Source organism: Mauremys mutica, chromosome 11, assembly GCF_020497125.1.
Source record: "Mauremys mutica isolate MM-2020 ecotype Southern chromosome 11, ASM2049712v1, whole genome shotgun sequence".
Classification (NCBI taxonomy): Eukaryota; Metazoa; Chordata; order Testudines; family Geoemydidae; genus Mauremys; species Mauremys mutica.
In genome coordinates this window covers 54523449-54580697 of record NC_059082.1, presented here as the reverse complement: position 1 = coordinate 54580697, position 57249 = coordinate 54523449, and the positions used below count along the sequence as shown (strand labels likewise).

Sequence of the window (57249 nt, the reverse complement as noted above, 5' to 3'; positions counted from 1 at the left end):
AGGGATGGTCTTTAATCCCACATTGCCTGGCTCTGGTACCTGGCTTTGGGCATTAGCTGGGCAGCATGGCAAGCCAGCTACAAAGCAGCTGATCAATAGGCTCCTTAGGTGCAGCAGGTGAGGCACTCACCAGCTGTTGACAGAAAGCTGGGTTTTTCTGACAATCAGTACTTAGGTTAAACAGATTTTTCCTGGAGATAATTGGCAGGAAGAAAAGCATCCATCTCAACCTTTTTCTTGCTTCACCAATGCTGGAATGGTGCTTGCTGGCTGCTTTGGGCTGCCCATGGCACACCAGGACCGCACCCGCTAGGAAACGATCTTGTTAAAAGCAATCGATCCCCTTGGTGCACTAATGTGAGGCTGGGAGAAGCAGGACTAGCCCAGAGCACGTTAATGGAGGGAAGAGCTGTTCCCTCTCTATTGGAGCATCCCCAAGGTGCTGTTCTTCTCCAGGGGAATTGCTTGGTGCTGTGGAGATGCCAGGATTACCATCCGGCACAGCCCTACGTGACCCCAAGGCGCCTGCTGTGGGGACTTGACCAAGCCTGAAGGTGGCAGGAGGGTCCCTATGTTCAGGAGATGGCTCTGCCTCCCTGAGATGGGCATCATCAAGCCCATTTGCCAGGACTCTATCCTACCATTCTGTCCTCCCCAGCGCTCACCCCCACTCTCTCCTGTACCTGACCTCTTGGCCCCATCTCATCTAGCTTTTCTTGGAAAAAGGTCATGTCTTCCTCTGCTTCTCGAAGCAGGGCCTAGCTTGGCAGGTCTACGTCCACCAGTACTGCTAATTGTGAGCCCGCTTTGGGAAAGTGATCACTCCAGACCCCAGCCTGCACCCCCGCTAGCAGAGCACAGGGCCAGCATGGTCATGGGGACACTAGCACTGCTGAGCTGAACCCTGGGTTTGCTAAGGTGTGTTGGGGTGTTGTGGATAAAGGCCCAATCCCCTCCCTGGAATCTTACAGGCCAGGCTCACTCACTTGCTCTTTGTAGTGGAGGAGTACTCAGGGTACATTTGTGCTGCAATTAAAAACCCACGGAGCGCCTGTGCCAGCCGACTTAGGCTTGCAGGGCTCAGGCAAAGGGGCTGTTTAAGAGCAGTATAGGATGCCGGTGGGTCTGTCTGTGTGCATCAAACCAGGCTGTCCCAGCACAGTGGAACTGTAGCAAGCCATGGTCGTGCTGCACCCAGGGTGGAGAGCAGAGGCTGTGATCTGTGGTGCCTTGTAACAAGCTGCGGGGAAGCCAAGAGATCCCGGCTGGGGCACAAATGGGGCCCAGCCGAAGCAGCTTTGTGATATAATGTCAACAGCAGGGGCCTTGGCCCCACTCCAGTCCCCTTTAAGCTGAACCAGTGTTGGGGAGTTCACAGCAGGATTATTCTGCAGCCCAGAGACAGGGCCCAGCTGCAGGACGATTACAGCACTTACATAAGCAGCAGAGCAGGGCTTGTTCCTTGGTCTTCCCTGTAATGCTGTAGGTTAACCCTGCACAGCACACACCCAGCTGGTGGAGCCAGGGGGCTGGGGTCCCAGTTCCAGCCCATGGGGATCCCAGTATTGAGCGAGCGCATTGGATGCTCCAGCCCCAAAGCGACTCCACGTCACAGCATCTGTGCTGCAGGGCCGTGGGATCTTGGGGCCAGTGTCGCTAGTGGGGATCGGAGGCAGCGCCCATTATGGGAAGCCTCACCACCAGCCTCCCAACGAGCTGCGCTGCTCTGCTGGAGGGGCACAAGACCACAGCTCGAATTCAACCCCAAAAGTGCTGGCCAGCCCCCTCCTCTCCTGTGGCTACTCCCAGCCTAACCCCACAGAATGAAACAGACATTAACCCCCAGCACCTGGAAAGCACCAGTGGCAGCCCCCTCCCATAGCCATGGACCCAGCTACTGCCATGGTAAGCGACAGCATGTCAATTTGCACCCAAGAAACACCCACCCCCATGCAAACATCCGGCCAACAGTCAATGGATGGGACTTGGTGACAACCAGTCTACCAAGGGGGTTGCCAGGATGGTGGCAGTCAACTAGCCCAGAGTGCCACTAAGCTGGGACGTTACAGGGGAGGATACACCCTCAATGGGGTAGGGGGTTCTCTGGCCTGTGCCATGCAGGTCAGGTGGGGGAGCCACAGGCCGTCCAGCTGGTGCCAGCAGAGCCTGGGGCTAGAAGACCTCGCTGGCCCATTACACAGGACAGTTGGACCAACAGTCAGTGCTATGAGATGGCGGGAGCCCCTAATTCCTGGCTGCAGGGGAGCCCTGCATCCCGCAGCAGAGCTGGGGAGAGGGGACTCTGCACCTTTGGCCTTGTTCCTCCCCCTGCCCCCTTGGTAGTGTGAACACGGGGCTCTGACCCCACCCCCCCGAGGTCAGTAACAGGAAGCAGCAGCAGGTGATAGAACATCTACACATGGAGGGCCCTGCCCATGGAGCCATCCACATGGAGCTGCAGGCCCAGCCCCGGGGGCAGGTGTTCTACCCAAGCTTCCTCTAGCCCTCTCGCCATGTCTTTTTTTCAGCAGGCCTGTGGCAAGCACAGGTAGAGCCCTGCCCAGGATTTTATTAATCCCGCTCCAATCCCACAGCGCAATACTCACTCCCGCATTGGTTCTTGCATTTTTATTCCACTCCCACCTGCAAAACCCTTAGATCCTGCAAATCCAATGAGAGATAGATTCTCCCCTGCCACTAAAAACAGACCAAACCAATAACCCCACGGTTGGTTAATATATTAAATATATAAATGGAATTCAGATACAATTTTTACCACTAAAAGAATAAAACAAATCTTGCTTCACCCATGTAAAAACACTAACTCCTGTTATAATAGACATCAAAACTCTTTCTATCCCTCTCTTAAATTTAAGTACTAAAACCATTTTTTCCACAATAAACTTGCTTTACATTGCTGAAATTCTGTCTATGACAAACTACTGTCATGTGTACATCACACAGAACGCCCAAACAAATTGTATCACAATTTTGCCTTAAAAGGTGCTGGTTTTTTAATGACTATAAATGGTTTTAAAAAAAAAGGATTTTTTTTTAAACCGCTTGAGCACTATTTTTAGAACTCTGGAACATCCCAGTCAAGTTATTTATATGTCAGGATTATTATTGCTTTTTGAAAAACATTTAACAGAAAAACTACTCTCAGCACTGACAGGAAGCTGCTGCAGCAGTGACAGTCTGCATGTATGTGACGAAACAGAACAAAACCTGAGGGTGATTCTCTGACCTGAGCTGGTGTATGGTACAGATTCACAGTGAGGGAGATAAACACGTACGGGAAAGAGCAGCTCAAACAAAATAATTAGCAATTTCTCAAAGAGGCGACTTTTGGTAAACTGATGAGAGATTTAATGTTTTCTCGCAAATTACCGCAGTCTAGTTTTTTTTGCCACCCACAACAAAGTACATTTTACCCACTCATATTATGGCAGTGGGTCCTGCAGGACCTCAGTCCCACCACAGGGCTCTAAGTTCAGGTAGCAACCTGGAGGAAGTGTCACTGCAGAAGGGCCTTGGAGAAACGGTGAGTTGAGCTAGGGGCTTAGGAGACAGGGCCACAGAACACAAGGAAGCGGATGGGGCTAAGGCAGGGGCTGGGAGGGAGCGAGTGGAAGTGTGGAGCCAGTCCATGGGCAGAGGGAGCTGCTGCAGGTGGAACAGGGAGAGGGCAGTCTTTCCATGTGATTATCCTTCTGATTGCTCTAGGCCGGGGGTAGGCAACCTATGGCACGGGTGCCGAAGGCAGCACGCAAGCTGATTTTCAGTGGCACTCACACTGCCAGGTTCTGACCACCAGTCCAGGGGGCTCTGCATTTTAAATTTAATTTTAAATGAAGCTTCTTAAACATTTTAAAAACCTTATTTACTTTACATACAACAATAGTTTAGTTCTATATTATAGACTTATAGAAAGAGACCTTCTAAAAACGTTAAAATGTATTACTGGCACACAAAACCTTAAATTAGAGTGAATAAATGAAAACGCGGCACAGCACTTCTGAAAGGTTGCCAACTCCTGCTCTAAGCCCCAGAATCCTGGTGCTGAGTCACTGGAGGTACAGGGAGGAAGGGGTTGGAGTCGTAGGACTGCTTGGCTTACAGAGCCATTGCTGTGGGGTGCTTCTGGCATCAGTCTTGGCTGGGAAGGTAGAACTTGGGTAATGAGCTCCCAGTGTGAAGCAGCACAAGTGCAGCTGATTATTCACTACGAGCCCCACGGCTTTTTCAGAGTCGCTGCTTCAGTGGTCATAGGCTGAGTTTGGTGGCAGGAGTGAAGTACTGTGGTGCTGAGACAGGCACCTGCTGCCAGGGACGAAGCCACATCACTCACTGGCAGACTTTGAGCATCCGACGAAGTGGGTATTCACCCACGAAAGCTCATGCTCCAATACGTCTGTTAGTCTATAAGGTGCCACAGGACTCTTTGCCGCTTTTACAGATCCAGACTAACACGGCTACCCTTCTAATATTATTTGAGCTCCCCACTCTTCTGTCCATTGTTTAAGTGGGGAAACTAGAGCTGCATCCAGTGCTCCTGGGACACTGTGCTATTTACACAGCCTGCCTTAAACTCAGCCCCTGCCCCAGGCCCCTCTGCCCCAGCACAGCTTGGACTGAAATGGCCTTTTACTGCAATGGCAGATCCAGCGTGGTGCTGGTTATTACACTTGCCCCTGTCTCCCTGCATCTGCGACTGCCTGCTAGGCAACCAGCTGCTGATTCCATTTGCTCAAGTGCATCATCTCCTACTTAATATTTAACATCAGTGCAAAATCCTCAGTGTCCAGCCCCTGAGGCAGGTTTAATCTTTTCCTGGGTATTTGCTGCTTACCCGTGTGTCAGGCACAGCTGAGATCAGCTGGGTTCACGAGCTCCCTCGCAAAACCAACAACAAATCATTCGTTTTCACATCACAATGAGTAGAAATAAAAGCAACCAAGGATTCAATAATGAACTGAGAGAAACCGAAAAGTGACTCCTTTATTAGCAGCATAAAATGGGACCTGCAAAGGGAAAAAAATGTGCTTATGCCCCTTTGGGACTTTCAATTTAGCATCTATTGAGCTTTATGACTAATTAACATTCTGGAGACAGGATGCCCTTGTTACTGACAACACTCCAGGCCCCTTCAGTGAGCGTGTGAATGCTAATGTAGATCCACTGAGGTGTCCAATGGGCCCGCCAGGGTGCCTGAGATATCTAAGGCTGTGTCTACTCACTGAAACTGCCCCAGATCAGTTAAACCCATTTAAGAGCACATCTGTGGAGATGCCAGGATTACCATCCAGCACACTGCGACGCACGGAAGCTGCTGTATGAAATAGGGACACCAACCATCTGGCTAGGCTTGATCCACAGCCGCATCAGGAGCACGTCTGTGTGACTATAACTGGAAAAGGAACGTTCCTCTCCTTTCCCAACAGCTGACATGGTCCTTGGCATCACTTCATTTCAGTGCACTGTCAAACAAGACTGACTCTACAAACTGAAGGGGGGAGTTTACTACTTAAACTACATGCAACACATGACAAGCTGCTCTACTCTGAAATGTCACCAGAGCAATTTCCATCCTTCCAGGGGGGAGGGGTTTCAGGACATGTTTTACAACTTTCTATTATTCTGTCAAACCCAATTCTGCATGTCCCGAGCTCATTAAAGGCAGCAGCAGAAGCAGAGCACCGTTTACAAACAATGCAAAAGAGGATTTATTGAATCATCACAGTTAGACCACGCCCAGTACAGCAACATTTGCAATAAATTACAGAACCAAACCGATAATCGTAGTGCTAGAAAAGACACTGTTCACACAAGCAGTGATTTCTGCTAGTAGCACCCAGCAGAGTTACTGAATCAAGGCACAATTAAACCATTCACTCAATACTGCAAAAACAATGACACAGGGGAAAAGCAGCTGGAAAGAAACTCTTGCATCATTACGAGGGTGTTAGCTGGGCACTGACATTGCTAACAGGAGAACCTGGATTTCCAAGTTACCAGGGAACGTATTAACAGAGGAACTTAAAGCCAGAAAAGTCTCCCGAAGCTGAGACTCCGGCTCTCCTGAGGCAATGTTCAGAGTGCCTACCTGGAAGGGTTGTGTCTGCATAGGGGGTCAGGAAGGAAGAGGAAAAACTCAAAGAGCAAGAATCATTAATGCACAATGCAATCCTGATGCACAGACCATGTCCCCTGCAGACTTGTTCCTTTCGAGGAGGTTCAGCGAGATACAATCTGCAGATGAGAACTATCAGTTCAACAGGCATGCAAGCTGCAGGGTTACCATTTGCCCAAGGCACAGTGCAACCAGCACAGCCAAGCTTCCCGAGTCTGAGCTCAAGCCATCAGTGGGTGGGTTACCTGGCATGCTGAACCTGCTATCCTCGCTGACAGCCGCTCAGTGCCACCAGCAGGGTGCAGGTCAGAATCACAGCTGTGCGGTAAGGAATCCCCCAGGTCCAAAGGCACAACCAAGGGACGTGCAGGGTGATTGGGGCTCAGGTCGTTCACATGCCAAGCAAAAGGCAGGCCCCTGAAGGGTGGGCAAATCACGGGAACCTGAGCTAGGGCAAAGACGAGACTGGGCTCTGCTTCCAGCACTCAGACTATTCATTTCAAGAGAAGCCAAGGGAATCCGTGACACAACACACAACGCAGCCTGCAGTCCCTGTGGAGAACGCTCTTGAGGGGGGGGCCCTCCCCAGACATGAGGAGCAGGGAGCTGAGGCATCATCCCACTGACTGCACGTTCTGGGGGCATCCTCAGAGCAGGGCAACTGCACCAAGCTGCCATGGTGGGAGACTCGGTCCCCATGATGGCTAGCTCGGCTCTCTCCACTAAAGCAGCTCTGTTCCAGCGGTGAGGGCACTGAGCAGAACACTCCACAGCTGTATAATTTCACAAAGGGGTGGAGGGTTGTGCATAGGGGACCCCTGGCCACCTTAGAAGCAGAAGTGCAAGGTCAAACAGTTGGTTGCTACACCAGCAAACCCCAGCAGTAGATGCTGCAGTTAATTTTGCCTGGAGGAGGTGAGTGCTTAGCCTTGCCTCACATCCTGAGGGATTGTCACCTGCCCTTAGCGTGAGGAAGCCTTGCCCGTGCCTGCTGGGGATCAGCTCCCCAACTCCACAGGTGCCACACACTCCTCCCGAGGCCTCGCAGGTCCTGCTCTCTCCACAGGTGAGCGACGTGCCCACTCCGACACGCCAGCCCTCCGAGCACCCCCCCGGAGCACCCAGCCCCTGCTCCACTGGACACAGGCAGAATTCACAGATTCGCGCTGCTCCCAAAGAACCAGGATCCCAGCTTAGCAGTCACCCCACAAGCCTGCAGCTCAGAGCTCCAAGGAGCTGTGACGACCGGAGCAGTGACAGGGCACAGCCCCTCACACGGAGCTGCCCCTGCGCACTGCCTGGCCCCCAGGGCATTTCACCCCGGAGCATGGTGCCCCAGGGCATGCCAAGGGAGGCCCCAAAGGAGACACCCCACCACTTCTTCCCCTCCCACTGCAACCTCAGTACAGAGCGACAGCAAATGGACATGACCACACTGCAATGGCAGCACCCACAAAGGACAGCCCCCAAGTGTCCTACCCTCCACATGACTGCTAGCACTGAGAGGGGCAGCTTTACCCAGCCATTAGAGCAGGGGATCAGGAGGCAGGGCTGTGCAGAGTTCTACCGGCAGCTCCTTCCCAGACACTGCACAGCCTGTCTCCGTGTCCCCCTCACTCAGTGAGGTAGCAGTACTCGGAGGACTCTCCTCGCAAGGGTTGCGAGGCTGAATTCACGTCTGACGAGCAGCACCCTGGGAACAGCTGGCCAGCCTCCTGGCAAGGAACACAGGCAGCTCCACTCTGAAGAGCACCTGCAAACAGCCCCGTGGGTGCCATGTATGCTCGTCGGCTGGGCAGATCGAGTGGAGAGCACGAGCTAGCACCATGGGGACTGGGCAGCCAGGCAGGGGCTTGTTCTGGCTCTTGCATCATCTACAAGTGGAACTTCGTTAGCAATTCTGTTCCTGATGAGTGAACCAGAGCCGAGTCAGGTGCCCTCTCGCACAGCTGCGGCAGGGCCATGCATCTCTCAGTCAGCAGAAGGCAGCAGCTCTGCACCTCGGTACGCAGCAGGAGCAGGCGGCTTGGAAAACAAGGAGCTGCTGTTTATACAGAGACTTTTTTCAGAGTAGAACTGCACTTTAGTCTGTGGCTCTCCCGGGCCAGAGAATATCTGCCATATCCAATACACCTGCTGGGCTCACTCAGTGCCCATCCCACTGCATTATCCCTGGCGAGCAGCACTCAGGTATTCCAGTGAGACACCGAGCACGCCGTGTCCACGCCACTCTTTGGAAAAGGCAAAAATTCCTACTCAGGAGAGAACCCATCTGTCTGTATGGGCAAACGGGAAAGAAAATCCAACAGCGCACGCGCACACACACACGGGAGTGTGCACATACACCAGTGAACGCGCACGTACACTCCCTCCTCATCTTGCTCTCACCCAGATGCACACGCCCTCCCTCTCTGCAAACACCGAGGTTAGAGTAATCAACTGAGGCCTCCCTCCAGCACCCAGACATGCCCTCCCTGGGTCTTAGTTTGGGGCATGTTGGGAAAGCAGCCCCAGCTGAGGTACGCCCTGCAGCGCAGCAAATATCGCGTGATTTAGAGAGGGAAAGAGGCAGCTCTCCTGGAAGTGATGGCACTTCAGGGACAGCCAGGGACTGAAGCCCCATCAGCTCAGAGGCTGGCAGCCACTTGGGCAGGATTTGGGATGCCCAAGCCCTGTGGGCTCACAGGTAGATTTGCTGTGGCTGTTTTCTCAGCAGCCAACCTTTGGCTTGTGGATCAAGAACGTCAGCTTCCCACATGAGTCCGTGATTTGGGTTTAATGAGTCCATTGCTGGAGGAGTGCTGAGATGGCTCTCCGGGGTCTCCCCGGGAGCTCACATTTGGCTGCTGAATCGCATCCTGAAGAAGCGGTCCCTGATGTACTGCTCACTGTCCCCTGCCACCTGGCTCAGCCAGATCACCCCACTGCCAGTGATGTCCTCTTTCAGCTTCCGCTTGGTGACAGACACACAGCCTGGCCCCTCGCTGCTCTGCGGCCCGGTCAGCAACACGTAGCAGGCATGCCGGCTCCGCTCAAACAGAACCGCTGGAACAGAGAGAAGGGGTTACAGCCAGACCCCTGCCTGGGACAAGGGCAGGTCAGAGCGCTGCAGCCAACCCCGAGACTCCGCAGATTCCATGAGAGACAACAGTGCGAAGGGCCAGCTGCCATGGGCAGCGCCCCCGCTGGAGGGGCCTGGGGAGCAGCACTTACCGTCGAAGGCGACTATTCGGTCTGAGCTATTGTTCAGCTCCAAGAGAACATTGGGGTAGGACGGATGGAACAGATACAGATTCTGGCGAGCCGCTTTGGAGCCCTAAAACAAACAGGAGGCATCAAGGCGGGGGAGCACGTCACCCTGCCCAGTTGGGCAGAAGCCACATTCAAAACACCCACCTGGCTTAGGCCAGGTTTTGTCCAACTCTGCTAGTTACCAGTCTAGCCTGGTCGGACGAGTCCCATCAGTACCAGAGCTGGGTTTATTCACTGGTCTGTAACGCCCCCGTCTGTTTCTCATAACATTCCTGAATGCCCCAGGTGCCCATCAGCCACACACAGGGCACAGAGAGGGGAAGGGTTCAGGTAGATGTACCCAGTGGTCATGGGGAAAACACTTAGCAAGTCTGCACACAACAATCAGGCTGACGTTGGCAAAGGTCCAAGTGGGAGCAGCAGCATCACTGCCCCTCACTCAGCTCTCACAGCCCCTTCCCTGGCTGGTTTCCCAGCACCCAGTGGCTGACGTGCCAGTTGACTTTCCCCAACCAGGCCGCTGTATGCCACAGCCACAGAGCTGGCTTGGGGCACGGAGAGGCAGACAATGCTTGAGGGGCACCAGAGAATCCATGGCCTCAAAACAAGTTCTACAGGGGCATTTGCCGTAAGTGTGAAAAATCAAATCTAACCTTCCACAGGGAGCTCCAGCACATGCAATTTTCTAACAGCTTGGTAAAGACACGTGCAGATGCTCAGACCGCAAGTCTGCCGGGCCACCACCTCCTCCTGCCGGATGAGCTGAGCTGCCCCCGGCTTGCCAGCCCCATCCAGAGCACAGCAAAATCCTCGCAGCCTGGCTCTCGAAAGCCTGGCAGGCGAGTGAGTAAACTTTGGCTTAAGAAACAGCTAGCTACCCCGCAGTCTAGCGAGCATCATTCACTGCACAAAGCAGAGACCCCTCTGCTCAGCACCTCAGGCCTGGGCTACATCCCCTGCAAAGGCAGCACAGCGCCACCACTCGGGATGGCGATGGGGATTCAGCCCAGGTCATCACAAGAGGGGTGTGGACTGTGATCCTGGACAAGGGTACTGGGCCACATGTGAGCAGAGGAGAGCTTGGAGGGACACGCCCAGGTATGCGTGTGCACACAGTACAGGAAGGGCAAAGTGCTTCTCCAGGGCCAGCAGATTTCAGGGGGGGGGGGGGGGAGAAGGAAGGGCAGGAAGGAGGAGGGTGTCCTGCAAATTCCGGTTCAAGATCAGAGTGAGCCCAAGTGGCTGTGTGTGCTGCCCCGCTCGCCAGCCCTCACCGTTTCATTGGCCTCTGCCTGGTACTCTCCCCAGAAAAGGAACATGGACCGGTGATCTGCAGTATTGAGCGTGGCAGGCCTTGGACTCCCTGCTCTTGAATTCAGCTCCAGCTCCCAGTGGACTGCTCCAGAGCCACTCTCAACAATCATTATCTGGCAGAGAAGAAAGACCAGAGCTTATCCTGGAGCATACAGCACACAGAGAGTCAGGGGCCCAGCTCCACACCTCCCTGCGGGAACAGGGCTTGGCTACATGGGGAAATCAGATCAGGGCAGGCTGGCTGAACCCAGACTCCATGGAATGAGCTTGGCACAGCTGCCATTTGGAACCTGTGCTCTAGTTCCTCCTCAGAGCTATACAACTTTCCATAGCTTCAGTCCCAGGCTCCTCTGACTGCCCCAGCACCTATCCTGGGTGTTTGTTCTCTCTCCAATTTGGGGGATGATCACAGCTGAAACTGACACCATAGAAACATGCATGATGCAGTGACGGAGGGGGCACTGAGGGGCCTTTATGCGTAGTTAGCCATGTCAATGCAGAGTCATATCTGTAGGTGCTGGGAGAAATCAGACCCAGAACTCTGCCTTTGAATTCACCTGCCGTTTATGGTCAGTTACTTGCAGGAGGGAAGAACTCCACACACTGTCTGGGCTGACGGAGGAACCTCCTGGAGAAAGAGCTGCACATCTCAGCAAAGGCGTTTGACACCTATCAAGAGAGCCAACTCCGCTCCGCCCAGTGCAGGGCTAACTCCTTGTGCACATGGCATTCGAGCCCAACCAAACACACACTGTAGCCAGCAGGCGAGCAAGGAAAGGGGGATCAAAGCAAAGAGCTGTCAAACCTTCTTCCTGTTGGGTCCAACTCCACTTTCAAGGACTATGTGGAGAACGTCAGGTGTGTAGTAACCAAACACTGGCTCGCTGCAAGAGGGACAGGAGGAGAAGGGGACTGAGACAAGGTACCGAGCAGCCAGGGAACAGGCGTCTCAGGCCCAGTGCCACACCCAGCCTGGTGAGAGACTCAATTGATCCCACAATGGCTCAGCATTTGGCATTACTAACTGGAAGAGCTGGGGGTCAGGCCCCTTTGCTCCCTAGGCTGAAAGTTCTGCCGAAGCAGCACCCAGGTCCTACTTCTTCCCTGAGACAGTGGGAGCTTCATCCCCTGAGGAACAGGTAACCAGGCTGGGGCACAGAAAGGGGAGGTTCGTGTAGTCGGCGCTGGCCTTCAGAGAAGATGCAGGATGACCCACCCCTCCATGGCATATAAGGTAATAAGCAGGCCAAGTTTCCAGCCGCTCATATGGCTACAGTATTTGGGGTGGGGGTTGGAGCCAGCCTATTGGGGAGGGGTTTGCAGCAGAAAAAGACACACACCAAATACAATCACCTTCTCTGCCCTCACTCCCTACTGTGGCTCCCTGAAAGAGACTGCCCCGGAAGAACCACAATACCGCCCTCCACTCCACGAACTGCAGCCATGTCAGCAGGAAATAGACTGACTGAATGAGGCTCTCCCCCACCCTCCCTAGGATCAAGGCAGAGTGTCAAGCTCTCCCCTTTGTGAAGTGATACTAGATCATATGAAACATGCACTTCACACGAAGGAGGGGCCGTGTTTCCCTGGAACCCAAGTGTCACTGGGCAAACTCTTGGAAAGGAACATCTCTCTCCTGCAATGGCAGCATTACCTCAAGATGTGGGAGGCGTTGACAGTCCACAGGGAGTCAAGAGTTTGTCCATTGAGAAGCTCAGCCATGTCTGACTTCACAACCAAGATATTCTCCCCTGATCTCCCGGGAACCTTCACCAGGTAACGAATGTCTCCAGAGCTGAACAAGGAGAGGCCAAGACAAGGAACTAGTGAGCTTTCCTAGCTGAGAATACCACTTTATTCTTAGTATGCCCGATGCAGAAATCAGAGGCTATCATCCCGCCAGGAAAAGGAAAGGAACACAAGACCATGTGCCAGGCCAGGCTCTGCTGAAGCCAACATTTGGGGAGGAGAAGCTGCAGGTTGCCAGCTCTCCCCATCCAACTGGGCACTCTCCCTCCACAGAGAGCAGCTCCCTCTGGGTGCCACATGCAAGAGAAGTAAAGCATTCGCTCTCCCTGCATGCCAGGCAGCTGTATGAGGAAAGCACTCTGGGCTTGTGCCCTTTGTTTCTTTATGACTGACGGATCACTGCAACCTGGAAGTGCTCCCCTCCCCCTCTGGGGAATAAAGAGATTTCCCTGCCTGGTCATTGCATGAGAAATTCAGGTGCTGTCTAGTGAGTGAGTGAGCAAAAACATGTTCTGGAAAATTCCTTTAGCCTCTGCAGTTATACGTGATTCTGGTACTTGCCAATCTCCCGCACTCAGACACACAACATGATCTCTGCCCTCATGCTTTAGCCATGTCCAAACCCACAGAGCTGTCAGTAATCTATCTGACTGTAGCGGAGGGGAGAGTTAAGGTTGTGCAGCTCACGTGGAAATGCATTTGAGTGTGCAATGTTTAACTAGCCACTGGAATTGAAAAAATGTCTGTAGTGGAGCTGAGGAGTCAGAGCGCGTGGGGGGAAGCTGGAGAGTTTACATTGCTGTGGATTTGAAAGTTCGCTTAACTGGTGATCGTCTCAATTTTGAGAGATTGCACAGATTGGGATTGTGCTTTACCAACAATGCAGTTGGCTGTTCAAGACTGTGTGTGCGTGCATGCGTTCCGGTTTGTATTGATGGTTTGAGTCTAAACGAATTTGAACCGGAACCCTCCAAAGCCTGAAACCTGGCATAAATCATAGAAATAAAACACAGAGGAGACATTACACCATCCAGTCCATCTCCCTGGGGCCAACACAGGACTGGGACATGCAGGACATTTGATAAGTTTTCTTTGATCTGTCCCGATTGTTGGGCGTCCCACCCCTTCCCTCTGTGGATGATTCCACAATCTGATAGATCTTGCTGCCAGGAAGTTTTTCCTGCTATTTAGCCTCAATCCATGCTCTCAAATTAATCCCTTTCCCCCTAGTTCTAACCTCTGTGTGCCACACTCAATACGTCCTCTCTGTCTTTGGTGTCTTTCCCCAACCAACATATAACAGAATTACATCCTCTCCACTTTGTTGTCACTCACTGAGTCAGTCCCCGCAGCCTTCTCCTCATTGTCTGGCACTGGAACATGCTCCTGGACATGCCAAGAGCAACACTGCTAAGTGGATCTTAGAGACAGCTAAACCACACTGCTGCATGCTTCAATCAGTGGATCAGAGCCCCCCAATTAAATCACAAGGTCAGGAGAATGTAGTGCTGCTACCTGAGAAGTGATATGTGATGTGTGGGGCTCTCGATCTTCTTCTCCCACTGAGGATCTTGCTTGAGGTTGGTGAGTTTACTTTCCACCCCCGTTGCCATGCTGTAGAGATCCTTCAAGGAGTAGCCATAAAGAGAATTTACTGTGCAAACAAAGAGAAATCAGAATGACGGAGGGAGCTTACCTTGACCATTGTGCTAAACTGTGCAAATGAGGCCTTCTCTCCTGTCCTTTCCCCTCAGAAATTGTGTATTAGATCCTTAGGGAAGCACAGACTAACTTAGCAACATGCCCTATACTCACTTGGCAACAGTGGCTGTGTTTCAAACTTACATTTCAATGCACTGTCCAAAGAACATGACTACATGTAAAGAGCGCTCTCTGGGGTCACAAGATGAGCTCTTATTTTCAGTAGAGGGCTCCTTCTGTTGCTTAATCCTGAATGTCACTTCAGAACCTGGAAGCTAGTCTTGTGAGAATGTGGAATACTGTATGACAAGCTGGAAGAGTATTTATGAATTTCAAAGTGATGGTCACTTCTCAGTACTGGGAGTATCTCTAGTGTTCAACCAGCAAGAGGCCTTACCAGTATTGAAGAGAACGTAGTAGGAACCAGTCTTAGTCACATGCATGAGATAACCAGGCCTTGCACCCAGACTCAGTCTGCCACTGGTTCCAATCCGCTCGCCCTTCTTCCCCGAATAGATGAAACTTTGAGTCTACAGAGAAAATTAAAACCATAATAAATAAATATTTATTAACACCACTGTTGCAGGCTAGCATTCTACTGCTGCTGCAGCCCAAACCCTTGGGGAGGCTGACGGCGTGAGACAGAAAGGTGGCTGCCTGAGCACAGCTTGCAACCTGGCTCTCCCATCTGTGAGGAGCCTTCTCCAAACATCAGACGACACTTTACATGCCTTAGATCACTTTTTGATGTTGACTTAAGACAGCGGTTTTCAAACTGAGCTCTCGTCAGGGGGTACACGTGAAAAATCCTGTGATGCTGAGCAACACATTTTATTTAGCAAGACTTTGCAATCTAATCATAGGTATACTACGACCCTATTCCAGATGGGGGTATGCAGTAGACTACATTATTTGGAAAGGGGTATGTAGCCTTAAAACAGTTTGAAAACCACTGACTTTAGACAATGCAATTCGCAACACACCAACGATTCACAACATACCCATCTGGCCACTAGGTGTCACTGTCTGGCACGAGCCTCAATCTTTTTGTTGTGCATAATTAACCATAGGACAAGGTTAGGCCTATTAACAGTAACAAAGGTGACTGCAGAACAACTGCTTGTGCGTTTTTGCTGTTGTAGTAGGTACAGTAACTCCTCACTTAACATTGAAGTTATGTTCCTGAAAAATGCGACTTTAAGCGAAACGATGTTAAGCGAATCCAATTTCCCCATAAGAATTAATGTAAATGGCGGGGTTAGGTTCCAGGGAAATACCAGACAAATATATACACACACACACTATACGCTTTAAACAATTTAATACTGTTCACAGCTATGATGATTGAAGCTTGGTTGAGGTGATGGAGTCAGAGGGTGGAAGAGGATGGGATATTTCCCAGGGAATGCCTTACTGCTAAATCAGTGGTTCTCAAACTTTTGTACTGGTGACCCCTTTCACATAGCAAACCTCTGAGTGCGAACACCCACCCCCATAAATTAAAAATACTTTTTTATATATTTAATACCATTATAAATGCTGGGAGGTAAAGCAGGATTTGGGGTGGAGGCTGACAGCTCGCGACCCCCCATGTAATAACCTCGTGACCCCCTGAGGAGTCCCGACCCCAGTTTGAGAACTCCTGTGCTAAATGATGAACTAACACTTAGCTGAGTCCTCAAGGGTTAACACCTTGTTAATGTAACCTCACTCTACAAGGCAGCAGGAATGGAGGGAGGGGAGACAGCATAGCAGACAGAGACAGACACACACCTTGTGTGTGGGAGAGAGAAATGCACACTGCCCCTTTAAGTAAGCTGACCCACTCTTAAGTGCATTGTCTTTTTAAGTGGATCAGGAAGTTGAGACAGCAGCTGCTGCCCCAGCCTCTTTCTTTCTCTCTCCCTCCCTGTCCCCACCCTGCTCTATATGGAGAAGAAGGGGTAAGGGGGGGACGGGACACCCTGACATTAGCCCCTCCCCTTCCCCCCTCTGCACGGCACATGGCAGTGTGGGGAGGGATAGCTGCAATTGCTAGCCTGCTGGCAACTGCTGCACAGGGAACTTAGAGGAGTGGGGAGCTGATAGGGGGGCCGCTGGTCCACCCTGGTTCCAAGCCCCCACCAGCTAGCTGCAACAGGCTGCTCTTCCTGCAAGCAGGGGACAAAGCAGGCGGCTGCCAAACCACGTTAGAAGGGAGCATTGCACAACTTTAAACGAGCATGTTCCCTAATTGATCAGCAACGTAACCACGAAATAACGTTAACCAGGAGGACTTTAAATGAGGAGTTCCTGTAATGGAAATTTAGCTTTACAGGACACTCATCTTACCCACGGCAACAGAGTGACTGCCTAGGTCTCACCTCACTGGTATATTGAGGGAGGATGTTTAGGACACCAGCTTTACTCTTTCTGAACAAGCCAGCTGATCTCTAACATCTGTTTGGCCAGAAAGAAGAGCAGAAGGCACTTCATTTAATGTTCCACAGTCCTCCTCATACCGTCTCAACAGTGCTTTACAGGACCCAAGCAGGACATTTCAGAACCTGGTGCTGTTTGCATTTCCTGGGGCTGTTTGCATTTCTCTCAGCCTGGGCAAACGGAACAGGCCAGGCAATTGCACTCTTGTTCACGTCAGTCGCACTCTGTGGCTCACACACTAGCCGGGGGAAGGTACTATGGCTGGGCTGCAAACTCAGCAGAGGAATATTTACACCAAAGAACGTTTTTCATTGGGATTTATATTTTTAAATCAGTGAAATATTTCTATTCATTTGAGGGAGCGGTAAAACTTTATTGAGCTAAAAGCAGCAAGACCATGTCCCTTCTGGGTGGGGAAGGGCAATGGGACCTATTAGTCTGAAACCTGCTAGTCTCACAGAGGCCCCCAGGGGGTACTTCCTGCTTTAGGATGACACAGTAAGCAAATCTCCTGTCACTCCTAGCAGTATGTGCAAAGGGTCTACCATGGTTCTAAGTGATGATGTATGTACCTCATCTCCTGCAGTGGTAAAGATCATCACGTCCTGAACACCGTCTCCATCCACATCTGGTATCTTTAACAAGGGCGTCACCACGGTATAATTAGCTCCAAAACTGTTAAACTGCCTCCATCGAACTTCCCCTGAAAAAACACAGTTATTCCTGTTATGAGAAACATTTGCTCAGAATATTGTTTAGTGGCTCTGTAGGACTAAGGAACGATTTGTCATTACTGTTACTGTTCTCTGAGATACCCCATAGCCTGATAGCCCATCCTGCATCATCATCTAGCCCTACACACTGGGGTGTCAGATTTGGCACTTAGTAGTTACAGGTCTTCGCATTTCAATTATAAATTCAAACGTTCCTGGGTTTTATTCATAGACGAAGCTCAAACCAAGCTTTCAGCTGGGGAGCCTGAATAGAAAGGGCCTAAAATACAGCTGGCATTAAGACATCTTTCCTAATTCTAAACAATGAACAAAAACGTGTCTGCATTGCCTGGGACTGGATCCCAAGTATTCTTGTGGGGTCTGCTCTAGGAGAAAGCTTTTTCTTTGACACTCTGAAGCTACTTCTGAGCAAACTCCAAAATGGATGCATGAGCACACTACAGTATGCCACAGCTGAACTCCAGAGACACAGGGGATCTGGGAGAACCTCACCTCTACTGGGGACTGATACCTGCTGATAACAGCTAACACCGGCCCCAAGCAGGTAACTGGCATGCATTGTTCCTTTTCATGACCTGTAAATTTGATGTGATCTACCGAGGGAAGAGCCTGTGTGATTTTTAATCAGACTCCTAAGACACTACACAGAAGTCTAGATTTAAATGAATTAAACATAAGAGCGGCCATACTGTGTCAGACCAAATGTTCATCTAGCCCAGAGTCCTGTCTTCCGACAGCAGTCAATGCCAGATGCTCCAGAGGGAATAAACAGAACATGAAATCGTCAAGTGAACATCCCCTGTCGCCCATTCCCAGCTTCTGGCAAACAGAGGCTAGGGACACCATTCCTGCCCATCCTGGCTAATAGCCATTGAAAGACCTATCCTCCGTGAACTTATTGAATCCTCCATGAACTTATCAAATTAAATTAAAGTAGTCTTCAGAAATTTCTTACTGATATCTTTGCTTTGCACAGAAGCATATCTGCCAACCTGGATGTTAGGGGGGACACAATCACAACTGAAGATATAAACTGTATGTGCCCAACAACTTTTAAAATAATGAAACCTCTGTCAGCATCTTACCCAATTTACCAAGGGTTGTGGTAGATTTCCCATCAGACAATTTTTAAATCAAGACTGGATGTTTTTCTAAAAGATCTGCTCTAGGAATGATTGTGGGAAGTTCTCTGGCCTACAGTATGCAGGAGGCCAGAGCAGATGATCACAGTGATCCCTTCTGGCCTTGGAATCCATGACTCTCCTGTATCTGAGAAATGGACACACAGCCTGTCTGATCACTCCTTTGCCAATTGTTTTTGTGTAAATGCAAGTAGTGATATTTTGAGTTTATTATCCCATTTTACCAGATCAGAAACAGCTAAAAGGGCTTTGCTTACATTTTCCAAATACAATTCAACCGCCACACACATGCGGTTCCAGACTGAAAGGTATTTTACCCTTCCAGGAGTGCTGGGTAATCACTGGCTCGCTCTCATAAGGGCAGCAGTGCTGAATAACAAGGAAACGTTGTGCTGTCTGCAGTAATGCAGAGCAGGCTGCAGCCATGACCTCAGTAGAACGTTCCCAAAGCTTTGAAAATAACATTAGAATTTGTTACTATCACAACAGATTTGGAATGGGAGGGTTCCTCTGGGGAGCAGAGGGTAGCAGAGAATTTTATCCCCACAGATAACAAGCAAACAGACAAGGGCGGGAGAGAATATAAGTTGTACCTAGTGATACCCTGACTCCAAAGTTGCCTGAGGCTATGAAGGGAAGGCCAGGCAGATGCGTCACATATTTAATTGCAGGTGGTTTTATTCTTTTCTGGGTAGGCAGTGAAGTGAAGCTGGAGGAATGTGTTCCAATGCCTCAAAATGGAGTCTGATTTAGCACAGACACAGGCTTGAGCAATGGCCATTTTAATCCAACACAAGGGAACGTTGGTACTTTCATGCCCTTATTTTGATCCTCATTAAGGATGAACAAAGAATCCAATTACCTCCAGTCTTCTGCTCAGTTGAGGGAGAATTTCAGTGGTGTACAGAGACCTAGAGTACAACTGCACTTCCTTAGGGTTTTCAGAGTTAAGGCAAGTGGAAGGCAATGAAAAACAGAGATGGAAAATGATACATGCATATGTAGGAAACCTACAACAGAACGTACTATTTTGTCTGCAAAAGAATTGTGAGACTAGATCTTTGAGGTGGTGAGAGCTGAGATCTTTGAGGTGGTGAGAGCCACTGATTTGAAAACAACCATATGAGGATGAAATGTGAGACTCTCCTTTCAGGATGTAGGACTCCCAAGGCAAATACCTTAGAACAAAGATACTTGGGGGGTTAGGACCTTTGTTAAACCATGCGAGTAGGACTCTTTGGGGGGAAAAACCTTGCCAAATGCTCTCCTGGATTTTACTCCTAGGTTAAGCTACCACTGTCCTTTGGTGGCTCTCTAGGATCACTGATTTGTAAAGGGATTATTGGGAAGGAGCTGTTTATTTCTTTGACTCCTAGGCCCCTGATAAGGTGATGATGTTTGGAAGGCAAGCACTGCCCTGTGCCGAAAGATATCCCATATGGGCTACCCATGAAACGAACTGCGAGCTTGACATGCTCCACAAAGAAGCTGCTGAAGAGTTCCGTGGCACCAAAGGCCTGGTGTGGAGAAGTGCTCACTGTATAGTATCAGGACAGAGCATCAAATGACTTACAAGCAGGCATTGCCATGCAGCCATCTGCAGGAGCGCTGGAACAATTTTTACAGTGGGGGTGCTGAGAGCCGGTGAACCAAACTGTAAACCCTGTATATGATGGAAATCATTTTAAGACAGGGGGTGCAACAGCACCTCCCATCACCCCTAGTTCCAGCACCTATGGGCATCTGGCATGGTCAGCAGAACTGTGGGAATCTGAAATTAACCAGTTAATATCGGCAGGTAGCGGGGCAGTTACAAAGTTAGTCATACTAACGTGTTTGTATATTATTGCCATTTCTCCCACCCTTTTATTAAAAACAAAACAAAAACAAAAACAAAAAAACAACACCACCCCCCCTCACATAGGGTGACCAGACAGCAAATGTGAAAAATCGCAACGGGGGTGGGGGGTAATAGGAGCCTATATAAGACAAAAACCCCAAAATCGGGACTGTCCCTATAAAATCGGGACATCTGGTCACCCTTCTCTCGCTCTCTCACACATACACACACTCCTCTCTTTGGGGCACAGCCTGGCTCTTCATATGCCTTTGTACCAGTACCCAATACATTCAGGGACTTCTGAAAGGGAGAATGAGTGGCTCAGTATTACCAAAAATTTAGACCCTGACTGAGTGACATTCTGGAGTAGGTGTGAGAACTTTTTCTACATTTTGTAATGTACCCATATTGAAGCAGAACTGCCTTGTCTACACAGGGATGTTAACAGGTGTCCTAAATTTTGTCATTGAGCAAGACCAGGGTTTACTTTGACCAGCTAACATGTTAAAACTACAACTTGGCTTGTCCACACTAGGATCTTAAAACATATGGGCTGACACCTTTTCTCCTGGTGAAGCCAAGGGCTTGGTGAAGATGACACTTAACAGGGAGGCAGCACTCTTTTCATGCTAGTCTTGCTCAATGGAAAAACACGGAACCTGAAAGCAACTAAACCAGGGGAGGACAAACTACGGCCTGCGGACCGGATCCAGCCCATCAGGGTTTTCAATCCGGCCCGCGGGATTGCCAGCCCCATGGCACACCGGGGCTAAGTCAGGCTCCCTGCCTGCCCTGGCCCTGAGTCGCTCCTGGAAGCGGTCGGCATCATGTCCCTGCGGCTCCTGAGTGGGGTGGGGGGCCCAGGAACGGGGAACTGCAGCCAATGGGAGCTTCGGGGGTGGTACCTGCAGGTGAGGAGCCACTGCCAGACATGCTGGCCACTTCTGGGAGAGGTGCAGGGCCTGGGCAGGCAGGGAACCTGCCTTAGCCCCGCAACGGCCGCTGCCACTCCAGAGCCACTTGAGGTAAGCGGTGCCAGGCCAGAGTCGGCACCCCAAGCCCCTCCTGCACCCCACACCCCAACCCCCTGCCTTGAGCCCCCTAGCGCACCCCAACCCCCTCCCTCCTGCCCCCTGCCACACCCTGCACTCCCTCCCACACCCCAGCTCTACATTCATGGCCCTGCATACAACTTCCCCACCCAAATATGGCCCTCAGGCCAAAAAGTTTGCCCACCCCTGAACTGAACCCAAAAGGGGCATATAAATAGCTGCCATTATGTCCACAGATAAACAGAGTAAAACTGATTTATTTGGGGTTTGGATCCCATTGGGAACGGGGTGCTGGAGACAGGAGTACTTGCTGAGCTGTTTGCAGTTAAGTCTGCAGCTTTTGGGGTGTGTTTCAGACCCTGGGTCTGTGTTGCAGCAGGTTAGCGTGTCTGGCTCAAACAGACAGGGTTCTGGAGTCCTAAGATGGCAGGGAAGACAGGCTCAGAGGTAGTTTCAGCACATCAGGTGACAGCTCCAAGGGGGTCTCTGTGACCAAACCCATCACACCTATTATATCAATATCCTCATTCAATACCAGGCACTCAAGTTCATCCATCTTAATATTTAGAGTTACTGCATTTGTATACAAGCACTTATCAAATGTGTCAAAATGTAGTTGTCTGTCTTCATGTGATGTAACTGAATGGGACACTTTCATTTGCCTATTTCTCTTCAGTTTCTACCTGTACTTGATCAATCATAGAATCATAGAATATCAGAGTTGGAAGGGACCTCAGGAGGTCATCTAGTCCAACCCCCTGCTCAAAGCAGGACCAATCACCAGACAGATCAATACATATCTTCTCCTGTTTACTAAGATATAGAGCCAGGCTATTAATAAATCCGCCATAAGGGATGTCTCTGTCTGAACCATGTGTTCATCCACACCTGTTGGCTTTCCCCCAGCGTTTAGTTTATTTCCACTAACTTTTTAATTTTACCTGCCAGCAATCTCGTTCTGTTTTGGTTTAGGTGGAGCCCATCTTTCCTAGATAGGCTCTTCCTTTCCCAAAAGATTCCCCAGTTCCAAATAAATCTAAATCCCTCCTCTCTACACCACTGTCTCATCCATCCATTGAGACCCTGAAGTTCTACCTAACTGGCCCTGCGTGTGGAACTGGAACCATTTCAGAGAATGCTACCATGGTCTTTAATTCATTGTCCTCGCCTGGACTGTTGGAGGCAAAGTATCTATTGGGTTTCTGGGAAACTGGGCGGGCGGAAGCCCTCCCAATGCTAAAGGCTCCCCCCGCAGCCTAAGAGGAGGATCTACGGGATCTCAGAAACCCACTAATTTCAGGGGACAACTAATAAAAGAACAGGGACAGGAGTGCGGTCAAAGGGTCACAAGATGGAGGCAAAGTAGCTGGGCTGTTCCCTCTTTGGAGAAAGAATCTCCTGAATGGGAGCTGTGAACAGGCTCCCTGGTGCATCTACAGTTAAAATCTCCAGACTACTTTCTGTAGTAGAATAGGCTGGGAATTCTTTTGAATAGGTGAAAACTTGATTAAGAACAAATTCATTCAGCTCTGATGAATCCTTAAATGTGCTCGTGATGGCTCCTTTAGACATTAAATCCCATCAAAGGGAGCCAGGGATGACTAGATTAACTTTAATGGTGCAATCAATATTCAGAGTTTTTCAGTATCTCAGGCAACTGTACTGGATAACAAGGGCCTGGAAAAAAAGCATGTCAGGCCACAAGCTGCATCATACACAAACAGCAGAAAGGCTGTAATGATTCTAGCAACTACTTCTGATTATGGACTCAAAATCTCTTGAGAGGGAACTTCCCTGTCGATGCTGGTTTTGTGAAGAGGAATTAGGAACTTTAGAGTCAATGGCAGAACAGGAGAAAGAAAAGCGTACCAGATTTCTCTGTGAATTCGGTACCCTTCTTTGTGTGTTATGAAGGGATATTTCCCCTGGAATGAGCTAATTGCGGGCAGGGGGAAACTGCTGATTTTATGGGCTCAGAACAGGAATGCCAGCTTAAGTGGAGCTTCAAAAAAGGATGGAGCATCAGAATTCTCCAATCACAAACATGTTTTTGACCTGTCCATCCAACTATTTCCAGTGTAGATGGGAGAGAGGGCTGGGGAGAGGAGGCACACAGGAAGTTAGAACGAAGGCCCAATGGTATGGGAAGGGGGAAGGAAATGGGGGGAGGCGAGGAGGCACATAGAAGGGGGGAAGAGGAGCTGGGGGACACACAGAGCCCCTGGCTTGAGTTTAGCAAAATACACTTTGTGCTGACCATGACCCCTTTCTGGTTTCCCAATTTTTCCCAAAATCAACAGGGTTCTATCCACTGATGGCTAGAATGTTTGGAATTGAGCGGATTTGGTGTTCCAAAGTTATCACATTACAGACAGAGAAATGCCATCCAGATGAACGTCAGACCTTGCTTTGCATCCGACGAAGTGGGTATTCACCCACGAAAGCTCATGCTCCAAAATGTCTGTTAGTCTATAAGGTGCCACAGGACTCTTTGCTGCTTTTACAGATCCAGACTAACACGGCTACCCCTCTGATACTAGACTTTGCTTTGCTTGGTCAAAAGTACAATTATTTGAGCGGCCCTTCCTAGCAAACTAGTAATCTGAAAATATAACTCTGATACCATCCCTGAGATGCAGAAAAGATATACTGATACATAGAGGTTACTTTGCCAAAACCGAAATGCAGCCCTCATGAGAGTGGACATAGCAGCTGTTGAAAAATATGCACAAAACTAATTCGGAGACTCACAAAGTTTAAGGCCTGAACGGGACCGTTAGATCTCCCAGTCTGACCTCCTGTATAGAGCAGGCCACTACATTTCATCTATACTGAGCCCAATAACTTGTCTTTGGCTAAAGCATATCTTCTAGAAAGGCAGCCAGTCTTGATTTGAAGACATCACGGGTATGTCTACACAGCAGCTTCCCAGCACGGGCAGACAGACTTGGGTTAGCCCTGCCTGCTTGAGCTAGCACGCTAAAAAGAGCAGTGTGGCCACAACGGCACAGGCAGCAGCTTGGGCCAGCCACCTGAGTGTGCAGCCAGAGGTGGGCAGGCTTGTACTCAGTGTGGCTATGGTGACACAGGCCAGCCACCTAAGTACAAACCCACTCAACCCCCGGGGGCACCCTCGGGTGGCTAGCCCAAGCTGCCGCCTATGCCACTGTGGCCACACTGTTATTTTTAGCGCGCTAGCTTAAAGAGATCTAGCGCATCTGTCTGCCTCAGTGGTTCTCAACCTGTGGCCCAGTCATCACACAGCTGCAGCCCAAGTGACATCCTCAGGCCATACAAGTAGTACATATATTGCGTAGATGCGGCCCACATAACACAGAGAGAGCTGCGTATGCAGCCCACAATGGTAATTAGGTTGAGAATCACTGGTTTACCTGCACTGGTGGTGATCACTGCGGAGTCCCACTAGAAACACCCCCATTCAGAGAGGATTCCCCATTGACAGCTGCTTTTTGAAAACTACTGGTCAAACCATTTAATGTATTCTTTACTGATACTATACAACACTAATCAGAATGTCGTGCAATACTAAGTAAAACCCCTCACAAAGTATTTGGTATATTACAGCTATGCATTGATGCCAGTCAATATGGCTTCATTATATTCCCGTCCCTAAACTCTTTATTATTTTATTAATGAAATCCAGTCTCAGGTTTTCCATTATTTTGCCTGGGATTGACATCCAGGCTAACCAGCCTCATTACTCTCATAATCCATTTGGCTCTTTTTTAATATTGGCACATCATTAGTGGGATTAAGCTATAAAGATGAAAGAGCTGCTTTGGTGGTATAAGCTGCATCCACACTAGGAGCACTCTGCCAGTACAGTATACCAGGACAGCTATAGTATAGGCAGAATACTGGTATAGCCATACAGGCAAAACATTCCTTCTTTACTCTTGGCCTATGCAATTACCAACTTCCAGTCCAGTGGCATATTCATCTCTACCCATTCAAACAGTGTTGGGAGCAATACCCTTCGTGTTAGAAAATTATCTTCTATCATTTCAAGACACTCTAATGATGTTTTCCTACTAGCTGCAGAAGACCCCCAGCATGCATCCCCCAAACTAAGGTCCCTCAAAACAACACAATTTCTCTCTCCACACATTACAGACCGGTGTTTTGGGAGTAACTCATCCTCTTCTCTGGTTTGATTTGGGGGTTTGTAACAGAGCCCCATTCATCCTTCTGGGCTTTGTTAGTCGGCACATCGATCCATGTACATTCAAGTCCCTGCACTTCTGAGTTCCCAATAAATCTAAAACCGGTAATGGTGTCTAATGCAGAGTGCCCCCTAGACACACTTATTTTAACCACTTGGTCCTTCTTGCACAGGTGATAAGCAGTGATTTTAACATTCCAATCATGTGAATAATCCCATCAGGTTTCAGGAATGCCAATTATATCACATTTCTCCTCAATGAAAATTCCCAATTGCTTTTGCTTGCTACCTGGACTCCTACCATTGGTATATAAGCAACTGAACATTTCTTCTCTTCATATTTGACACACACAACGTGCATGAGAAATAGTCACAGCTAGGGCTGAAAAAGTTTCTTCCCATCTCCCCCCAGCGTATCTGAGCAGTGCAGAGGGATGATAGGGACTGCAGCACAGACAGTACCCAACACGCACAGCAGGACAAAATGGCAGCTTCAGAACCGAATTGGCTGGGAGCACGGTGGCTTCTCACAGACTTAGTGATGTTTGCAACGTGGATGCATGCATTGGCTACGTTTTCATGCTGATAAAATACCTTGCATTAATCCGTACCTTATTCATAAACCAGCATACCATCAGGGTTCCCCTACCGCCAGGGGATAGAAGGGATGAAAAGCAATAGCAGAGGTGTGAATCCCCTGTGGTTCTGCCCCTTAGCTTACCTGTGTGAGGGCTGATTGCAGTTAGTAACTCTGGGTTCCCAATGACAAGACAGCCCGGGGACTGAGCCCCACCCAGCTGCTCAATGGCGCACTCCATCCACAGGAGGTCTTCGGTGACAGGCCTCTCCCAGAGCGTGCTGCCGTTGGTGCCCGAGACAGCAGTAACAAAGACACATGGAGCGGAAAGGCCTGAAGAAAGAACACATTGCAGAGGGAAGAGTACTGTCCTCCCACTACCTGTCCGTGAACACAACCAGTTCAGTGGGGTAACTTGTCCCCCCGTCCCGTCCCCAGATGGCCAGCGTTAATGTTTCCCCTTTATATTCACACTGTCTCTCTCAAGTCTCCCTCTTTCTTCTGGCTTGGTGAATAGTGGTTCCTGCTTTGGGACTCAGCGAAGACAGCAGCGCGGCTAGACACGTGCTGCACAGACATCGAATGCTAGTTCCTTGGGAGATTTATTCCTTATCTCTGTTGAGGACAACTCCATCCACCCAAGGGGTCCCTGTCATCGCAGCATTACTGACCAGCACTAAAAGAGAAAGCACAGCCCTCACCACTATGCCTCTGTCTGTTCCTGCTTAGAGTCACAGTTACCTTCATCTGAGCAGGATCTGTTAAAACTGCTGCTGCCATTGGTATCTTTGAAAACGAAGATAACATCTTGCACTTTGTCTTCGTTCACATCTTCTACAGCCAGAAACTTGTAGGTCACTGCAGAGAGATCACAAACCGGATGCTAGAAAGCAGTGCTTGGATCAACAGGATTGAAGGGCACAGTGACAACGCAAGTAAACTGGAGGAAAATGCATTTTCTTAAAAGCCTGATTGCTGCCCCCTCCCTTTTTCTTTGGGAAAGCAATGCCAAGATAAATCAGCACTTTCTTTATACTAGTGTTTGAACAGTGCCTAACAGGGGGATCTCTGGTCTAGGATCGGGGTCCCTAGGCACTACCACAAAAATACAACAACAGTTGTATCCAGCAGTAAATATTAGGAAACCTTATGCAGTTAGGGGAGTCAAACAGCTAAGAATTTGATAATCTCTGAAACTGTGCTAATGTAATACACTGCTTTAGGGCATGCACTTGTCTCTCTCTAGTGGCTGGCACTTGCAGATATAATAGCCTGGTACTAGCTCTTAGTCAATGGAGCTCTCCTTTAGTTCAAAGGGCAGAGGCCAGTGCTTATAGTGCTGGAAGCACTGGGTTTGATCCCTGCTGATGTGCACAATGTCTGTGTAATGTGGCCACAGTTTGCTAGGAACACACAAGACAGAAGCACTGCTCCTCCCCTTAAACTGAAGGAGGCCGATTCAAGTGGCATAGCAAGCTGTGAGGGCAGAGAAGGCTGTAGTGTCAAAGGTCTGGCATACAATGGAGCTCTATCTAGCTTTTCACAGAAGAGTTCAATAAAAGGACATTTCTCTTCAGAATTAAGCATGAGAGTAATTTACAAGAGAGACATGATTCTCTCCCTTCACTAATCCAATGACGGTAAGCTAGAGGTACTCATTTCTGATGGAGGAAGGACCCCGTTACTGCTCTTAAGTCTCAGGTCAAAGGCACTTAAAGAACATTTTAAGTTGAAGTTCAACCATAATAAAGGTCAATTAAGTAAAAACATCCTCTCAAGCTTTGCCCAACCAAGGGCCAATCTGCTACCTTTCTAGTGCTTGAGGGCAGCACTAATTTGCCTATGTATAAAAGATTTCAAATGCCTACCAGAAGGCCACTCCAATTAAGATAGGCCATTGAATATCAAGACCTGGGATACCTGCAGCTCACACTCTCATGGGCAACATCCTTGCAGGCCCTAGATGGGGTAGGCTACCTATGGTACCCGTGCCCAAGGCAGTACGCGAGCTGATTTTCAGTGGCACTCACACTGCCTGGGTCCTAGCCACCGGTCCAGGGGGCTCTGCATTTTAATTTAACTTTAAATGAAGCTTCTTAAACATTTTAAAAACCTTATTTACTTTACATACAATAGTTTAGTTATATATTATAGACTTATAGAAAAAGACCTTCTAAAAACATTAAAATGTATGACTGGCACACGAAACCTTAAATTAGGGTGAATAAATGAAGACTCGGGACAGCACTTCTGAAAGGTTGCCAACCCCTGCCCTAGACTGAGGCCACACTTTGGCCAGGGTTCTACAATCCCGATTATGACGAGCACAGGGAAATGAGCGCTTAGAAATACTGTTTAGTCCATCAGACTCACCCGCACGGTCATATTTCCTGTTCCATGTCCTTTGTGAAACAGGCCTGACTGGACACGGGATGATGAACGAAAAGGCAAACACCACAATCAGGCACAGGAATAATGAGAGGAAGAAGGCAGCAGTGCGCCATCGGGAGAGCTGAGACAAGCGGGTGGGCTTCCTGCAGAGACCTTCTTTCTCTGCACAGTTCTCATGGTTATCTGGAGCTTTCCCATCCTCATTCTTCAGAGGGTGGATCTCGGCTTCCAAGTCCTTGTTCTCCATCACAGAATACTCATCAGAATTCATCAGACAATTTGCGTCACCTGCAGTAACAGAAAGGTCGGTGTTACAATAGACTTTGGAACAGATCAAAGAAAGCAAGGTACAGGATAGTCAGGCACTACCTCAGAGCTTCGGATTGGAAAGCACTGAATTATTAACAATGGCACAGCAGGAAAAAAAACTATAGGTGTTAAACAGGAGCTAAGCAAATAATATCACATGGCCTCAGCACAGCTTCATGTGAAACAGGAAACAACGTCTGGTATTAGATGATTCCCACGCTGCAAGGAGGGGAGAAAATGTGGATGAAGAAATATAGCTCTGTTGACATTCACCTGCAAAACTCAGTACTCAGGCTGGATACAGCTGGAATAGGGAAGATAAAGAAGGGCCACAAGCGCTTCAGTATTCTAGACTGGAGGGCCCTGACAGGGTCTGTAGGAAAAGCATGCACTGAAAGCTTTTCACTGGCACACTGATCCTTGCCGTGTAATGTAGATCTCAGTACAATTCCAGGGCCGTGGAGGGAGACTGTGAGCTTCATACGCTGACACAAATCAGAAAGTCATTCCCTAGTGTAATGGATACAGGAGTTTTCCCAGGAGAGAGAAAAGCAAACACTGAGACATTCTACACAGGAGCTAAACAAACCCATTAACCCCGTCTCTGAGAAACCAAAGGGCACCCGACACTGCTACACACCAGTTCCAGCCTCAGGCAGGAAAGCAAGGGGGTGGGCTAACACACTGCAACATCTGGGGACGAAGACTCTTTCCCAGAATAAAATGAAAGGTAAGAGCTTAAACTAGAGTCGGCCAGTAATATCTGTGGTGCTTTTCTATCAGCAGTTGAATAAATTACTCAGGCATTAATTTTCCTCCCTTATTCATCCAGTTTTATAGACAGTCAAACAGTATTTGTCAAATACATGACTTTCTTTCTGGCAATCAGCAAATAATTTATAACTAGCACCCCATTATTTGGGCAGCTTACTGAAAACCTCTCTTTCACACATGGCAGAAGAGAGCAGGCAGTGCCTTGATGGCATTACCACTCGCTCCACGGAGCAAAGGGAATACCTGGCTTTATGCCTGCACTGCAAAGTGCAGGACCCGAAGAGCACTAGACCCTTACTTGGGAGCTTCCTACCTCCCAAGTGAACTCACAATCCCATGACTCTCATCAGCCAGTCCCAACCCTCAGCAAAAAGTGAGGATCGTAAGGGAAATTAATGAAAAATAGTAGATATAGATGAAAATGAGCTTGGGTAAACTCCTTCCTTTGGGTCTACCAAGGCATCTTTTGTTTCTCTGTCTGTCAAAACAGAGTCACATTCATGAGACCAGCACAGCTCATGTGACACGTAAGCAAATAATCAGGTTGGTTTGCTTGTTAATTTATTCTAAAAGCCACTAGTAATAGCTTTAAAAAAAATCAGGCACATCACAGAAACCCAGAGCTTAAAACCTACAATCATAATAAAAATCAATTTTACACCAGGTTAGTTTTCAGGCCTCATTTAACTGTTGGGGAAAGAGAAAGGAAGAATGAAAAATATAATGTTCCAATGGCCTTGAACAAAAGCTGCACTACAGCTTGTCATAAAAGATTATTTAAGAGCCAATAAACATGATGACAAAGTCAATTTTCCAGAGCCATGCCCTGAGCAGTCACATGCCCAATTTCTGTCTGAATAATTTACCTCTCCAGGAGTCTCAGCAGCAGATCTCATAGACTTTAAGGCCAAAAGGGACCATCATGATCATCTCATCTGATCTCCTGCCCATTGCAGGCCACAGAACCTCACCCACCCACTCCTGTAATAGACGCATAACTAAGGCTATGATTTTGGCACGGGTATTTTTTATTAAAAGTCATGGACAGGACACAGGCAATAAACAGTAAATAATGAAAATATAAACAAAGCTGAAGCCTAAGCCCCGTCACCCGGGGCTGATGCCCGAGTCCTGCTGCCTGGGCTTCATAGGGCCCCCCCGGCTTGGGGCTCCGGACAATTGCCCTGCTTCCTATCCCTTAATGCAGGCCCTGGAAACAATGATGCACGAAATGGGATTTTTGACACTTGTTGTACTGCAGATTTTAAAGGAAATAAGTGATTTCTCATTTTTTTCTCAAATCTAACGCTTTCATCGGAATTTTCAAGAACACAAAAACATCTCTTTGTATCATGGAATCTTTGACCTCCATGACAGAATCGCAGCCTTATGCATAACCTCTGCTGAGTTACTGAAGGCCTCAAATCATGATTTAAAGACTTCAAATTAGAGAATCCATCATTCACACTAGTTTAAACCTACAACTGACCTGTGCACCACGCTGCAGAGGAAGGCGAAACCCCTCCAGGGTCTCTGCCTATCTGACCTGGAGCAAAATTCCTTACTAACCCCAAATATGGCAATCAGTTAGACCCTGAGCATGTGGACAAGATTCACCAGCCAGAGAGAGAGAGAGAGAGAGAGAGAGACTCTCTCACACACACTCTTCAGTGTTAAAAGGAAACACACATGGTCATTACGGCCTGAGGTCCTTTGGAGCAGATACTGCATGAACAGAACTGCTTCCTCCCTCAGACCTGGGTCAACACTTATGCTGCATTTTTTCCATCTGGCAAGGGTGAGTAGTAAGAATCCTATGTGCCTAATGGTACAGCATAAGATGGTGCCTAGCCCTCCAATGAAAAATCCCAGATAAAAGGTGGACAAAGCCGCTTCAAATATCTGATTAAAGAAAAGGAGAATTGAGACGGCCTTGTTGATCAGGGGTTGTTTGCATCTGGGTTCCATTTTATCCAAACTAGCAAAGTAAAGTGGGTACAAATGAAAAGACAAGCACACCTTAGCATGGGAAGATCTACTGAAATCTAACACAACTCCAGTGTTTCTGGAAGCAAACTGTTTGTCTGTGGAGAGCTTACCACTCCATTTCTATCCCCATAAGAGCCATCGGGGAACCGGGGGGGGGGAGGGGGAAGAGGGGAGGTGCAAAGTGGTGACTGACAACAAAGGGCCTTGAAGCAGAGGAATGAGAGCACTGAGAAAACCATGGTGCTACCAGAGCCAGGGGCAGGAGCTCATGTGGACAGCCAGTAAGTGACTCAGAAGGGGAATCAGACTGGCCAGCTCACCCATCCACCTACTACATTTCGTTAGATTTATACAAATGTGTTTTAAGCAGCATAAATCCCTGGCAATTTTTTTTTATAAGAACATCATTTTGTACCAGAATAGAGCTCCAACAGCTATAACTGCCTCCGTATCACCACAAGAGTCAGCAATAATTTAAAAACCTCACCTTTTCCTACAGGTCCTGTCCACATCTAGTAAATCAACCTGCCTCAGAAGTCAGAGAAAACTGGGTGGTGGACTAGGGTTGCCAACTTTCTAATCAAACAAAACCAAACATCCCTGCCATGCTCCTTCCCTGAGGCCCCGCCCCTTCTGAGGCTCTGTCCCCACTCACTCCATCCCCCACTCTCTCTCACTTTCACCGGGCTGGGGCAGGGGGTTGGGGTGTGTGTGGGGGGGTAAGGGCTGCGACTGGGGGTGCGGGCTCTGGGGTGAGGCTGGGGATGAGAGGTTTGGATGAAGGGGGCTATGATCTCTGGACTGGGGGTGCAGGCTCTAGGTGGGACCAGAAATGAGGGATTTATGGTGCACGAGAGGGCTCTGGGCTGGGGGAGGGGGTTGGGATGCAGGGGGGTGCAGCCTCTGGGGTGAGGACAGGGATGAGGGGTTGGGGGTGCAGGAGGTGGCTCCGGGCTGGGACAGAGGGTTGGGGTGCAGGAGGGAATGTGAGGTCCTAGCAGCACTTACCGTGGCTCCCAGGAAGTGGATTCCAGGTCCCTGTGGCTCCATGCACTGCCCTCACGCCTGCAGGCACTGCCCCTGCAGCTCCCATTGGTCATGGTTCCTGGCCAATGCAACCTGCTTACCCTGCACTCAGAGTGCGGGCAGCGCGTGGAGCCTCCCTGGCCACCCATGTGCCTGGGGGCTGCAGGGACCTAGCGGACGTTTTCAGGAGCCACACAGAGCTAGGGCAGGCAGAAAGCCTGCCTTAGCCCTGGGCCCCTGCTGAGCTGCCGACCGGACTTTTAACTTTTCAACTGGGTGTTCTTTTCAAAAACCAGACGCCAGGCAATCCTATGGCAGACACACCTTGCTTCCTTGTGACATTGGGTGCTGCACATCCACCAGCTCTGCTGGCCAGAAACTTGACATGGGAAGAGTCAATGCTAGGAAGCATTCCAACTAGGAATGGAACAGAGGAAGGAATGGTCTTGCATATAGATTTCCCACTCAGATTTGGCCATTTTGCTGGTTTGCCACTTTCTCCTCCTTGATCATCTGTCTGAGCAAGTGAATCAGGTATCATTTAGTTCTTGTAGCAGGAGGTCCTGGCAATACAGGTAATATTGCACTGGTAAGCACCAGGAAGGGAGCCCCGAGCACCAGGACAGGTTCTTGGGATGATTCCCCAGCCATAGGCTGAGCATCCAAGTAGTGCTGCTCATTGCTACATTAAGCATCAACTGGAAGCCCCAGGGTAGCTCAGCCCAGCATTTCTGCACTAGGAGCTGTGCCATCATGCTAGAGCAGCTTCTGACGTGATAGAATGCACCCATCACCCATAATTAAATCCACCCCCTATCCTACCACAATAGCAGGAAAGTGGATTCTCCACTGGACTTGGTTTGATGATAACGCCTCAAACCTTTCCGTGAGAAGTTATTTTTATAATGTGATACAAATCATTTCAAAGTCATTTAAGGTTGGACAAGGGTAATAAATTCTGGGGTAATTATACTGACAATCTCAGCAACTTTCCCTTCATTCGCAACAATGACTAACTAAAAAATATGACCCACAGCATTTGTTTCCCTATTTAGGCAGTACTCAGGGCAGGTCTACACTACAGAGTTTCAGCTGTACCGCTGTAGTGCTTCTAGTGAAGATGCTCTAAGCCAATGAGAGGGAGCTCTCACACTGACATAGTGCTGTCTACACTAGTGTGTAGGTGTGAGGCCAGGTTTACACTACAGACTTATATTGGTATAACTATGTCGCTCAGGAGTGTGGATTATTCACACCCGAGTGACGCAGTTATACCGAAGTAATTCTGCAGTGCAGACCAGGGCTAAGGGCTCATCTTCACATACAACACTACAGCGGTGCAGCTGCGCTGCTCTAATCCTTTAGTGAAGATGCTCCTACACTTATGGGAGAGCTCCTCCCACTGGCATAGTAAATCCACCTCCCCGAGAGGCAGTAGCTATGCCGATGGGAGAAGCTCTCTTGCCAACCTAGCGCTCTCTACATGGGCGGGTTAGGTTGGTATAACTATGCATAATCCACACCCCTGAGTGACATAGTTATACTGATATAGGTCTGTAGTATAGACCTGGCCTCACACCACTGGAGTAAAGGGAGGGTTGGAGTGCCCATTTGGAAATCCAATCTGCTGGTGATTCAAATGCAGCTGGAAAGCTCAGACCCTGAAAATGGCAAAGAACAACCCAGCCCTACCCCAAACTGTTTGTTCTTTGAATCACAAAGAAATCTGGTAATTAGTTTTCCAGTCGTCTCCAAACAAACAATAGCCCCACTTTCAGTTGTTTTCTCCGGTCTTTTAACAGCTGATGTTTTGTCTGCCAGTAGTATAGAACACAGGTTACTCCCATTTGTTAAATTAATCCAGAACAGGTGTTCAAATCTGGTTAAGTATGCAATTATGTAATTAAACTCAGCTGTGTAATCAGCATCTTTTAACTCCCACTGACTAAGACTCACTGCTCAAAAGTGGTTTCTTATTTGAAAAACCATTTACATGTTATACTTTGGAATCCCAGCAAGTAATATGTACCAAAAGCTTGAATGAACAGCTGTTGGACTGTCACCACTTTATACCCTAAAGTAGACACTCTCAGCCCAGGGGAGCCCCAGGCTAGTCCAAGCAGTGCAGGCATAGAAGAGAAAAGCTCCATGGCCTTGCAGTCATGAGATCCCCTCTGCAAGTACGCTTCTGCTCCTGTGGGTAGCGGTGGTAGGTGGCTCCCCATGAAGTTCTCCCTCAAGGATGCAGCTTTCTGGTGAGTGAGGGGATGGGGATGGAGGGCCACCAGGGAAGAGGCAGTCACCAGGGGAAAGGAGCTAAAAAATGATGACAGATAATACCACCAAAAAAGAACAAACAACAAGGGGGGGAAGGGAGAGAAAAGGAGACACGATGGCAACTGCACAGGACACGGCACAATGGGACAGGCACCAACAAATCCGCACATCCCAAGAAGGGCTCCCAGGCAATAAGGCTGGGAAATAATTCCTTAGCAGAGGATTTCACACACTTACAGATTTAGTCCACATTACAAACTGACCACCTTCACACTTCTAAGACTATTCTTCTTTTCAGTGGAGATAAAAGATTAGAATCAGTCACATGTCAAAGTGAAGAAGAGCATGGAATGGAACCTGCAAAGCAACCTCCTATGGCCCTGCCTTTTGCTAGGGAATGCCCAATTTTCAAATATCAGCACACAACAGCGTACACTTTCCATACAACAGGGTAGGTTGCCAGTGTCGCAGCCAGAAGACACATTCACTCACCGCTGTGGGATTTGACTCTACCCCTCTGCTGCAGCTGCACTCCTGTGATGTAAATGTGAATGAAACGTGCTATTTAAATCACTAAAATGTTTACAATTAACTCTCTGCTTTTCATCAGTTCATCTCCCATCTTCTCTCCAGGTTTTCTTCCCTTTTCTCCCTTTAGTCTTTAAGAAAGCAATGTACCACTAAATTTCAAGAATGACTAATAACTCACCCTGTACTAGGTATAGCTACCCTCCAAGCTTCTCCTTTCAAATTACCTGTAGAGCAGCTGTTGAGCTCAAACCTCTCACTTGTTGTCATGTCAGTCTGCTGGATGGATTAGCTCATTGTCCATGGTCTGAAACACTGAGCCATCATGCCTCTACCTACAGTAATATCCCACATGATGCCAGTTTTGCCTCATTCCTGAACAATGCATCATGGGCAAGTAACTTTTTCTAGATCTGAGGCTAAAGTACAGTTTGTTTACATCTTTCCCAGATAGATAAATCTGTCTGAAACACAACTTGCCATTTTAGGAACTAAACACAGCGTTTTCACATACCTTAAGGGTGAAACATTTCAGTATGCCAGACAAAATGTTTGAAACTATAGAACGTGATTGACGGGATGAAAAAATAGACAGCTTCCACAAACTGTTCTCTGTGTAAAAAGTTACATTCTCTCAAGCAGCATTCCTTTCACACTTGATGTCTCCCACAACCACCCATGATCTGCTCCCATTTTTCTTGAGGTTTTGCTGCATTCTACATGTGTCTGTGTGGAGCCTCACAGAACTCACTAGGGACCCATCTGCAGAATCAGGGCCTGACTGGGCCAAAGTCTGCTCTGCTGATGTTAGTGCTTGGGGAGCACCAAGTACGGCCAACTTGAAATCCGGAAGAAACTTTGCAAAAATCAAAAAGAATTTTTCCTCTCCGAAAAGACCTGCAGCATTTTAAACAGCAAAGTCACTTTGAAACACCCACAACACTAGGGCTATACTAAACTTTTGCTCTGAATAGTTATTTGGGCAAAAGCCTATAATTTAGCTTCAGCCAAATAATATTTTGAATACATACTGGAAGCCAAATAGTCACAAGGCAAAACTTCATCAGCCACTTTAACCCATCTCCCTGTCAGTTATGACGATAGCTCAGTATGGCGAGGAGGAGGGTGGTTCTGAGGAGACGCTGCCCCTTTTTGGCCCCTCCGTGTGGCACGAGTCATTTCTCACCTCCTTATTGTCAATTTGTATCCAAGTGCCATGTTCATCACCCCCTCATTCTGTCTCATCTTCCTTGCAGTATCAGACCATGCCCCAAAGAGAACTCAGGACCCTGGCAGTGCATTAAACTGTATCTATAGTTTGTCTCCTGTGAGGTTGTTCATTTCTCACTCTTCTCATTTTGCCACTGGCACCAAACTTCTCTTGAAAGCAGCAAATATCTCATCCAGGAGACTTATCTTAACCCTCTACTGCAGGTGAACAACATAAACTAGAGAGCATTCACAGCAAGTGCTTTAAGCTTCTGAGTGCTATTCCACTTCATATCTTAGAAAGTAACGCATTTGCCATTTCGTAAGAGAACAGTCATCCTGTCTGGAATAGTTCTCATTATGATCATGTGTTCAAACTGTGAGATGTTTGCTGTTTTTTTCCCTGAAGGGTGTCAATGGGCACAGCAAGTTATTAAAATCAAATAGGAACGTAGCATTAACTCAGCTGGAATATGAAGGTGACTGACTACTGGTTATAATTACTAACTTCCTGATACATCAAACAATCAGATGTCATGCATGCAAGTGCCATTTAATGCCCTGCAGACTACGCAGCTTCAGTCCAACGCCACTTGTCTGGCTGACTAGTTTTTTAGTGTGAGTGGTCTATCTGTAATAGTCAGCAACTTAACGGTATCTGTATTGATTACTGCAGAAACTATCCAGCCCACACCTCATTCATCCACAGGTGTTCTAATCTGCAACGAAAGCGTATTGACTTCTCCACACTTCCTAAAGATTAAATAGCAGAGGTTTCTGCGGGGTCTTTCATTACTAAAACTAGCTCCTTGTCAAACACACTGTGGTGCACTTATTAATACATTAAATATGATTTTAAATTAAAACTAAAGCTACAATTGTGGGGGGGGTGTCACATGGCATATAGAGAAGGTGGCTGCCTGACTCCTGGTCTCTTCAACCCCCCGCCCCACACTAATCCTCGTCAATTACGGGTTCCCAGGTATATAAACCATAACTTTCTCTGAAATGTATTAATTAGATGAGGGGGACCCTTTCTGTTGTGTTACCATGCATAGGCACCAACTCTGTGGGTGCTCCGGGGCTGGAGCACCCATGGGGAAAAATTAGTGGGTTTTCTGAACCCACTGGCAGCCAAGCTCCCCTCCCCGCCTGCCTCCCCTCCTCCTCCCCCTCAGTGTGCCGTGTCCCCGCTCCTCTGCCTACCTCCCAGAGCTGCCCCCCAGCTGCCACCAAACAGCAAGCTCCGGGAGGGTGGTGGGGGGAGGAGGAGCGGGAACATGGCACACTCAGGGGAGGAGGCGGGGCCGGGATTTGGGGAAGGAGTTGAAATAGGGGTAGGGAGGGGGCAGAGTTGGGGCAGGGAAAGGGTTGGAACAGGGGCAGAGGTGGGAAGAGATCTGGCAGGGGCGGGGCCACATGGAAGGGGTGGAGTGGGGGCGTGGCCAGGGGCAGGTCGAGCACCCAGGGGAAAGTGGGGAAGTTGGCGCCAATGTTATCATGGATCCAGCTGGGAAAAAACAAACACCAAATGACCCATGGCAGCTAAGGCCAAGGAAACCCAGCCAACTCTCACACTGGACTTTGCAGCTATGAGGACTTAAAAAAATCAAATTTGGTATTTTCAATCTCAAGACATACATGAGCTCTCATGATGTGGAAGAAATCAAAGCTCGTTTGATCTATTTAGATAATGAAGAAAAAAATTGCAATAAAAAAGGAAATTAAAATGGAGAATGCTTCATTAAGGCAAAGAGTAATCAGTCTTGAGGAGAAACAAGAAAATATTGAAAACAGATTACAAAAATAATTTGCGGTTACTAGCATAGGCCCAGTTTGACTTCTATATTTGGAGGGGGCGCTCCTGTCACTGCACTAGTCAGTCATGGTCAGATCCAGAGGGTAGGTACATAATAGCTGAAAGTATTTTCAATACTAAGAGGATAATTTGTGGAGAGTGTATATAATCCTAGTGGTGGGAACGCCCCCTTTATCACAGAAATAATTGACACTATTTCCACAGAGCTGATGGCCCAGTGGAGCTAGGAGGAGATTGGAATGCTGTCATGGATGATATCAGAGACAAATCTGTGTTCCAGGTGAAAATCTCAGGCCTGTGCAAACCATTCATTATCTCTACTGAACTATATTGGACTAGTGAGTATTTGGAGACTGAAGCACCCTACAAAGCGTGACTACACATATTTCTCCACAGTTCATGCCTCCTATTCCAGATCTGATTTGTTTATGAAATTTAAGGTGCCAGGCATCCTGCATGCCTGGCAGCTCAAGTCAGTAATATCATCATCTCTGATCATGCTCCAATTTCTCTTCACATAGATAGTGGTCATAGTGCTACAAGATCCTCAAGGTGGAAGTTAAACACATATCTCCTTAATAAAGGCCCTACATTTCTTCAGATGACTGAAAACTTCCATTACCAACTTCCTGAAGGAAAATACAAATACTGTCTCCTCTACTCCAACTTTATGGAAAGCACTGCTATCTTAAGGGGAGACTCCAACTTTACGGAAAGCACTGCTATCTTAAGGGGAGAATGCATAAAATTTGCACCTGAGAAGAAAGGAATAAATTACTTAGTTCTTTAACAGAGGAGGCTGCTAAGGTTTTGTGTACACTGGCAAGTGAAAAATAAAAACTTTTGTCCTTCAGAGGTGTCAAACAAACAAACAAACAAACCCTGAAAGACAAAAGTTTTGTCTGAGGACAAGCACTGGTGTGAACAGGGCTTTATCGGCAGGAACACTCTCCTGCTGACAATGGTAATGCCACTCACTAACGCCGCTCATTGGGGGTGGAAATTTTTTGTTGGCGGGAGAGCTCTCTCCTGCAGACAAACAGCGGCTACACTGTGCGCCTTTTAGCAGCACTGCTGTAGCAGTACAGCCGTGTCATTAAAAATTGCGCAGTGTAGACACAGCCTAAGTGTGAGGAAAAAAACCAAAGCTGATCCTTAGAATAATGAGCTGCTGCACTCTCACATTACCTCAGAATACAAATACATGAATGTACGTTCACCCAGATTGAATTCATGCTTAATAGAATTAAACAGAGGCATTAAGAATACGGGGATAAAGCGAGCAAATTCCTTGCGAGGAAAATTAAAATGGCTTTATCCAATAACACTACATCCTCTTTGCTACAGGACAACAGTCATTCTGTACTAGAACCTGATAAAATTAACAGTATAAAGACTTTTATGCACCCCTTCATACATCTCACAGCAAGTTCAATTCCAATCTATTTGACCAATTCTGACAAATGGTGTTATCTCCTCCACTTTTCAGTTAACTCAAGGAATGTGTCTGGGGTACCCTCTATTGCCTCTACTATTTGATATAGCCATGGAATCATGAGCAGCATATATCAGACACCCACCTCTCCATTGAAGGAATTACTATTTGGGGTAAAGAGTACAAGATTACCCTATACCTGGATGATATTCTGCTCGCTCTCAAAAATTCTTCCTCTTCGATTCTACCTGCAGTAACCTACTTCAGCAAGATCCCAGATTTTGGATAAACTGGAACAAGTCTCAAGTGATGGACATTGATTGTATTTGAGATGGATTTGGACTACAAGAATTCTCCTTTCATTCATGCAAAGAGATAACCTATCTAGGCATCAGGATATGCTCTGATTTATCAAAGACAGTATCTGCAAACATGAATGTCATACTCAGAGAAGTGACAAAAGACATTGAGAAATAGCATTCACTACCAATATATTTATCGGGAAAGGCAGAAGCTATTAAAATGAATGTAGGACCAAGATTAATGTATGTGTTTATTGTAATTCCATTTACATTTCCTGCTTCACCTTTCACAAGAATAGAGTTGTACAACAATTTTTATGGAATACAAAGACACCATGGATAACCCACAAGATACTTAAGAAATCATGGCAAAATGGAGGGCAGGGGATTACCTGATTTGCAATTTATATCACCTGGCTTTTCAATTAAGGTTTTTAATAAGATTGTTCTGTCCTACCAACTCTTCCCAATCCCCAATGTGAGTTGAGATTGAAGAAAAATTAGTTAACCTCTTGGGTGCTCTCTCTCGGCACTTCCATTTTTAAAATGGTTACCTGCACCTTTAAGGAAAAACACAATATTTGCCTTCCCTAACTCCTGAGGTGTCCACACTGGCAAGGCATGTAGAGCGCTTGGACTCTGCAGCTGGAGTTGGAATGACCAGCTAGCAAGTGTGAAAAATCAGGACAAGGAATGGGGGGGGGGGGGGGGGATAGGAGCCCATATAAAAAAACAACCCAAATATCAGGACTGTCCCTATAAAAATCAAGTTGATTGCTACTTCTAATCTCACCAACTCTCCTTACCGGCGGACCTCCCGCAGGCATGCCACCGAAGGCAGCCTGAGTGCTGCCCTCACGGCGACCAGCAGGCCGCCCCCGGCATGCACTTGGTGCGCTGGTGCCTTGAGCCACCCTTGCTTCCATGCCAATCTGGAATAATCCTCATTTAAATTTGCTAATAGCTCAAAACTCAAATCTGCCTGGTTAACCAAGGACATATTAACCATAAAAGATATTGCTGAACACACAGTTTTAGCCTTCTTCACATATCTTACTGATAAATACCAGCTACCAATAGATCAAGGTCCTTTCTACAATGAACTTCAACTCAAAATTATAAAGGAGCTGGGGAATGGCTGGCAGGTCACAAACACTCCACTTGAATTGCACCTTAAAAAGAATAAGAATGTTAGCCAAAAATATTTTGCGGGAAACACATACAAATGGCTGAATTCCTTAATCTATCCCACTGAATATACAGTACCATAAAAGAACAATGGAAAATGAAGCTAAAAATCTCCATTTCTTCTGACAAGTGAGATAATAACTGGCACAATGTATGCAGAACATGCAGTTCTTTGGTTTTGGGTTTCTTTCCGAACAAGTTTACAAGCATTACTGGACTCCTGGGTGACTGCAATGAAGCTGGACTCTCCCCACACAGTAAATGTTGGAGATGTGACAGCGCCAATGCAAACCTGTCTTACACTGACATACAAAAACTAAGTATATCCACACTTTGGGGGAAAAAAATGTGTGGTGTTCTACCTAAGGCAACTAGGGTAGGGTTTTCCCTATGCCAAGCCTCTGTGTTTTGGGCATTCTCAAATCTCTACTCTTTTGAGTAATGGTAAGAAATGGACTACTGCAGCACATATAGTGGCCAAGAGTCATTTTGCAAAAATGTAAATCTGCTGTTCCCCTTCACATTCTTCGAGCTAGCCAATATCACCCTCATGGAAAAACTGGCATTAATCTATAGAGGCACAAGATCCAACTGTGAAGACACTTGGCTGTTCGTGAGAGCTTGACAAATTGATTCCAGGTACATTGAGCTTCTGATGCGCCTTTTTTGAGAGCGTGAGGATGGGGGGTTTGCTATAATGCTTAGGAGTACATATCTGTGAATATTAAAATACTGTGTTATTGTTAAATGTGTACTCGTGCTGCGTTTTCTTTGTAAAGATACAACTGTTAAAATCACCGAAGTACATTTTCTGATGCCGTCTCCCTTGCTCTATCATTTTCCTTCATTCATTTGATCATTCAAAAACTCCACAATATGCACTAAGTCTCTCAGTCATTAATTTACAGAAATGAGGTCTGTGGCTGTGTTGAAAAAATGGACTTATTTCACCCATTCTTGTCTTCAGAAATATGATCTTCCATTTCCACAAGATCATTCGCCCACTCTCTCCCTCGATGGCTTTCCCCAGAAATAACCTACTTCTCTGGAATGAAAGTTTGTTTCCTTCTCTCCTACACTTTTATGCTGGAGACCCAAATAAAAGAAATCTCAGATACTTTATAGAACATTCAACGTGCTGCCACAGGGCCCAATCTTGTGACATGCTGAATGTTTTCAATTTCCATTGACAACTCGAAACCCCTCAGGATATAGCCCTCATCCCTGTGGATTGTCTCTTCACATTAAAGCCAACCACAGTGGACAAACCCCATTAGCTGCCTGTTTCATCATGAAGGGTACATATGTTCTAGCACATGCAACTGCTCTTCCAGTAGGAAGTCAGCAGCCGTTTGCAGTGTGCAGTCATGTGTTCCTTTCAGGAAAAAGTTTTAGTTTTTAAAAACAATTAGTAAGAAGTTGTGATTTCACACACACACACACACACACACACACAGGTCATTTCTTAACATGTTAAAGGATTTTTCTCCCTGTTAGAACCAAGTCTGCAAGTGTGAAGCTGTCAAAATTAAATTGAATTTGGTTATCCATTTGAGGGAGGAGCTCAAAGCCCCTACCCACCCCCAATAAAATGGCCAAAAATAGAGATAGAGAGTGGATTAATGAAAATTTATTTTAAACTGATATTTTTTATTTTATTTAAATAATAAATTTCTCTTTTTAAAAATAAACCTGCTTAAATTTAAATCTGAGTTTAATACAAAATATGTTAAGGACTAAACTTACTATATATTAAAACATTTAAATTAAAAAAAATATGCTGAATCCATGAGTATCTACCATGAACTCTAAGAGTTAAAGGCTGCTTGTAAGAATCGGTGGAAAAATATCCATTTGAGGTCAAACTTTATAAATAATGCACAATAGGTCAGCCTAAGTTACTCTCATTTTCAAGAGACTTAGGCAAGTAAGAATTTAAGCTCCAGTCAGGAGCAATGGAAGCTCCCTAAAAGTGTGTGTGGGGGGGGCCCTACGCCATCCCTTCCCCCTGAACCCCTCCCCCTGCACCACCCCTTTCTCCTGAGCCACCTCCTTGCCCTTACAGCCAGTAAAAAGTGATGGGGCCATGCCCCCTGGACCCAGTCACTTTCACATGAGCATATTTAAAAAAATTTTCAGGCTGCCTTGAAATAATCCTTTTAATTCACTGATTACAGTTAATCCCTCTGTTCCTTTAATAACTCATTTAGTTGTATATGTTAAACATGTTTTGGTAAGAGAAGTTTAAATATGCAAAACATTTAAGATTGTTTTGTTTAATAAAAATTAATTGTATATGTTGTTGTGTTTAATTAAATTCCATTTACCATCCCTAATGTAGCTTGACACAATTTACAAGCAAAAAGTTAATTAGCTAGTAAATGAGCAATATAGCATTCACTATTTTCTAACACACTAAAAATGTGCAATTAATAAGAAGTTGAAAATATTAAGCGATAATTGCTTAAATCAATGTAAATAGCGTACCTCCTAAGTAGCAAAAAGATTAGCAAATCTAGTGTAAAGGCGCTATTTAGCTGTAAATCAACGTTTTAATGGTTATATCAACCAAGGAGAATGCACCTTTCTCTAGGCAATCACTGAACTATAAATGGAAATGTTGATTACAATCAATTATTTAAATTGAGGCTTTCCACTTGGTGATTTAAATCAATGCACCCTGAATAGAATGTAATAAACCAGCCAGAAAACCAAGTTTTGAGTGCTAAACAGGAGTTTTTTTTTCCCCAGCAAGACAGAAAGCACTTGGAGGCAGTGGCTTACAAGGAAAGTGCCTCCTCAGCATTGCTATGTGACACAGTCATCTAAAAAGAATGAATTCAATCCGAGGAAAGAAAGAGGATTAGAACACTTAAAAAACTGGAGTACTTCTGGCACTTTAGAGACTAACAAATTTATTTGAGCATAAGCTTTTGTGGGCTACAGCCCACTTCTTCGGATGCAACACGGAAGCTTATGCTCAAAAAAATGTGTTAGTCTCTAAGGTTCCACAAATACTCCTGTTCTTTTTGCGGATACAGACTAACACGGCTGCTACTCTGAAACTTAACAAATTATGACTTTGCAGTAAGAAGTAAGAAAATGTGATAAACTGACTAATGAATGCTGATAAGCTGGGCAGGTGTTTAACATCTTGAATTCTAACACGGTGAGCTGGTTGTGTGAACAAAGCAATTTTTTACCGAACCCTCCCCATCGCCCACTCCAAACTCCCTTGGCCAATACCAAATGGCTGAGGCCATCACGCAGCAGAAAGCAGGAGACTGCAGGAATTGTTTTGGTTAGAAATCACAATCACAGTAGATATTAGGGAACCTCTCTCACAGAGGAGTAGGGACAATTTGGGAAGAGAAAATCTTCATCTTTAACATATGGAAGTTCAGCCCATGGAGATGAAAGTTCCCAATACTGCAGTGTTTCACCTCGCGCTGAACAGCCTTGTCAAGATGGACCTTAATTAAAGACAAAGGCAGCTGCAACCAATCTAATTCATACCAGCTAAACACAGCCCTCAGTTCCCTGGTCAGTTGTCAAGTGTGGCCATCCACTGGGCACGTCGTCACCAATTTACCATTGCATCCTTCCCTAGAACAGTGGTTCTCAAACTTTTTTTTCCGCAGACCACTTGAAAATTGCAGAGGGTCTCGGCAGACCACTTAATGATCTTTCCAAATGTTGTTTGCACAGTTAGCTAACTATTGTAAAGTTGTTAAACTGAGGCTTTCCACTTGGTGATTTAAAGTATTAACTTTTTTTGTTCTACTAATAAAAGCACACAACTCATATTTTAATATCAGTAGTCTTACCTTTCTAATGAGATGGATGTGCCCTCTCCCTCCCGTTGCAGCAGCCCCCAAGCTGGGACTGGGAAGGAGCGGGGCGGGGAGAGCTCATCTCTCCCTCTCTCCCACACCACAGCAGCCCCACAGCTGGGGCTGGGAAGGAGGGAGGTCTCTCCCCGGCAGCCGCAGCCCTGGAGCTGGGGAAAGTTGCCTCTTTCTCTTGCCACCACAGCCCTGCACGTCCCAAATTCCCCCCACCCCCTCTTCTCACCCCACTTCCCTCTCCCACCTACTCCCTATTCCCCCCCAAGACCACCCCCTCACCTTACATGTGCATCTTCTCCAGGGTCCAGGCACCTAATTAGAGGAGCCGAGCCTGCACGGCCCCACTAATTAGCTAGGTGGCCTTCATTCACTTGTGTGCGGCCGCCCAGGTGCGCACCTTAGAGGGAACTATCCGTGGACCACCTGAATGGAGCTCGCGGACCACAGTCTGAGAACCTGTGCTCTAGAATCAAATCTATTCCCTTCTCCAGGTGTGCAGCAGCCACATTACACAAGTAACATTGCTACAAGGAGTGCTTGCTTGTATGCACACAAATTCTTCCAATCTCATCATTCAAGCCATTTTTTAAAATGTAGGAACAAAAAGTCATCGTTTTGCCCTTCTGCTCCAAAGATCTTTAGTGCATAAGGTTAAAAACAAGCTGCCACAATTTGTATTAGACATTAGCTGCACTGGCTTGATGGAATTAAATGAACTATTCTTGGCTCCAAAGTCAATAAAACAGAGCTTCCAGACTTTGGTTTCAGAGCATGCAGCTAAGAACAATTTATCTAAATCATTGCTTCATATGAGGGGAAAAACAAGCTGCTAACACACATCACTGCACTAATGGCACCTTTCCACAAGCACTGAAAAGCCCAGGCCTGGCTGTCATTATGCAGTCATTTAAGCGAGTGGACAAAAGGGGACTCATTGGCCCTGTGGATTACTACCATAGCCTTTCGCCCATGTTAGAAGAGAGCTTGCTAGCAGAATCCTAGCCAATAATGCACATTTGAGTAAATAAAAAAAAATAAAATTACAAAATTCAACACAATACTCAAGAGACCTGGAACAGCCGGGAACTTTGCAGGTCAGCACTGCAGTACAAAAGCAGAGATACAGTTTAAACAGGTCCTCGATTTCTATAGCGCCCTAAAAAACCCAACTACACTCAATATTACGGTTGCAAGTAATGCCCTCAAAAGCCAACAAGAGACAATATGGAGGTCGCCTGTGCCACCTTTATTCTATCTACATGTGTATGCATTTCAATATGCACTAGTTACATCAACATGTACTATTTTTCCATACAACCCCTGCATCAAGCAGTGCACAGACAGTAAAGCAGAGGTGAAGGTGGTGGTTACACACCACAATCCCTATTTACCAACATTAAAGCAACTTTCCTCTATGGAAATAAAATATTTGTAATGTTTTAAAAATCAATTAAAAAAAATAAGTGTTATTCTTATCCTCACTATTAACGAGGGCACCCCACCTCGTTGGGAATGGGCAACAAGGGATGGATCGTTTGATGATTACTTGTTCTGTTCATTCCCTCTGGGGCACCTGGCATTGGCCACTATCAGAAGACAGGATACTGGGCTAGATCAGTGGTTCCCAAACTGGGGTTCGTGAACCCCTGGGGGTTCATGAAATGTTACAGGGGGTTCTTGGGAAAAAAATCCCTAATGGCAGACAGAGCTGTCGCTAGGGTCCCTGGGCAGCACAGGGCCAGCAGCCTGGAGTCCCTGGACTTCCAAGAGCGAAGCAGATCAAAGCAAGCATATCTAGCACACTGAGGAGATTTAAACTTCAAGACTCCTTATATGAAATGGAAAGGGAGGTGGATATTTTTTGCTGTTTTTTAAATTAAATAGGCAGCTAGTATTGTTTTAAAAATTATTATGAAGAACAAGTTTAAGCTTTGTTGTAATATGTGTTGTTTGCCTAGACTGCTCAAGACCTGAAAGCTTGTGTAGGAGGAACTCTTTGAGTTGGCTTCTTAAATATCTTCATGCTGTTTCACATCTGGTGCTCCTTGATGAAACATACAAGCCTTGTCCTATAACAGGTTTATTCAAAGTGATACAAGCTACAAAAGTGAGATCTTGGAAGAGTGTTGCTATTTTCATAATGTAATAAAAATACTGTAATGATAAATAATAATAAATAGTGTATAATAAGCATGACATAAAAACAAATTTTATATTTCCAAGATCATTGCTTTTAAAATTTATACTCAGGTAAAGGAGAAAATCCCTGGAAATATTCATTTTTAGCAGGGGGTTCGCGAGACTTGACATTCTAGTGAAAGGGGTTCACAAGTTGTTAAAGTTTGGGAACCACTGGGCTAGATGGACCTTTGGTCTGACCCAGTCTGGCCGTTCTTATGATGTAGGGTGGCTCTTCTTTCCTTGCATTCCCAAAAATGGAAAAACTAAGTAGTCTAAAATGTTTGTCTGAAATCACGTTTTTCAACAGTGAAATGTAGAAGGTTGGTTACTTTAGTATGTGCCTCAGAGCACATAGCAAACTAATGTAAGAATTTCATTGCCTGTCACTGAACTGGAGTTACTTTGGGCAGGGAACTCAAGTGTTGAACTTGCACATCACACAACAGTTTAATGTGAGAGGAGTAGGGCTTACATTTGAAACTACCTGGAGAATGTTGGGGAGACTGAACTACATTAATCAAGCTGAAATTTGGCAAGGAGCTTTGGGCTAACACCTTCATTCATGTGAAAAGTTTTAGACCTCAGTTTTGGATGTCATACAGAAAGATACCTCCAGTTGTAGCATACTCTGTCAGCCCCTGCTGAGGAATTAGAGAGTATCCGGAGATAAAAGAATGAATAAGTGCAGCTTGAAGTTCTGCTAGCTGTATAGAATACCACTTTCCACATATCAAGCCAAAAGAAACAACTCAGTTAGTTTTGTGTGGTTAGAGGATATCTTTGAAAGTAGTTCTTGTGAGCTGAACTATACTAAAAATAAGTGAGCAATACCAACTGTTTGAAATTCCTGAAACGAAAACAGTAATGTCTTGGGGCCTGATTCCACGGAACATTCACCTGACATCTGGGTGGAGGCATAGTGTGCTTGTGCAGTACAAACACTGGACCCAGGTTTATTCTCTTCTGATTTTTTATAAGTTGACCGTAAGCGTTAGAGATCAAAAAGACATCCGTAAGTGCAACATAAGTGCATATCCAAATCCATTGCATCACCGAACAGAGTGTTCTCTTAAGCTTTTCTAATATGCTTTAGGGAGTGTGTTTTCATGGGAGCATGGAGTTTACAGAAAATATGTTAACAGCAGTCTTGTAGGTTCCATGTCAGTTCAGTCTGAGATAAAGGGCTGTGCTCACTACAGGGTGAATAGTTGTTGATTTCTGAACATCAGGGGAAGTTAATCTGAACATCTGTGATGTTGGGAAGTACTTACTATTTATTTGTATTACCATAGCAACTAGGAGCCCATGTCCTGAATCAGTACCCCATTGTGCTAGGTGCTGTATAAACACAGAATAAAAAGGCCTTTCCTGCTCCCAAGGGGTTTACAGTTTAAGTATAAGACAAGAGACGACAGCTATAGACAGATGGGGGAGCATGAGAAAACAATGAGAGTACCGTTCAGCATGATAGACTGTGGTCTCAGCACACCAGCAGCCTAAACGCTATCAAGTTTATTGTAAGCATCATGGCAAAGTATTGTGTCGAGGAGGGCTTTGAAGGTGGATACTGCAGGAGCTTTGTGGATGTTTACAGGGGCACATCCCAAGCATGGACCTGAGGCTCAGTGACTCACCTAAGGTCACACAGATAATCTCTGACTGAGCAGGGTATTGAATTGGGGTCTGCCAAGTCCCAGGTTAGTGCCCTAAGCGCAGGGACCTCAGAACATAAGAACGGCCATACCGGTCAGACCAACGATCCATCAAGCCCAGTATCCTGTCCTGTGACAGTGGCCAATGGCAGGTGTCCCAAAGGGAATGAACAGACAGGTTATCATCAAGTGATCCATGCCCTGTCACCCAATCCCAGCTTCTGGCATAGACTAGGGACACAATTCCTGCCCATCCTGGCAAATAGCCATTGATGGCCATATCTTCCATTAATCTATCTAGCTCCCTTTTGAACCCCGTTATAGTATTGGCCTTCACAACACACTCTGGCAAGGAGCTCCAGAGGCTGACAGTGTGTTGTGTGAAAAAATACTGTTTTAAATCTGCTATCTGTTAATTTCATTTGGTGGCTCCTTGTTCTTGTATAATGATAAGGAGTAAATAACACTTCCTTATGTACTTTCTCTATACCGCTCATGATTTTATGGACCTCTATCATATCCACCCTTAGTCGCCTCTTTTCCAAGCTGAAAAGACTTATTAATCTCTCCTCATATGGAAGCCGTTCTATACCCCTAATAATTTTTGTTGCCCTTTTCTGAACCTTTTCCAATTCCAATATATCTTTTTTGAGATATAGCGACCACATCTGCACGCAGTATTCAAGGTGTGGGCGTACCATGGATTTACATAGAGGCAATATAATATTTTCTGTCTTATTATCTATCCCTTTCTTGATGATTCCCAACATTCTGTTCACTTTTTTGACTGCCGCTGCAGATTGAGTGGATGATTTCAGAGAACTATCCACAATGACTCCAAGATCTCTTTCTTGAGTGGTAACAGCTAATTTAGACCCCATCATTGTATATGTATAGTTAGGATGTTTTCCAATGTGCATTACTTTTCATTTATCAACATTGAATTTCATCTGCCATTTTGTTGCCCAGCCACCCAGTTTTGTGAGATCCTCTTGTAGCTCTTCGCAGTCTGCCTGGGACTTAAGTATCCTGAGTAGTTTTGTATCATCTGCAAATTTTGCCACCTCACTGTTTACCCTTTTTTCTAGATCATTTATGAATATGTTAAATAGGACTGGGCCCAGTACATATCCCTGGGGGACACCACTATTTACCTCTCTCCATTCTGAAAACTGACCATTTATTCCTGCCCTTTGTTTCCTATCTTTTAACCAGTTACCGATCCATGAGAGAACCTTCCCTCTTATCCCAGGACTGCTTATTTTGCTTAAGAGCCTTTGGTGAGGGACCTTGTTAAAGGCTTTCTGAAAATCTAAATATACTATATCCACTGGATCACCTTTGTCCGCATGGTTGTTGACCCCCCCCTCAAAGAATTCTAGTAGATTGGTGAGGCATGATTTCCCTTTACAAAAACCACGTTGACTATTTCTCAATAAATTATGTTCATCTCTGTGTCTGACAGTTTTGTTTTTTATGATAGTTTCAACCAATTTGCCTGGTACTGAAGTGAGGCTTACTGGCCTGTAGTTGCCAGGATCACCTCTGGAGCCCTTTTTGAAAATTGGCATCACATTAGCTATCCTCCAGCCATTTGGTACAGAAGCTGATTTAAATTATAGGTTACAGATGACAGCAGTCCTGCAATTTCACATTAGAACTCCTTCAGAACTCTTGGGTGAATACCACCAAGTCCTGGAGACTTATTACTGTTTAGTTTATCAATTTGTTCCAAAACCTCCTCTCCTGACACCTCAATTTGGGACAGTTCCTCAGATCTGTCACCCAAAAAGAATGGCTCAGGTTTGGGAATCTCCCTCATGTCCTCAACAGTGAAGACTGATGCAAATAATTCATTTAGTTTCTCCGCAGTGGCCTTATCGTCCTTGAGTGCTCCTTTAGTATCTTGATCATCCAGTGGCCCCACTGGTTGTTTAGCAGGCTTCCTGCTTCTGATGTACTTAATATTTTTTTGCTATTACTTCTGGAGTGTTTGGCTAGCTGTTCTTCAAATTCTTTTTTGGTCTTTCTAATTATATTTTTACACTTCACTTGCCAGAGTTTATGTTCTTTTCTATTTCCTCATTAGGCTTTATCTTCCAGTTTTTAAAGGATGCCTTTTTGCCTCTGCTTCTTTTACTTTTACCTTAATTTATGTCAATGGGTACATCTATACAACAAGCAGAAACCTATAGCAGCAGGTCTCAGAGCCCGGGTCTACAGACTAGGGCTCCCACTACAGCATTAACAATAGCTGTGTAGATATTTGAGCTTGGGCTAGAGCTTAGACTCTGAAGTCTAGGGAGGGTGGCAGGCTTCAGAGCCTGAGCCCGAACATCTATACAGCTAGTCTGTACACCTGGCCTCTGAGGCTCAGTGCTGTGGATTTCTGTCTGCCATGTAGGTGCACCCAGTGCGACGAAGATGTAAATACGGGCTTCAGCGTGCAGGTTGTAAGGTGCATGGAGAACATAAGAATGGCCATACTGGGTCAGACCAAAGGCCCATCTAGTCCAGTATCCTGTCTTCCGAGAGTGGCCAGTGCCAGGTGCTTCAGAAGGAATGAACAGAACAGGTAATCATCAAATGATCCATCCCCATTGCTCATTCCCAGCTTCTGGCAAACAGAGGCTAGGGATACCCTCCCTGTCAACTTGGCTAATAGCCACTGATGGGCCTATCTTCCATGAACTTATCTAGTTATTTTTTAAACCTTGTTATTGTCTTGGCCTTCACAATGTCCTCTGGCAGAGTTCCAGAGGTTGACTGCATTGTATGAAGAAATATTTCCTTTTGTTTGTTTTTGTTTTGTCTCAACTCAAGTCATGAATAATCTGTTCCTGGCCATGATCTGCAATTTGTAGCCAGATGAGCAATATGGCTGGGGAGGATGGGAAGAGGGCTTGCCTACACACAAACTGGCAATGAAATTAGCTAGAGTGCTTTTAATTAGACTCTTATTATTTATGGAAAGTCTGTAACCAGACACTCTTATTGCAAATTAAACAGGTTTATTTCAATTTAGTTTACACTGAAATAAACCATTCTTAATCTGAGCATCAGTGCCCAAAGCCGCACAGAGACAGATAGGAGCAATTAAAGAAACTCATGTATTTTAGCCAGGCAAGCGATCATATGTTCAGGCATGAGCGGCATATAGACAACCTGAGTGTTATGGGGTTCCCTACAAACTGCTGAAGCCTGGTGATGGGTGTCTGTGGTCACTTTCCAGAGGGCCCCAAAGAACCAGCTATCCATTGCAGTCCTGCCACTCCCCAGCACATGGGGCATTGTGAGTGCCCCTCCCCACCAAGCCTCATACTGGTAAATTTCATGCCCTCCAGGGCCCTGGTGTCTGGGAAGGACCCTGCACAGGAGTGTCACCAGAAAAGGCCCAGCCCCATACAGGGGAGTCATGGGAACCTCCCCCCCCCTCCCAAAAAAAAATTGTAGGTGATGGGGGAATAACACCGTCCATTCCCCTACACACACACACAGTCATAAGGACCAGTCATGATGAGTACAAGCTACAAGGGGGGGGGGGGGAACTACATATGGGAACCCCCCAGTACAAGCTGTAGGGGGGGAGCTAGCCCTACACTACCCCCACACAAAGGGTCCTCCCCCTCCAAGTACAACCTGTGGGGGGTGGGACTAGTCCTGCACTCCCCCCTCCAGGGACCCCCCCAGTACAAGTGGTGGGGGTGGGGCTAGCCCTGCACTCCCCCCCCCCGACCCCTTCCAGTACAGATTATGGGGGTGGGGCTAGCCCTACACACCCCCCCCCAGGGACCCCTCCCAGTACAGGTTGTGGGGGTGGGGCTAGCCCTTCACACCCCTCCCCCCAGGGACCCCTCCCAGTACAGGTTGTGGGGGTGGGGCTAGCCCTGCACACCCCTCCCCCTCCAGGGACCCCTCCCAGTACAGGTTGTGGGGGTGGGGCTAGCCCTGCACACCCCTCCCCCCCAGGGACCCCTCCCAGTACAGGTTGTGGGGGTGGGGCTAGCCCTGCACACACACACCCCGTACAGCCGGAGGGGTGGGGGTGGGGGTAGCTCTGACCCACACACACAGTCACGCAGGCAGGCCCCCGCCGCAGATTAGGGGCGGGGGTCCCGTACCCCTCAGCGCACGCGCACTCACCCTTCACCACTTGCCGGCCGGCCTCCCACCGGCTCCGCTCCACTCTCTTGGCTCCGCCCCGGGGCGTGTCTCCGCCGGAAGGGATGGGGCTGCGCAAGCATCACACCTAACTCCGCCCCGCTGAGGGCATGACGCCATTTCCGCTTCTGGTCCCCTTAGGTTCTCTGCCCGCGGGGTTGGTTCCCAGGTGCGCCTGCGCGAGACGGGAGTGGCCCGCTGGCGGCCCGCCCCACGAGCTTATGCGCATGCACGGCTGGTTGCCGCTCCGCGTGCGAGCGCCGGGCTGCCTAGGGCCCGGCCCGAGGTCTGCGTACAGCTGCCGCTCTTCCAGCCGTGGCGCCTAGGGCAGCTGGTGTGGGGCAGTTCCCAGGCTAACCTGACTGTGGTTAGAAATAGTCCAAATTTTATCAGCTGTAATAGGGTTGCCAACCCTCCAGGATTAGCCTGGAGTCTCAAGGAATTAAAATTATATCTTGTGATGAAATCTCCAGGAATACCTCCCACCAAAACTGGGAACCCTCAGCTGGAAGCTCCTTGGGCCCGGGTGGTGCCTGAACTAGGAACCTGATTAGTATCTGCACCCACCAAGCTGCACTTCATGCTCAGGCACCTTGGCCGGAGGTGAACAGCTGGGGCAGGCACCACAAAGCAGCAACACAGGTTGGCCCAAGCTGCTGTGGAAGTCAAACTATGTTTTTCCCATCTGAGATTATCCTGCCACTTGGCCTAAGAAACCTCTGCCCAGCGCTGCAGAAATCTTGGCCACAGTTTAGGAAGCAGGAATGATTTTGGAAGTGAGTGTCTCCACAGTGCAGAGAACATGCAGCATGGTGCTGCAAGAGAACTGACCAGTAGTGCAGCACTAACTACACCCTACCCTCTACCTGCTACTGGGTTGTGATTAATTTAAGGGCAGCAAGTCACCCCAGAACCCTTTCAAACCAATATTTTTACTTGAACAAGAACTAAATCTGAACCACAATTTTGTCAGTAAAACAAAATTTGGCTTATGGTTAAAATATTTTTAAGCTCACTAGTTTAAAAGAACACTGTGATCTTATTTGCTTTATAAAATAAGAAAGTGATCGAGGAGAGACACACCTCTGAATATGTAAAATCAGTCATTCTTAAAGTTGTTGCTATATATGGAATCACTCCAAGGCACACATGTAGTATTACAGTAATGGAGCAAACGTGAGGACCAGGAAACTGAAGAACAAGCATAACAAATTCAAAATAAAGGGGAAACACAGAATTTACTCATCAGGGAAGCTGCTCAAGAAGATACAGACCAAGATTGAACTGATTTGAGTCATGTGGTTGAAGAAGCTAAACTTAGGAGGCAATAGATGTAACATTGCAGGGAGGTCACTGTTCTACCCATGCACTTGCTGTTGAAGACTCATTGAAGGAATGTGCAGTCTCTACCATAATTTGTAAAGCTTGATATCTAAAGAATAGAGAAACCAAATAATATTGGTAATCATTAGATAGGGATAGGTAATATGATATATAGAGGCAATATGATATTTTCTAAATCCATGGTTCACCCACATCTTGAATACTGTGTACAGATGTGGTCGACCCATCTCAAAAAACATATATTGGAATTGAAAAAGGTTGCCCTTTTCTGAACAAAAATGATTCAGGGTATGGAACAGCTTCCATATGAGAAGAGATTAAAAAGACTAGGACTTTTCAACTTGGAAAAGAGACAACTAATATGATAGAGGTCTATAAAATCATGACCGGTGTAGAGAAAGTAAATAAGGAAGTGTTATTTACTCATAACACAAGAACTAGGGGTCACCAAATGAAATTAATAGGCAGCAGGTTTAAAACAATCAAAAGGAAGTATTTCTTCACACAATGCAGTCAACCTGTGGAACTCTGCCAGAGAATGTTGTGAAGGCCAAGACTATAACAGGGTTCAAAAAAGAACTAGATAAATTCATAGAGGATAGGTCCATCAATGGCTATTAGCAAGGATGGGTAGGAATGGGGTCCCTAGCCTCTGTTTGCCAGAAGTTGGGAATCCGCGACAGGATGGATCTCTTGATGATTACCTGCTCTGTTCATTCCCGCTGGGGCACCTGGCATTGGCCACTATCAGAAGGCAGGATACTGGGCTAGATGGACCTTTGGTCTGACCCATGATCCAATATGAACTGACTATGGGTGATTTTTATGATACTGGGTTAAAATGCAAACTAGAAACATCAAAAGTTTCTTCTTTTTACTTTCTTCAATGAAAAAACAAGATGACATCTTTTTTGAAAATTATATTTTCTCTCATTTATGTACCTTGGCCCTAGAGATCAACTCCTACTGTCAGAGGATGACAAAATCAAGGCAACATTTAATTTACCCAAAATGTGGACAAAAATGGAAATGTTTCATTCGTTCATTTCTCAAGCTCATGGAGCACACAGTGCCCACTTTAGATCACCTTTTCCAGACAGCCTGGTCTCCTGCCAACATTACAATAATTATGTCATATAATCAATGTCAGACATTTGAAATTGAAATATCTGTTGATGATTTGGAACTTCATAAAGCTCATGAAATCTCTAAAAAGGAAGAGCTATCTGGACAAAGGAAAGTGCAAAAAAGGGATTGGGAAGTTCTTGGTTCATTTAGAGATGAGCCATGTCTCAATAAGAAAGAAAACATATTAAACTACTGGGGACATCATAAAAATGGCATGTCCGGGCTGTATCAACTGTCAAACTGTACTGGCAGTTCCAGCAACACGAGTGAGTGCTGAAAGAATGTTTTAAGCTTCAAATGTATCCTTTCACTGCAGAGATCCATTATGAGAGAGCAAACATTGTTTGCAGTGTTGCTGGAGTCATGTTGGTACCAGGATGAGACACACAAGGTGGGTGAGGTAATATATTTTATTGGACTAACTTCTGTTAGATTGGAGCTTGAAAGCTTGTCTCTTTATCAACATCTTTGAATTGTGGGCATCACAACTGGACACAGTTCACTAGGGACTTGTCTAGCTGAACACTTAGTTCATGGCAATCTGGGTTGTAAATCTACCCTGCACTGACCTGCTGTGCACCAACTATCTGCATGGACTCCATCACTCTGCACTAGAAGTCCCACTGTCACTATAATATACATTGCTTTGAATGGGAGAAAATTAGAGCACACTAGGGAATTCAGTGCACAGCTGCCAGGTCCACAGGGACAGTTAATGTACGGCTGGCTAGAGCAAGTTAGATATGCAGCCCCTAGGGTGACCAGACAGCAAGTGTGAAAAATCTGGACGGGGGTGAGAGGTAATAAGAACCTATGTAAAAAAAAAAGCCCACAAAATCAGGACTGTCTCTATAAAATCAGGACATCTGGGCACCCTAGCACCTCTGCTTGCTGCAAACTAAGTGCATAGACAGAGCTTATGTTAAAATGCCCTGAGAAAGGGGCAGTTGCACAGTTCTAGTCCCATGCTAGATAGTACCAGAAAGCTTAAAAGGCAGGCCAGATTAGTCATAGCTGAAGATCGATTCCTCAACCACCTATCATGGGGGGAGGTGGTAGTGATGTGGAGATTTAGGTTGGTATCTTATGTTTTAACCCCCTCAGCAGTAGCCACATGCTCGGAGCTGAGAGGGTAAGAGAAGAAAAGTGGAAGTGCAGCTAAACACACTGGCCAGGAGAACAGTATGCAAGTCATAGCATTGACACTTGCCTCAGTGTTTCTAGCAGAATCCTTGCTCAGTGTATTTGACAAGCTGCAGTATTTGCACAGATTTGCTAGTTGTACCAAGCTAGATAGTAAGGAAAAGTATCAGCATTACTTCATTTGCTTAGTAAAACATCTGAAGTGCCAACAATTCCCTCCTTTTATTTATAGGTGAAGTATGGTGCACTTGAATACATTGGCACTGAAAATGCAACACAATACTGACCAGCATGTGCTGTAAAAAAAGCACAGTAACAGCCCTTTTGGATGGGGTGGCAGCAACAGGTAGGTACAGAGACAGTTCTGGCCAATGCAATAAAGAATTGCCTTGAATTGCAATGAACAGAGTCTCTATCCATTGAGCACTCACTCCAGGAGGTGGCAGT

The 57249-nt window shown here is 46.8% G+C and overlaps 1 protein-coding gene across 2 annotated transcripts; it reads right to left on the bottom strand.

The window, feature by feature from the left end:
• Window positions 1–4971: 4971 nt before the first annotated feature.
• FAM234A (family with sequence similarity 234 member A) lies at window positions 4972–53304 on the bottom strand. Of its 2 annotated transcripts, none has more exons than XM_044980507.1 (12): window positions 53170–53304; window positions 28472–28777; window positions 26840–26956; window positions 26243–26431; window positions 17143–17273; window positions 14547–14679; window positions 13964–14102; window positions 12354–12494; window positions 11505–11583; window positions 10660–10812; window positions 9347–9449; window positions 4972–9178 (listed from the first exon to the last, which is right to left on the bottom strand). In XM_044980507.1, the coding sequence occupies exons 2-12, from the start codon at window positions 28758–28760 to the stop codon at window positions 8967–8969; spliced, it is 1686 nt and encodes a 561-aa protein (XP_044836442.1). In that variant the 5' UTR covers window positions 28761–28777; window positions 53170–53304; the 3' UTR covers window positions 4972–8966. The 2 variants fall into 2 exon arrangements, with proteins under 2 accessions (XP_044836442.1, XP_044836443.1); XM_044980508.1 differs by lacking the exon at window positions 53170–53304 and adding an exon at window positions 46264–46283.
• Between the last annotated feature and the right edge of the window lie 3945 nt (window positions 53305–57249).

Excerpts from the sequence above, each read along its gene's own strand:
- FAM234A (XM_044980507.1), bottom strand. The coding sequence starts at position 28,760 with ATGAATTCTGATGAGTATTCTGTGATGGAGAACAAGGACTTGGAAGCC. Across the intron at positions 12,495-13,963 it reads CATCACATATCACTTCTCAG|CTCTGGAGACATTCGTTACC; the intron begins GTAGCAGCACTA and ends CTCCTTGTTCAG. Across the intron at positions 10,813-11,504 it reads TTGGACCCAACAGGAAGAAG|ATAATGATTGTTGAGAGTGG; the intron begins GTTTGACAGCTC and ends CTTCTCTGCCAG.